The 72,089-nt window shown below is 40.9% G+C and overlaps 1 protein-coding gene across 1 annotated transcript; it reads left to right on the top strand.

The window, feature by feature from the left end:
* The first annotated feature begins 7,911 nt into the window (after positions 1–7,911).
* On the top strand, positions 7,912–54,980 carry tmem38b (transmembrane protein 38B). The gene is made up of 6 exons (XM_036587437.1): positions 7,912–8,181; positions 34,976–35,132; positions 38,861–39,045; positions 43,753–43,840; positions 50,746–50,863; positions 54,294–54,980. Exons 1-6 carry the CDS (start codon positions 8,058–8,060, stop codon positions 54,540–54,542), a joined length of 921 nt encoding a protein of 306 aa, XP_036443330.1. The 5' UTR covers positions 7,912–8,057; the 3' UTR covers positions 54,543–54,980.
* The last annotated feature ends 17,109 nt before the right edge of the window (positions 54,981–72,089 follow it).

Below are 72,089 nucleotides of genomic sequence, written 5' to 3' on the forward strand. Positions count from 1 at the left end.
AATTCTCAGACCCTCCAGAAGGCCCTGATTCCCATCCCGTCTTTGTGTGATGGTTCTCGTAAATCTGCGGGACGTGGGCATGCGCCCGCTCTGATCCAACAGACAAGAGAGGAATACTGATGAGCAGGAAGAGAGAGAGAGTGAAGGATGGAGAGAGGGTGCAGGAGAGAAGACTGGTTGGTCAAAGCGATATTTCAGTCATCAGTAAAATCAAATTTACTCGGTTTCCCCTCTTTATTTCAAATGTAATCCATCAAGCAAAACATGTTTGTTGTTTGCTTCCTTAGTTTTAGCGTTGGAGCTATGAGACTAATGTATATATGTATGTGTATATGTATGTAATGTCACCAATTATCTATGAAATAGACAAATATTTGGGCAAAACTTGGACAAAAGTCAAGCTACCAGATGGCTGCTGCTGTTTGTAGCAGGAATGTCCTGATCCAGGTATGTGTTATAATTCCAATCCTGTATCTTTGGTGAAATTCCTTTTGGCCACATACTGCATACTACTTAGTACTTTTGGGCACAATCAGTATTCAAGCGATAACAGCCTAAAGCAGGGGTGTCCAAAGTCCGGCCCCAGGGCCAAATATGGGGGACAGATTTTAATTGGCTCCCGGTTTCTGTTTTACGGTGTATTATAAGTGGCCCACCAGCCAGTACGTAGCAGTTCTTCCTTTCACCTGATGGTGGCAGCTGACCAGACCTGCAGCTTCATTTAGTCAATGACATTTAGTCCAGACTACAGACATAAAGCTCAAACTAAACACTGAAAACTGACGATTTTGGCGAGATGGAAAACTTCTTATCAGAGCAAATTCAGTAGTTCAGTAAATATGAACTCTTTAAGGTCAAACAAAAACATGGCTACGCTGTGTTTATTTGATATGTGAAGAACATCATAGATTAGTTTGTCTCACAAATTATATTTTTCAACAGATAAAAATCATTTGAAAAGGAATATGATTAATACATTAGACACATGTCTGATATATTGTTACTCTTAAACAATTTAATTATATATTAGAAGCTCTTATCAATCCAAACTGCTCTGAATGAACAATCCAGCAACAAAAGAAGCCTCATGCATCTTTTATACAGTGATAGGAAACACGGCAGCTCACAGAAAGCTCAGATCTCTGCGCTGATATTTTGAATAATTCTGTGATTAAAATGTCGGCCCTCAGGTATTTTAACACAGTACAGTCCGGCCCTCTTTGAAAAAAGTTTGGACATCCCTGGCCTAGAGTTCAGCATTTTTCTCCCCCATATGGGGAAAAAAGATAAATGGACACATATTTTTAATACATTTCAAACACATTGCAGTCCACACTGAAATACATTCCAAACACTAAAATGTATTTCAGAATATATTGCCATATTATCCAAATATACAGGGAGATTCACTGGAAAGAGGCCCAGAATATTCTGTAATAACGCTCTCTAGGATGAAGCAATCTGAACGAAATAAGGTGCAATGAGCTCCTCAGTATACGGAGCTCCAAACAAGCCGGGATGCCCCTGCGCTGGAGCGATGAGGTAGGCGCCGGACAGCCATCGCGACGTTTAACCTCTGTTTGCATGGAGTGCTATGTGTCTGGCAGAAAACGGAGATCACCTCCAGCATCACGTAATGCAATTGATTAAACATACGTCAAGGTATGCAGTGATTTTTTTGGTTCAGGTTGCTTCATCCTAACAGGAGCTACAACAGAATATTCTGTTCGAGTGAATCTCCCTGTATTTTAATATATTAAAACATGACACATAGAAATGTACCATACAAACATAAATGTATGTAAATGTGTTTATCAGATCCATTTAAAAATGTATGAAAGCAGCCAAAATCCTGTCTAATGCACTTTGCTGTTTGATACCTTTTGAAACGAGTTTGTATTCCAGTTTCTTATCTCAGCGTCGTCTGGATGTCGTCCTGCCTCCGAATACTGTCTGAGTAGGCAGCGCATGTTACATTTCAGACACAGCTGAGAAAAAACTATATGTCTACATATTAATGACTGCATGCTCCGTGCTCCAAGAGGAACCCCCCCCCCTTCAAACACCTGGTCAGAAAAGAAAATAGCTGTTGCTGTGTTGTTTATGTTGTTTGTTGTGAGTTTAAAATGTGTGTATATGGGGTCAATTGTGTGGGTTAGTGTCTCTACCATAAAGTGAAACCGTCTGGTTAGAACTGACCTGCCTGCCTTTCCGAAGGTCTAAATAAAGAGCTCATCTTGTGGCACAAATAATGGCCTCTGCAAAAGATGTGAAATACATGGGGTCCTTAACCGTTTGGACCCCCCTGAATGTCTCAGTATCAGGGAAGAGTCACTGTTCAGCTGCTTCACCCAAAATCAGCTTCTGTCTCTGGTGTTCTTAACTAACTAGAGCTGCAGCACTGCTCTGCCTCAGGGTGGCGCTGTAGCAGACTGGTTCACCCAGTTGGTCCTTCATAGCCTAGAAACTGTAACTCTGCCCGGATTCCTCTGAAAAACTTTACAATGAGCTGCAGCAGATCTGTAAATCTGAAAACTCGCCCAGTTTCCCAAGAGTTTGGAGTGAAGAGTGACTGTTCCTCATTTCTCACACTGAAGACAGAAGAGGAGACGAGGAAGATCTCAGTTACTGTGAGGAAGAGCGCAGAACCGCACTAGAACAGAGACTCTACAGAAGAGGAGACGAGGAAGATCTCAGTTACTGTGAGGAAGAGCGCAGAACCGCACTAGAACAGAGACTCTACAGAGGAGGACACGAGGAAGATCTCAGTTAATGTGAGGAAGAGCGCAGAACCGCACTAGAACAGAGACTCTACAGAAGAGGAGACGAGGAAGATCTCAGTTACTGTGAGGAAGAGCGCAGAACCGCACTAGAACAGAGACTCTATAGAAGAGGAGACGAGGAAGATCTCAGTTACTGTGAGGAAGAGCGCAGAACCGCACTAGAACAGAGACTTTACAGAAGAGGAGACGAGGAAGATCTCAGTTACTGTGAGGAAGAGCGCAGAACCGCACTAGAACAGAGACTCTACAGAAGAGGAGACGAGGAAGATCTCAGTTACTGTGAGGAAGAGCGCAGAACCGCACTAGAACAGAGACTCTACAGAGGAGGACACGAGGAAGATCTCAGTTAATGTGAGGAAGAGCGCAGAACCGCACTAGAACAGAGACTCTACAGAAGAGGAGAAGAGGAAGATCTCAGTTACTGTGAGGAAGAGCGCAGAACCTCACTAGAACAGAGACTCTACGGAAGAGGAGACGAGGAAGATCTCAGTTAGTGTGAGGAAGAGCGCAGAACCTCACTAGAACAGAGACTCTACGGAAGAGGAGACGAGGAAGATCTCAGTTACTGTGAGGAAGAGCGCAGAACCGCACTAGAACAGAGACTCTACGGAAGAGGAGACGAGGAAGATCTCAGTTACTGTGAGGAAGAGCGCAGAACCGCACTAGAACAGAGACTCTACAGAAGAGGAGACGAGGAAGATCTCAGTTAGTGTGAGGAAGAGCGCAGAACCGCACTAGAACAGAGACTCTACAGAAGAGGAGACGAGGAAGATCTCAGTTAGTGTGAGGAAGAGCGCAGAACCGCACTAGAACAGAGACTCTACAGAAGAGGAGACGAGGAAGATCTCAGTTACTGTGAGGAAGAGCGCAGAACCGCACTAGAACAGAGACTCTACAGAAGAGGAGACGAGGAAGATCTCAGTTAGTGTGAGGAAGAGCGCAGAACCGCACTAGAACAGAGACTCTACAGAAGAGGAGACGAGGAAGATCTCAGTTACTGTGAGGAAGAGCGCAGAACCGCACTAGAACAGAGACTCTACAGAAGAGGAGACGAGGAAGATCTCAGTTACTGTGAGGAAGAGCGCAGAACCGCACTAGAACAGAGACTCTACAGAAGAGGAGACGAGGAAGATCTCAGTTACTGTGAGGAAGAGCGCAGAACCGCACTAGAACAGAGACTCTACAGAAGAGGAGACGAGGAAGATCTCAGTTAGTGTGAGGAAGAGCGCAGAACCGCACTAGAACAGAGACTCTACAGGAGAACAGCTGATAAAACAAACATTTACTGCCACCGCTATGGTGAGTGAATTAGCAGTTAGCCAACATGGGACCCCCGAGTACTAGGGGGGAATTTGCTTTCTATTAGGATCTACAGGAAACTAGTAAACCATGAAATGCTTAGAATCCTTTACATTGTGATATCAACTCATTACAAAGGCCAATACACATTACAACACTATCAGGAACCAACAGAAACACTGCCTGGTTTCTCTGTTTTTTTCAGCAGGGAAGAGAGAAAAAGAGAACTTCACCATGTTAGGCCTGATGCTTCGTGATGCTCTGTGGAATCCCACTTTTGTCTTTCTTGCTTGTTCTCTCAGCCACTGCTCACATTTTACCTCCAGTTCCACCTCCATGTGATTCAGCAATGGTGAGGATTCACACTTTAAATCCAACACTGCCCCCTGGTGGATGAAAAGAGTCAATACTAGCTGTTACAGTGACTGTTATTCCTGAATTCAACAGCAGGTGGCGCGGATGGGCGGTGGCTATGAGTTATGGGGGAGAACCTCCCTCAGACCCTCAGGGGGCTTCTCATATAACAAGATGCTGGGATGCTGGTACAGAGAGCATCTCTCACATCTGTTCTGAAGTAATACAAGCCACATTAAACTGGACACAGTCGTGAATTGTTAATCACTGCATATAATTTAGGGATTAAAGATGGTTAAGATGTAATCAGAGTGGTTCAGAGTGGTTCAGAGTGGTTTGGTGTGAAACACTCCGTTCTAGATAAACTTACCGAGTCAGAACTGTTCACAGTGGTGGTGATAGGAACCAGACGTCCACCTCTAAAAGCTCCCTCACAGAAAGTTCCTACATGAAATGGTTATGAATTCACTGCCTGATGACTGAGACACTGTTTTATGGTAGTTTAGAGAACTTAAACTCCATTCATGGTGGAGGGATACATGCAGGGCGCTGTGAGGCAAAATAGTCCCCAAAGAAAACTTATTATTTCAGATTTCCCACTATTTTCCATCATCAACATTCCATATAAACTCAGAAGACTCGTGTAGGTTCACTGGTGGTTCTGGATAGTAAATAAAATGTCTATATCTGTGTTGTAGTCATGGCGACCCCTGGTTCCTATCACCACCACTGTAAAGACATCTGAACCATTTCACACCAAACCACTCTGAATCCCTCTGATTACATCTCACACATTCAATTATGGAGGAATTTTGAAAAATCGGTGGAATTGCCCTTAAATTATTGAAATAAACCAGACGTGCTAAATTAGCCGTTCTGGGTTATTTTGATGTGACGTGACTGATTTGACAGGCCAGTAGAATTTTAATAAAAGCCGTATTGAAATTCCACGCACTACATAAAGCTGATTGGTGACGCCCCTCGCGCCGTCAGCCAATCACAGGTGTCCATTTCGCATCTTCCGCTGCACCGTTAACAGTGACGCGGAGGAGCAGGCCGTTAGGCGCGGCAGCACGGTTACCATAGAGATCCGCATATCCGCTCTCCGTTGTTTTGCCTGATCTGTAACCAGTAGTTTCACTGAATAAACCAGCAGAATGTGGATCCGGATTGATACCAGATCAGGCAAAATCGAGGCGCGCGTATCGGAAAGGCAGGAGCGCTGATCTGGAGTCAGCTTCTGTCACTGTGGTCGCAATAAACAGGGAGGAGTCTGATCTGAGATCAGCCCTCGGTTCTCATCAATCTTTTCCCACCCATATTCCGACAAACCCCGCCCCTCCGGCGTTACGATTGGCCAGTTGTGCGCATGACGCTGAGAGCCCCGCTTTCCCGTCCGTATTCGTCAGTTGATCTCTATGGTAACCGGGTAGACGTGGCTAACGGCTTCTGTCTGTAAGCGCTCTCCACCCGTATTCCGGTAAGCAACGCACCTCCTGCGATGCGACTGGCTAGTATCAGCCAACCGTAACGCCTAGGGGGCGGGGCTTGTCAGAATGCACGTTTGGAGGGGGAAAAGTGCTTTCTGATATGACGGGGAGGTCTGTCCGGTTGCCATAGAGACCAGATAGCAGAACCCTTACCAGCATACGAGCTGAAGTTTGTTAGGCTCTATTCCTGTCTTTTTAAGGCAGACCCTGAGGTGACGTGATTATTTTTAATAAGGAGTGGCCACAAATCAATGTATTGGAGCACAAATTACGAGAAATGGTCTTGATATAGTAAATTGTGGCCTTATTATAGTCATTCGTGGCCTTGATAAAGTAAATTGTGGCCTCAAAATAGTAACTCATCTCCTTAATATAGTAATGTGATGTCTTGATATAGTAAATAGTGGCCTCAAAATATTAATTTGTGGCCTTAATATAGTAAATAGTGTCAATACATTAATTTGTGGCCTCAATATAGTATACTTTGGTCTCACTATAGTAATTTGTGGCCTCAATACAGTAATTTGTGGCCTCGAAAATATTAACTCGTGGCCTCAATGTAATAATTTATCGCCTCAAAATAGTAACTTGTGGCCTCAGTATAGCAATTTTTGGCCTCATCATAGTAATGTGTGGCCTTGATATAGCAAATAGTGGCATCAAAGTATTAATTTCTGGTTTCAATATAGTAGATTGTGGCCTGAATATAGTAATTTGTGGCCTCAAAATAATAACTTGTGGCCTTAATATAATAATTTGTGGCCTCTATATAGTAAATTGTGTACTCAGTTTAGCAAATTGTGGCCGTTATTTATCAGAATAGGAGCTGATGTTTATCAGTCTCTGTTCTCTTTTTTCTGGTCTAAAATGAACACTAAAGCTCTAAATCGAGAGGTGTGAGTGACAGTAAAGCAGTTCAGGAGTTTAACCAACACAACAGATGAAATTCACCCCTTACTGCATGAATTATGAAACCATTTCATGATTTTTCTTATTGAAAATGATGTGATACACCACAAATCTAAAACTACAATAAACAGCATAGCAGCCATTAATTATGTGTTTTTAGTGTCTTTAGAAAACAGAAAAAGGTATGAAAAGAATTATATTGATATTTATATTGATCGAAGGCAGTATTCAGTCTCTTCCACTGTACGTACTGTAGTCTGCATTTCCATTGTTGCCATATGGCAACAATTATATTTTATCATTGCGTGTAAAACCCATCAAGTCTAATCTGGGTTTATTAATGCAGAAGGAATTTTAACTTCCTGTAAACTGTGTTTTGTTCATGTTTTGAAGCTGTTGTGTGTAAATATTGAGTTATACACACTTTAAGAGCTTCAGATGACACATTTCACCACGTGTGGAAAAAAAAGAAATACCAGACTGAAACAGGAGGGCATACGATCAGAAAACGAGTGTATTTCACATACAAAAGCATATTATACATAAAATATACAACACATAAAGCCTTCAGTTTTACAAAATAATTGACAAAAAGACTTTTATACATATCTAAGTACATATATATAAATAAAGTAACTTGAGAAGAAATAAAGCACAAATACAAAAAGTACAGGATAAATGCAATATAAAAACAACACAAAAGTATATATACATATAAAATATACGGTAAAAGTTCTTTTTTCTTTTTATTTATTAAATATTCATAAAAATTACAACACATCACTACAGCACTAAATGAGTAGATTAACAGCAGCAAAATAATCTAAAATAGTACAGAAATACAGTAAAAATGAATGAATAAATCAAATAAATTAATAAATAAGAGAAATAAATAATAATAAATGTGTTATTATGAATGATCAACGTGTTATTATTATCAGCATGTGTGAGAGCCGTGCTGGAATGTATGAAAAAAAGAAAAAAGTAACATCAATGGGAGGCCGGCTTGAGTTTCTACTACCAGCCAATCGTAGCGCAGGAGGGGCGTGGCTTGACGGAAAACGGGTGGGGAAAAACACCACCACCAGCCTCTGTTAGTCTCTGATCGCGCTCGGTGCTGGATGGAGCTGCCGGACTGCACTGTCCGCTGCCTGGGCTGAGCTGGACGGGTTTCTAACCGGATTTAAGAGCGTGTAGGAGTGAGACGAGCAGCCGGGGGGAGATGGACCTGCTCGGCTTGGGGGCTGTGAAGCAGCTCGCGGAGGGCCTGGCCGGCCTGCCCATGTTTCCTTACTTCGACACGGCGCACTACATCGTGTCTGTGATGGCTTTACGGGAGCAGCCAGGTGAGCACAGCACAGCCCAGACACACCTGGAGGAACAGCAGCACTTCACTGCCACACAACATCTGGATTCCACAGTAAACAATAAGGCAGAGAGTGTGGAAAACAGGAAGGCATTAAACACCGTATACGTGGCTTATAATACACTTTAAAAAGTTCTTCAAGGGTTCCTTAGTAAAGAAAAAGGTTCTATATAGAACCACGAACGCTCACTTTGCATGATTACATCATTCTTCAGACTGATTAATATGAGTTGGAGAATGTGTTGTATATGGTTCTATATAGCACCAAAAGAGTTCTGCTAGTGTTTCGATGTCAAGCCTGTAACGATAGCAGAACACTTTTTGGTGCTACATAGAACCTTTTCAGAAATAATCTACATAGAACCATCTACAGCACGTTCTCCATCAATCTGAAGAACACTTTCACAATGCAAAGAACCCGTTAATCATGCAAAGGGTTCTTTAAATGTTTACGGTTCTACATAGAACCCTTTTCTTTACTAAGGAACTCTTGAAGAACCATAATTTTTCCGTATGTATTGTAACAAGCCTGACATCGTAACAACAGAAGAACCCTTTTCAAAAATGTTTCTATATAGAACCATCTACAGCACATTCTCCATCAAACAGGAGAACACTTTCACAATGCAAAGAACCCTTTAATCATGCATAGGGTTCTTTGAGTGTTCATGGTTCTACATAGAACCATTTTCTTTGCTAAAGAACCCTTGAAGAACCATCATTTTAGGTGTGCATGATACACACTTAAAAAGTTCAAGGGTTCTTTAGTAAAGCCAGCGGTTCTTTATTAGGATCATAAGTATTATATAGAACCGTTTGGTTCTTTGCAGGGTGAAATAGTTCTTCAGATTTATGGAGAATGTGTTGTATTTGGTTCTATAGCGCCAAAAAGGGTTCTGCTATTGTTACAAACTTGGCATTGTAGACCTATATACAACACATTCTCCATCAGTCTGAAGAACAATTTCACCATGCAAAAAACCAAATGGTTCTATATTGGTCCTGAATAGAACCATTGTCTTTACTGAAGAACCCTTGATGAACCATATTTTTAAGTGTGCACCATACTAAAACAGATGTGGAGATACTGTAATAGTGACTTCTGTCTGAGTTGGAAGTGCAAATATAGCACAGTGATGTAACATCAGTTGTGCAAACAGTGCAACAGTGCACTTTTAACCTGCCAGTGCACCAATCAGCCATGACATTGACCACCTCTTGTTTCTGCACTCATTATCCATTTTATCAGCTCCACTGGCCGCATAGTCTCACTCTGTAGTTCTACAGTTACAGACTGTAGTCCATCTGTTTCTCTGATACTTTGTTACCCTGTTCTTCAGTGGTCAGGACCCCCATGGACCCTCACAGAGCAGGTACTATTTGGGTGGTGGATCATTCTCAGCACTGCAGTAACACTGACGTGGTGGTGGTGTGTAAGTGAGTGTTGCGCTGGTACGAGTTAATCAGACACAGCAGTGCTGCTGGAGTTTTTAAACACTGTGTCCACTCACTGTCCACTCTATTAGACTCTCCTACCTTGTCGGTCCACCTTGTAGATGTAAAGTCAGAGACGATAGCTCATCTGCTGCTGCACAGTTTGTGTTGGTCATCCTCTGGTCCTTCATCAGTGGTCACAGGACGCTGCCCACAGGACGCTGTTGGCTGGATATTTTTGGTTGGTGGACTATTCTCAGTCCAGCAGCGACACTGAGGTGTTTAAAAACTCCAGCAGCACTGCTGTGTCTGATCCACTCAGACCAGCGCAACACACACTAACACACCACCACCACGTCAGTGTTACTGCAGTGCTGAGAATGATCCACCACCCAAATAGTACCTGCTCTGTGAGGGTCCATGGGGGTCCTAACCACTGAAGAACAGGGTAAAAGGGGGCTAACAAAGTATCAGAGAAACAGATGGACTACAGTCTGTAACTGTAGAACTACAGAGTGAAACTGGTCAGTGGAGCTGCTGTTCAGAGTTGGGTGGCATCCAACTCTGCTCACACCTCGCTTTGTATCTTCAGCACTGAATTTCACACCAAAAGACCCAAAAGATAAGACTTCGGTTCCTGTGCTGGTAGATGCTGGATGTCCTACAGCAGTTCTACAGGGGAACTCAGCACTCCAGGAGTTTGTCCTCCTCAACTTCTGGGAGCTTTTACTTTTACTTCTACTTACTTTACTGAGCTCATAAGAAGTAGTTCAGTAGATGCAGATGGTGCAGACCACTTCAGTTTATTTACGTGTGTTCTTCACAGCACATCGAGTGCTAGCAGGATTCCAGCGTGTCAGACTGGTTTCAAGGTCTTCCGGGTTTAACGTGTGCAAGCCCATAATAACCTGCCTCAGGAAATTATGCAAGAAACCCTAATCCTTTAGAATGGAGATTACTCACTGCCTGGTCTGCGCACAATACTGCACCTAATACCAGCTGCAGTGTAGAGCTGATTCTGTGTTATCAGTTCTGAAACAATTAAACAGGCTGTTTTTGTTACTGTGCCTTTAAGACTGATATATGTCAATGAGCTCTGTTCTGATTGGCTGCCATGTACTGTAAAAATGGACAGTATGGCCAAAAATGTATGTAATTCGACAGTCTCTGTATATTTTTTTCAAATAAAACATTTTAGATGCCTATTTTTGTAGGTTAACAGTTATTATTCTGGGATGCCCCTTCATTTTTTTATGAGAACCATAAGTATATATGGATATAAGTCAGTATTGCTTTCTAACATTAGCCCTGCAGACCCAGCAAACAGTGCTAAATGTTGTTCCACCCTGCCGTACCTGTCAAACCAGTTCTTAGAGGGTGCACACCTTTCCAGATGCTGTGTGCATGTTCTGACATCACATGACGGATCATGTGCTGTCCGGCAGAGCTGCACAGCCTTTGCAATACTAATGTCACAGATGGATGCAATATGTAAATGAGCCCTGGGCTGAGCCTTAGATGCTCCAGATGGGGTGTTTTGATGAATTAAGGCAACAATTGTCCATATTTTTATGAAGGTCAGTGACAGTGTCACAATATTGATTCAGCAATGTGTTTTTAGTATTGTGTAAGGCTTATAATGGCAATATACAGTGATAATCACTGTCATTTGGTCCGTATAGTATTGAATGATCTTCATGTTTTGGGTCTGTGCATTGTAAGGCCTTTATCTGTCCACTGACCAAAGCTGGAGCTTATCAGACATCAGGAGGAGAGAGAAACAGTATGTGCTTGGCAGGACAAAGAGAGTTCAGCTTTATCCACTTTTCACAGTAGCCACAAAATGCAGTTTACCCCTGTTTTGAACAAGGTCCCTCAGTTTTCCGCTGTGCATTTTTTCTTCAATAACTTCTACAGAATTGAAGGAATATATTTCAGTGGAAATGTGTTTACAAACAAGATTTCTGTCTTCATATGTAAGCCAAGTGTTTTTATTGTGATTAAATGCTATTTATGTGGCAGGTATGCATTGTTATTTGATATCGCTGCTGTCGGAACAAAACCTCGTATCTCCAAAATGGTAACTTTACAGGAGAAGGAAAAAACATGCTTTACTTTCAATGTAAGTCAATGGAACCAGACTTTTTTCCAAGTCATTTTGGACTGTTTCTTTTGGCCCATGCGTCATGCAATTTACACACAAAGGGCAACAGGCATTTTCAAATTATGTCAAAAACTGAAAAATGAGGTTTTGTCCCGACAGCAGCAATATATATATAGAAAGCTGCATTTTTGCTGCCCATTTAATCTTGCCCATCTTTCTGGAGAGGTGTAAATAGTTTTTCACAGCAGGGGGATGTCACTCTCCCATTTACACCACTCGTTGCTCACTAGCAGCTCAACACAGTCAGGTTTTACACACAAAGAGCCAACAGTGTCCTAGTTAATCTGATATGGAGTTAGGTGGTACAATGGTAATAATCATGATAGCGGCGCACAGAGCTACACACACCACAGAACACGTTTGATTTCAGTTTTCTGTGACTCCAACACCAGCCACTCGACTCTCAGCGCTCTCTGATATCCTCTAAATGGGCGTCATTTTATCTTCAGTTTGCTGGAAATAAGGCTGTGCTGTGCTGTGTGGCACGTTTGGCCTGCTAACTAAGCTATTATTAGCTTAGCCGAAATGCTACAGCTCCGGCGACTCGACCTCACTCCCTCAGATTTATCATCTAAACCTGTGTTAAACTTCAGTTCGTCAGAATAGAACATGTTCTTTAAAGAGCAGAGCTGTTATCATGCTAGCTAAGCTAACGCTAACCAGCTACTCTCTCCTAGTTAGCAGCACTGTTTAACATTCAGCAGTTGTTAGACAGATGGTTTGATGTTTATTGAATGGAGCTTTGAAAATTATGCAGTGTATTCAGTTATTTGTTTTTTTTCCTATTTTGAAAGAATGTTACAAATACTTTAACGTCACTTATGACATGCCCCCAAAACGGGTTAAACCTCACAAGTCCAGGGTTATTGGTGGAATTTTGCTATACTATTTAATTGCAGTAGCATAATAATGCTACGACCATGTAAGAACTGAGAAATGTCCGACTTCCGAGTAGGAAAAATCCGATCAACTCGTAATTTCCATGTTGCAATTTTGTGACATCACTTCAACTTGGTGGCGGCCATAAAACAAGAAATGTTAGCATGCTTTAAGATTGTAATGCAGACTTTTGAGTGTCTGTATGTTATTTGTGTATGACATTGCTAAATACAGGGGGATTCTTGGATAAGCCATTCTGTACAAGGTTTTCCCTCAGTCTGAGTGTTTTCATGTCATTCTTGGTGCCGTTCTTGGGTCTCGTTTAAAATAAATGAAAGCAACTATTTAACTCCAGTCTAAAAGCTTTTTAAGAGCTTTTTACTTCCCGACAGCAGCCAAGCAAGCACCAGCTTTGTCCATGTTTTTTCTGAACACTTTGAGGTGGGGAGTAGTTTGCAGTTGTCATGAATGTGGCTGAGCCATAAATACAAATATAAAATTACAGTGTCACTCAGACTTGGTTAGTGCTGCGTTAATGAGTTAGCTCAGCTGTAACACGGTAGAACCGCCAGGTACACATCAGTGATCCTATCAGAGAACGAGCCAGCAATCAGCCAATTATTAAACTTCTCTCTGTTTAACTGTTCCTGAAAATCTGTGTCATGCAGTGTCAGAAATCACAGCTAGCACTTGTGTAGCAGGTATATGATGTGTACTCACCACTGAGGAGCATTATTTACTATATATGCCATACATGCAGGTATATGATGTATACTCACCATTGAGGAGCATTATTTACTATATATGCCATACATGCAGGTATATGATGTATACTCACCATTGAGGAGCATTATTTACTATATATGCCATACATGCAGGTATATGATGTATACTCACCTTTGAGGAGCATTAATTACTCTATACGCCATACATGCAGGTATATGATGTATACTCACCTTTGAGGAGCATTAATTACTCTATACGCCATACATGCAGGTATATGATGTATACTCACCTTTGAGGAGTATTATTTACTATATACGCCATACATGCAGGTATATGATGTATACTCACCTTTGAGGAGCATTATTTACTATATACGCCATACATGCAGGTATATGATGTATACTCACCTTTGAGGAGTATTATTTACTATATACGCCATACATGCAGGTATATGATGTATACTCTTGTGGAGTATTATTTACTGTATGTGCTATATATGCAAGTATATGATGTATACTCACTGTTGAGGAGTATTATTTACTATATACGCCATACCTGCAGGTATATGATGTATACTCTTGTGGAGTATTATTTACTGTATATGCTATATATGCAGGTATATGATGTATACTGACCTCTGAGGAGTATTATTTACTGTATACACTATACATGCAGGTATATGATGTATACTCACCTCTGAGGAGTATTATTTACTGTATACACTATACATGCAGGTATATGATGTATACTCACCATTGAGGCAAGTTTGAGACAAGTATGTGATGATCTAGGCACTATGCTAGTTAGCACCGTGCTAATTGATGGGTTATAAGTCCCATTACTTGTCAGCTACATTAGCCTTCTAGCTCCAGTTTCAAAACCAAAGAAGCAACCTACAGACACCAAACATGTTATGACCAATCAACTACCTTCTCGCCAAACTATTGCTTTAATAGCCTGAAGAGCGCTTCGCCTCCCGGTAAAGCAGCTGTTACCCAGCCAAACTCTGAAAAACCTGTCCTGCTGCACTGTTTGCTTTAAACCTGCCTAATATATCATCATAAACATAACAGCTCTCCTCTGTACGGTCCAAAATCCTCATGGCGACAAGATTTAACACAACAGTTCCCCACTACTCCGCTCGCCATTTAGTATAAACATCGCTTATACTGTTTATGAACGTGGCAAGCGGGATATTTTTAGTAATAATTATGCGCATCTCCCCGCAGTTGTTGTGGTTGACTTAGAGTTATGGAGCCGGGCTAATTATAATGCAGTACAGCAGCAGTGATTATGAAAAGTGTTTGTTTGACATTCAGAATGCCTGATAATGTGAGTTTATTTTTGTCAGGGCGTGCTTTGCATTTTAACACGTAAACACTACTACAGGAGGGGTAGAATGTGCTTCAGTTTTATATGAATTATTTCTGACTGGTAGCTCAGGTGGTGAAATCGTGTGGAGAGTGCAGATTAAATTATTTACATCTAAATTTTACATCCATACCCCCTTTGTGCTTGTAAGTAGAAGAGGAGATGTTTTGTTCTGTTTTGTGTGTTTGTCACTTTCTGACATGAAACAAACTGAAAAAGTCAGAAGTGCAGACTCAAATCATTAAACAAAAAACAAGTACTGTGTCTAAATCAAATGTGTTAGAATTGGTTATATAAATATGTCATAAATTGTTATATTATGTAATTACATTGAAAAGTGTAAAGCAAACTGACAGTAACAATTCCACTTACGGTCTGCGTAGCCCGAAAAGAACAAGAAGCATATCAAACATATCAGGGTCAGTAAACAACATGCTACGCTGTTATGTCTTATGCTAATTAATATTATGCCAAAACTTACAGTGAGGATAAAATATAAGCTGTAGGGCTGGGCAACATGACAATATTGTATCATTATTGTGATACTGTCACAATATGCTTTTCTGAACATATCGTGGATATTATACTTAAAAACTTAAAGAGCACTTTGTTTAATTACAAAGTGAGCATAATTAGGCCTGTTTAATTATAAAACATTGTTTTACAATTAAACAGTAAAAAATATTGTAGCTGTAGAATTATTATTATTATTATTGTTATTACAAACACATTTCCAAAAAAGTTGGGACACTGTGCAAAATGTAAATAAAAACAAAATGCAATGATGTGCAAATCATGTAAACCCTATATTTCATTGAAAATACTACAAAGACAACATATCAAATGTTGAAAAATTTTTTTTTGTTTTATTGTTTTTTGAAAAACATATGTGCAGTTTGAATTTGTTGCCAACAACACATTCCAAAAAAGTTGGGACGGGGGCCTGTTTACCACTGTGTTTCATCACCTCTTCTTTTAACAACAATCTGTAAGCGTTTGGGAACTGAGGAGACACTGCTGTAGTTTAGAAAGTGAAATGCCCCCTATACCATCATGAATACTGGCTTTTGAACTGTGCACTGATAACAAGCTGAGTGGTCTTTATCCCGGAGGACACAGTGTCCATGATTTCCAAAAAGAACTTCTAATGTTGATTCATCGGTCCACAGGACACTTTTCCACTTCCTCTCAGTCCATTTTATATGAGCTAAGGCCCAGAGAAGGTGGCAGCGTTTCTGGATCCTGTTTATATTTGGTTTCTTCTTTGTGTTTTAGAGTTTTAACTTGCATTTGTGGATGCAGTGATGAACTGTTTTCATAGACAGTGGTTTTCAGAAGTGTTTCTGAGCCCATGCAGTGATTTCCACTGCAGAATCATGTCTGTTTTTATTGCAGCATATACCAGTTTTCAGCCTTGTCCCTTACATACAGAGATTTCTCCAGATTCTCTGAATCTTTTAATGATATTATGTACCGTAGGCGATGAAAAGCAGAAGTTCTTTGCTGTTTTATGTTGAGAAACATTATCGTTGAATTGTTGCACTATTTGATCGTGCAGTCTTTCACAGAGTGGTGAACCCCTCCTCATCTTTACTTCTCTCTGAGGTGTTCTTTAATACCCAATCATGTTACTGACCTGATGCCAATAAACCACCAGGTGTTTTTTTAGCATTACACAACTTTACCAGCCTTTTGTTTCCCCCGTCCCAACTTTTTCGGAACATGTTGTTGGCATCAAATTCATAATGGGCAAATATTTTTCAAAAAGCAATATTATTTTCAATTAAATATAGGATTTAAATGATTTTATATTTACATTTTGCACAGTATCCCAACTTTTTTGGAAATGGGGTTATATAATTATTGGTGGCACTAGGGGTTCTATTTTATCTGTTCCAACTTCTTAAAACTCATGACAATAATGATGCATGCGTATTGTGAAAATATCTTGAAGTATCATGATAATATTTTTGCCATATCACACACCCCTAATAGACTAATGCTTTGTAAACCTTTATAGTTTTCATAATATGCATCCATTGTCCACTCCAGCTAGCTAGTTAGCCACGTGAACTAGCAAGTTGGCTCGCTTAGACTCACTAGCAAACTAGCTGTCTTAGCAAGTAACCTTCAAGCTTCTCAGAATTTAAATCCAAGTGAACATTTTCCCTCCAGATCTTCACTGTTCACAGTTATATATAAAACCAAGAGTTCACATTGTAATGTAAAACTGTCCTGGACTCAAAGATCCTATAATAAATCTGATCTATGGCAATACATGGATTTCAAATATATGACATATATTAGTATATATGGGTATCCCTTATATCCAGCTTAGTCACATATGGACATATATGAGACATGTATGACCACTTATTTGAAATTGGTTATTTTCAAATATGGGACATATATTTTAATCATATATATTATTATATCGCTGCTGTCGGAACAAAACCTTGTATCAAAATAGTAACTTTACAGGAGAAGGAAATAATGTACTTACTTTTAATGTAAGTCAATGGAACCAGACTTTTTTCCATGTAATTTTGGGCTGTTTCATTTGGTTCATTCTACATGAATTTTACACACAGTAGAAAGGGCAACAGGCATTTTCAAATCATGTCAAAAACTGAAAAACGACAAAAATGGAAAGGTTTTGTTCCAACAGCAGTGATATATATATAGCAGTATAATAGAAAACATTAATGTATCAATATGGATGCTATATATTATTCGTATTATTATTCGTACTCTATATATACTAGCTTCATGTTATGGCTGCTGTATTCCATGTAGTTTTTTGCTTTTTCTGTGTTTATTTATACTTATGTACTATATATACTATGTATATATATATGTGTGTGAAAATTTTTAAATATATGCCTGACCCTTTATGATATATGTGCATTTTCTGTGTGCATTCATCTGTATGATATATGTCCATATATCAGATTTCCGTATGTGTTGATACATTGGAGAAAGTTTAATGTTTGACAAAGACAAGTCTACCATTGCCTGATTGGCTAAACACAGTCTGGCAACCTGACTCTTCTGCAAAAAGTAGAAATGTGCTCAAATTACTGGCCATTAACCATCATGCCCCTTATGAATCTGGTGCAGCCAGGTTGGAAGTGGACACAGTGATGGTAACTCTGGACTTCTAAGGGTTAAATAAACAGTAATTGCGCTGTGTAACGAGGGCCAATTCATGCCAAATTGAATTAGAATAGCAAAATTCTTCAACTATATTCATAATAACAACTTAACTCACTCTACCAACTCCACTATAGCCCCTGACCCTGCTGGAAAAAGCAGCACAGCCAGGTCTAGAGCTAGTCTGTTGCTGGTTTAGCTGGTCACCCAGCCTGGTCATGCTGGTTGACCAGCATACCAGCATCCAAAACACTACGTTTGCTGGTTTTGCTGGTGACCAGCCATGCTGGTCTGTGCTGGTTTTTCTAGCAGGGCAGATAAGGAGAAACAGGTGGGTTCTCTATTGCGTTGTTCTGACCTTCTCCGTAACAATCTCCTATTGTAGTGGCTCAGTGCGCTATGGCATGTTCCTCGTCTATTTTTAGAGCGGTTTAAAGCTTGTGGCTCTGCTGGCATCCCATTCCTCCTCACCTCTACTATCCCTCTCCTCCTCCACATCTCTGAAGTTTGCTGCTTTAACTTTGTACTGAACCTCTGAGGCTAATGGAGCTAACAAGTAAGGGAAGCCTCTTGGCAAACCCGTTAGCACGGTGCTAACAGTGTACCTACATCACTACATGTTCGCCTCAAACCCTGTTCATCTCAAATATGCTTGTTTACGTGATTTCTAGCACTGTATGATACACTGTTCTCTATACAAACGAGCATACGCACGTTAGCATAGCTAACTGCCCAGACAGCAGGAGGATACAGGGCCACTGAAGCACTCATTCCAGCACTCTTTTACTTATTTTTCCTTCATTTCTTTCCTTCGTTGTCCTTTGTAAATTATTTTAGTAAATAATTTTAACAGTAATATCGTAAACAAAGGCGGTTGTACAGCTGTGACCAATCTAGCACAGTGTCAGAAACAGCATTTCAAAAAATCATTTACTGTTTGCAATAATATTCAAAATTAGTTCGACTTTGTATGCAGGACAGTAATCTGGGTGGTCTGAGGGTGGACCAGCAGCGGCAAACAGTCAGCAGGGGTCACGTTATCAAGCCAACAGACAGATATATGCTCGCTATCTGGGTGTAGCAGCCAACTCAGCCTGAATTCTGTCTATAATGTAGCCCATGTTTGTAGATAACAGTGTCACACGATGTGAGAAACCACATAAGCAAGTCTGTTGGAGATTATTTAAAAAAAACTTGTCAGGTTTGAGGATAATGTGTGAGGATTTAGGCATGTAGGCAAGTGTTTTGCTAATAAGCTTCCTTTACTTACAGATAGCTCCAGCGCTAAAGCTAAAGAAGCAGACTTCAGACACCAAACATGTCTAGGCTGGTGGACTATACTGTAAGAAAGAGTGGAAATGGGGGGAATTAGATTTTTCACCACTTTAAATTACCTCATGAATTTCCTTTTAGCATAGTTTCCCAGATAGCAGCATATATCGGTCCACTGGCTTGATAAGGTCGGCATCCCACTGACTGTTTGCCACTGCTGGTCCCCCCTCGGACCACCCGGATTACTGTCCTGCATACAAGCTCTAAATAGTTTTTAATCTCCGCAAACAGATTTTAAATGCACAGAGACTTTTATTTTAGAAAATAAAAGTCTACAAATTTTACAAACAACTGAGAGAAAAAAATAATGATGACTAGACCTGATATAAATGATCTTGTAGAAAATGTTGCTTTAATCTGTGCTAGATTAAAATTATGTACTAAACTACTTTACAAAGTAGGATGGAAAAATCAGTAAACTGGACTGTGAGTGGAAATTGAGTGAGGATAATTGGAATTGTGTCTAATACTCTGCTTAAACACCGGTGGACCGCCTGGAAAGCGCTGAGCAAAACACCACTGGACCACCAGCTTTGCCATCAGCGGACCAACAGTGGCCCACTGACCTCTTGCTATCAGGGTTGACTTCTTGAACTGTCGAATATTTGAGTAGCTGCATAAAGTTGACGAAGCTAAGCTGGTTTCATCATCTATTCTGCTACTAAAAAGGTACAGTATGTATTATAGAGCCTAAGTCAACATGCCTTGCTCGTCTCTGTCTTGTGATGGGAAGGAAAGTTCCAGAAGAATGTTCCTTCCTGTTACAATCCAGCGTCCTCCTGGGGAAGTCTGACTATATTTGGCCAAAACTGCAGCTCGTCTGGCTTCTCCGCTAAAACTATACATCCTTAATGGACGTGCACGCAGTTGGTGGTCCTGTCAGACCACTTCAGAGGGGATACATGCTAACTGCTTTGTGCTAATATCGCTACATCATTCTTACAGAAGACCCAAAATAAATGGTGCCTTTATAAAGTAAAATGTGGGTCTTTTCTTCTTCTCTCAGAAAGGCCTGTTAGCTATTAATGAAGCCAACATCCGTCTCCTCTGGGCTTTTTCCTCTGTTCTGTTTGAGCGCTGTGTAAATAATGTAGAAGCGTGGAGAAAAAGGCGTCTCCATACTTGGATAGCAGCTTCACACGGAAGCCGTCCATCTGCTGGTCCAGGATGAGCTCTGATTCCAGAATGTTCCATCAGCTGATCCACAAAACGTGGTTAACGTTTACAGCACTGCGTCAGATTCCCTCTGGCTTCATTTTCAGAGGAGAAAACAGTAGCAGCACTCAGGTAGTATGGATTCATTAACATTGTGAATGCTATCTTATATTTTATATATATATATATATATATATATATATATTATACTGAGTGTATAATCAAATAAAATCTCAGCTCAGAAACCTGCACAGCTTGTCATTGTTCCACTATGCCAATCTAAATCCCAAAAGTGGAGGAAAAAATAGGGTTTGCATCGACGCTTGTTGTTTTCCATCCATTAGGGCCATTGTGACATTTGCCCCCCCCCCCGCCTGACTGAATCAACTCTATGCTAACTTAATTTTGTTCATGATAACTCATTAACTTTATTAATGGTAGCATGATATCTCTATTAATGCAAACCTTATAGGTTTATTCATGATAACTCATGAACTTATTAATGCTAATTCATCAGCTTTATTAATGCTCACTTTACTTTATTCATGATAACTCTATTAATGCTGACTTTATAACTTTATTCTTGGTAACTCATTAACTTTATTAATGCTAACTTATTAACTTTATGAATGCTAACTTAATCGTTTGAATGCTAACTTAGTATGTTTAATGCTAGCTTATTAACTCTATCAAGGCTCACTGAAACATCATCTGATACGGTGCTTACTTATCACCTTTATTAATGCCATCCTCCAAACTTTAATGATGTAACTTAGTCACTTTTCAAATGCTAGATTACTAACTTTATTAATGCTAACTTGTAATCTTTATTAATACCTTCAAACTTCAATAATGTCAACTTTATTTACTTATTGGCTTTATTAATGCCAGCTTATTAACCTTTTCAAGGCTTACTAAAATATCATCTGATACAGTGATATGTTTGACAAATATTGTGATGTTGAATGTTATCGATACCGCCCAGCTCCCCATACTGTCATACTGTGACATTAACTCACATTACTTGTTAGCTATTAGCTTCATAAATGCAGTGTAAAACTAAAGAAGCAAACTTGAGACACTGAACACATCGTGGCTGATTGAATATCTTTGGGGTCTCATTTACCAAACTATCACTTTAAGGTAGTTTAGTAACCATACACGATGTATAAAGTGCTGTTTGGGGTCTTGGCCCACCTTACTGGTGCCTCTGTTCGATTCCCAAAGGTGAGAAATTCCCCAGAGGAGAGTGAATTCTTCTCTATCACTGCTGTACTAAGAAGCCTGGAATGTTTTGCTATTGCAAATACATGGAAATGTTTATGGTCAGCACCAGGCTGTTTGTGTTGTCTGCCCAAAGCATTGGCCTGCTCTCTTTATCTGCTGGTATTTGTCAGACAAATGACCTCCTAACAAAGCCAGGCAGCATGGAAAATTCTAGAAAGGTCTGTTCCTCTCTGCAGTTCGTACTGTTTATATTAGCTAAGCTCATATTGCGTCATGTGTTTCAGTCCTTACAGCAGAACTATCAGACTTAGTATGACTAAAAGGGCTATATTAAAAAATCTCAACAAATCCGTTGGCCAGAGAGCGCCTACGTTTTTAATTCCTTTTTAATTAACATTTTGCTAAGTTGAACTGGCCAATGTGCATTTAAAATATGCCAAAACTGCAACAGAACATAAGCACATGAGCAGAAATATACATCAGTATTTGAACTATTTAAAATTCTACTCATTGTCAAAAAAAATTGTTGCACACAGAATGAAGTGTCGGATTGCAATGCTATTCGGAAGGAAGATAAAGGTTACCAGGAACTGATATGGGCGATATTTATTGAGCTACGCATACAGAAGTTTTAGGCGTCCGGCTGCCATGTTTGCTAACGTAACAAGCCAGACGTCTTGGCATGGAGCTGCAGAGGTTCCTAATGGTGTCCTGTGATAATCCATCCCATGCAGCTTGAATATTCTCACGCAGTTCCTGCAGATTTTGCGGTAGGGGTGGAGTGTTGATAGTGCACACCTTTTCAATCGGGGATGGGTCTGGCGATGCGGCCAGCTCTTGAGACAGCAGCTGTATGCGGACAAGCGCTATCCTGTTGGAATAGTGCACTGGAGCATGTGTTCGGAAAAGGTAGGGCTGCTGGTTGCAGGACCTCATTAACGTAACAACGTGCCATCAAAGTGCATGTAATGAAGACCAAAGTTGATCTGGCATTGTACGAAATTGCACCCCACACCACAACACCAGGCCTTCTGGACATGTCTCCGTGGACTGGACTCCCTCTCCATGGTTCGTGTAGGTCTCCTGGATCCTTTGTGTCGCTGGTGCGTGCCTTCTTCTTGTCCACTGCTGCCAACAGCGTGCTGTGCTAACATCCGCATGACTGCTATGGCGCGCAATACATTGATGAGACCTTCCCGCTTCACAGAGCCTTACGATACGACCCCTCTCAAACTCTTCCAACTGCTCGAATTGCTTTTGAACTCTTCTTTGAGGCAAACCTCGCTTGCAAAGGATGCTACCAGCACAACAGCACGAGTCAGAATGGAAAGCATCCTCAACGGGAGGACCTTATACAGTCAGTCAGGCCCGTCCTTGCTTATGTCACATGCACGGCCGAGCGTGAAACTTGAATCACACGTTGTCAAACCTACCCATGAAGTTTGTATGCTATGTTAACTAGACACTTAGCATCTTTTCTCTTTGTGGTATACCATAGACTGTTATTGGGGGAGGGAAGTGGACTGTTATTGGGGCAGTGCATGCTGGGGATTGTAGTGCAACGAATTGTGAGGCTAATATTAATCAAAAAAATAATTTCATGGACTAGACAGGATTGCACAGACCTTGTGTTTGACACATGGACCTTTCAGCGAAGAAATGTTGCATGTAGCAAAACAAACACAAGAAATCTTTCAAATGTCACTTTTAAAAATGCTGTTAACTTAAAAGATTGTCGAAAATCCGAGACTTGTTTGATGTCTGAAGTTTGCTTTTTAAGTTTTAGCCCTGAAGCTAAAAGGCCAGTGTTGCGAACAAGTAACAGAAGCTTATAAACAATTATGGTGCCAACTGCATAATAGTGGTGGGCGATATGATGAAAATCTAATATCACGATACTTCAAGAAATTTTCACGATACACAATATGTCACAGTTTTTTTTTTATTTCTGCAGACATCAGATCAGGTGGAACATTAAAAAAAAATACTATCAAAATCTTTGAACACAATGATTTTTATTCAATATTTGGCACTAAATCCAGTTAAACAGGACTAATTTTGCTCTCTTTATAATGTAACATGCAGTTGGTCAGTGTCGACAAGCACTGATGATATACACGACCTGTTCAGAAAAGCATACTGTATCGATATATGTTGTCATATTGCCCAGTCCTATGACTAAATCATGACACAGCTGCCTCAAATTGAGCTGTTTAGTAATCACAAATATACAATCTTATGTGGTTTCTGACACTGTATCACATATTATAATCTATGAACATGGACAAAAGTACATTAGCATAGCTAAAAACAGTAGCAGCAGCTTGTTAGCTACATTAGCCTCGTAGCTTCAGTGTAAAACTATGATGCAAAGTTTAGACACCAAACTGCATGTGGAGTAGAAAGGAAGACTGTGTGAATTTGACTTTTTTGTCTTGCTGTCTCTTTAAGGTCAGTGAGTTTGTTGGAAATGGACTGTTTAAACCGCTCTAAGCTGGTCTGTTCTAGTAGACGTTGTGGTTTGTCTTGGGGGCAGTGCAGCGTTAGGCCTCTACACCGCACAACTGGGTGTCTGTGCTTCAGCTGTGAATGCTGTGTGAAAGAAAGAGCAAAAGAAAAGGAGAAAAGAGTGATAGCGGCCCATGCGAGATTCACTGCTTTTAAACAATAGTGGGCCGGATACACACTCGTTTAAGCTCCCTTCCGGGGGTCTTTTTGTTTCTGCACACAGCAGCGGCTTCCCTGACCCAGCAGCTCTTTACGACCCACACCGTCACACATGAGCTGCTCAGGAACAGGAAGTGCGCAGAGGTGTTTACAGCATGCATGGAGACTAATGCAGTGTGTAGTTTAGCTCTCATACATGTGTGTGTGTGTATGTGTGTGTGTGTGTGGGGGGGTGGTTAGTAAAGAAAATGGTCCTTTATAGCACCAAAATTAGTTCTGCTATTGTAATAAGCTTGTATCACAACAATAGAAGAACCATGCTATATAGAACCATCTACAATGCATTCACCATCAATCTGAAGACCCATTTCAAACATGCAAAGGGTTCTTTGAGTGTTCATGTTCTATATAGAATCATTTTCTTTACTAAAGAACCCTTGAAGACCTTTTTAAGTGTGTAGTGTAACCATGGAAATGCCCACATAGTGTGCATATATTGGTCCACGGGCTTGATCAAGTGGCCCCAATGCTGACTTCATGCCCCTATTGGTCCACCCTTGGACCACCCAGATTACTGTCCTGCATATGAGGCCTAACTAATTTTTAAAATCCTCAAACAAGTTTTTAAGCCCAGTTTATAATTCTATAATTCTATATTATAATTCCTTCTATCATCCGGATCAGGACCTGCTGTCCTCTGTAGAAACTACAGTAGATATGTATTAAACTCTGTTCATGAAAGACTTGATAAGCGCATGGTGGTTATTCTTAGTGACGCCGTCATGGTCGACATCAGTCACACTTTAAAGCGATTACAGTGTTTCAGTGCATAATCAGTGTCATCTGGGGAAACGCCTACTATTCATCAGCCTGTGTAAACACAATGAGACAGCACACTCTGCTCATATTTAAATAAATTCCTGTGACTCACAAGAGCATGAGCGTCCAGCTGCACCTCTGGGTGAACACAGCACTGAGTAGTCCTCTGATAGCTAGCTAATGTGGCAGGAAAGGAGCAGGAAGACTCTAAACTCTAAACGTCAGCTGAACAGCTCTGTGTCAGAACCTGCACTGACTGGGCATCAGAAACTTTCAAATCATCCAAAATGTAGGGAGTACGCCCAAAATGTAGTCAGCCAGATTTGCTGATGTGCTGTCCTGCTGTTCAGCACCGTGTTCACTCTCCGGTTCAGTTTTAAACTAAACCTAATTATCAAAGGCAAAAGCATACTGCCGTGGTGGGCATGAAAAATGTTGACTTTATAAATATCCATTTATGTCTTACCTTTGATGAAATAATGTTAAATATTTGCTTTGGCATTTTATAGAAAAAGAGCTTTGCAAGTACTAGATATGCTTTGCTTCTGGCTCTGGATGAGTAAAAACTTATATACTCTACGGGACAGAATGTCACTTTGGAACATCCGAATATTTGAGGCAATGACAGATAGCAACAGTAACTAAGCAATGACTGGAATGGTTGAGGAAAAGAAGGCGGAGCTTGGTGGAGAGTGTAATGATTTGATAGGCCATAATACAATTACAGCACTTACAAAAAACACAAAATTTCATTATGTTAACAAAAAAAATCGGCATAATAAATATTCTTTCCCCATTTGACTGGGTAGGCCTGTGATTAATCTGGGTAGACCTGCCCACCCAAGGGACCATTCATGCTGAAATTTTGACACTGTAATCAGTCAAATGAAAATGAAGAACAAGGTAGTTCTCAGACATTGACATTATGTAGATCCATTCAGATGCTCAGTGTGGATGAATATTTAGCCATTTCCCCCTTTTTCTCAGGCCTCATCTGCTTTGGACTCTTAATGTAAAGTGTGTAGCCTCGGGCTGTGAATGACTGATTACCTTGAGGTCCCATAGTTCATTAACGCTGCTTCTGCTGATGTTTCAGGTCTCTGTAAGTCTTCCAGTAGACAGGTACGTTATTAAACCTTCCCCATCATGTACTCTCACCGCATCCTGCTTTACACCAGGCTCCCGTGAGGAAAGCTTTGTGTGTGTTCTGCTGCATGCTGCACGTGCCGTATCCATTGAGGGTCTGCCTATCCAAGCGTGATGTTCAGCTGTCACCATGGCAACCATATGTTGTTGTCACTGGAGTGCAAACATTTAACTAAGGAGTCTCTGTTTATTTAAACCATTAACATACTGTGTTTTGGCTGACGGTAAAGCTGCATGATGAACCGTCTCACACAGACTCACTTTACCAGAAACCCCTCGCCTGTAGCTCCACCTTGCTGGTGTAGTTTGTGTTAGTACAAGTACAAGGCATGTGTTTCTAATAATGTGGCCAGTTAGTGGAAGCACAAAGTAGGTGTTTCTAATAAAGTGGCCAGTGAGTGGAAGTACAAGGTTGGTGTTTCTAATAAAGTGGTCAGTGAGTGGAAGTACATAGTAGGTGTTTCTAATAAAGTGGCCAGTGAATGTACACTATGTATTGACATGGCTTTGTCATAAGCTGAGGCGTATGTTGGAAGTTGCTTGTCCATAGTGACTGTTGTCTTTTTGTGTTGTGGTCTACTGTATGATATGTAACAAGGATCAGTTGCTAATTTGCTTAATAAAAGATGCAAAATGCAAAAATTGCTGAAGTTCATATCTATTTTTCCACTGTTTGTAGACACATTCATACCAATTCATGCATTTCTACACCCCAAATTGTCATGTATGTGTTTGTGAGTCATATTTATCAGTGATTCAGTCTCATCGCACCATAGAATCTGCTTCATACCTTAATCACCCACCTAGCATTCTGATTTAAATGGTCCATATCATGGAAAGCCCACTTTTTCTCTTTTTATTGATATAAAAGAGTTTCATGTAGTATGTCAACATTGTTAAATGTTTAAAACACTCTTATCCCTCCAATCTGTGAAAACTAAGCTGAAAAACCAGCCTGATTTGAATTTACTGGTCTTGTGATGATCCAGCTCCTTTACACATAACTGCCTATTCAGCCTACATCCGTTTAGCCCCGCCCCTTCAAGCTGAAACTATAAGGAGTGTTTCAGGCTGGACTGCTTTTTGAATAAAGCACAATACAGAGCAGCCAATCAGGACACCATTGACATATACACTATAGGGCCAAAAGTATGTGGACGCTAGACCATCTCACTTATATAAGATAATTGGACATCCAATGCCAAGTCCATAGGCATTAATATGGAGTCGCCCCCCTTTGCGGCTCTAACAGCCTCCACGTGTCTGGGAAACTTTCCAGTTTGTGCCCTTTCAGTCAAAAGAGCATTCGTGAGGTCAGACACTGATGTTGGACGAGAGGGTCTGGCTCACAATCTCCGTTCCAGTTCATCCCAAAGGTGCTCAGTGGTGTTGAGGTCAGGGCTCTGTGAGGGCCACTGGAGTTCCTCCACACCAAACTGGTCACTCCATGTCTTTATGGAGCTGCTTTGTGCTCAGGGGCTCAGTCATGCTGGAACAGGAAAGGTTCTTCCCCAAACTGCTGACACAAAGCTGGATGCAGATAACTGTGTAAAATGTCTTTGTAGCATCAACATCACCCTTCACTGGAACTGAGAGCCCAAACCCTGAACAACAGCCCAGCCCATCATCCCTCCTCCAGGGAGTCGTCCAATGAGTTTTAAAGCAATGGACATGAAATACAGGGGAACCAGTTCCATTAACGGCCATGCATAGCCATGCCATAATACTACCTCCACCATGCTTTAGAGATGGTATGGTTTGGATCATGAGCAGTTCCTTCCTTTCTCCACACTCTTCTCCTCTCATCATTCTGGTACAAGTTGATCCGTGTCTCATCTCTCCTTAAGATGTTGTTCCAGAACTGTACAGGCAATGGTCTACATCCTGTTGGAAGGTGCTTTTGATCTGCCCAACTGTTGTGAAGGGGGTTTTCTTCACCAGGGAAAGCATTCTTCTGTCATCCACCACAGTTGTTTTTCTTTTTAAAAGTAGTTGATTTGGCTGGACCCATGTTTTTGCTATCTCAACCCATTGATGGTGTCACTGGCAATGGCAGCTCTTTGGACTTCATATTGAGAGTTAACAGCAACAGACACCAAATTCAAACTGCACACTTGAAATCAACTCTAGACCTTTTATCTGCCTACTTTTAAGTGAAATAATGAGGGGAAAATCCATGAAACAGCTGAGTAGACAATTGTCCAGTTACTTTTGAGCCCCTAAAAGTGTGTGTGTGGGGAGTCTGTGAATGAAATTGGTTGCAATTCCTACAACGTTCAGTTGATTTGGATGTAAACAGCTTTAAATTAATTAATTTCAACTCCAGTATGCTGTGGAAGACATCTGAAATAACAATAATTCTGTCAATGTCCAAATATTTATGGATCTGAATAAGTACTGAATGGACGCTGAATAAGTACTGTGAAATATCGTGTATCGGTAACATTTCTTGAAATATCGTAATATTGAATTTTTGCCATATCACCCACCTCTATTTATACATTTGAAAGTAGTGCGAATTTTATTTTGGCCAACAAATGACCAGATACGTTATTTGTGTATTATTATAGTCAATTGCGTTAGATTATAACATTCCAAAATTGACATAAATATAAATAAATAAAGCTCTCTGATCCAAGCCCTAAGTAACCGTGTCCAAACTGGTGACCTGCTTGTTTTCAGTTTTAATCTGAACCTAATCTCCAGGATTAATGCTAATTAATGCAGCTGGTGGTGCTGTGAAGCTCTAGCGGGAGCTCTGAGATCAGTCAGTAGGGTAGTTATACATCTTCAGCAGTCAATACTTCAGAGCCTGTGCTGTTGGTATAGTGTAGTCGGTAGTTAGCTGTACCAGTAAGAGTCCCTGAGGACTCCTAGCGCTATGTTAGCACACTGTACTTCAGTAAGATGATTAAACTCGTTCTAGATAGGAGTGTTTGCCCAACACCATAAATGTAAATGAGAAACAGAGAGAGATTAGCGCTTAACTTGTGGACTTGGACTTTACTCTGTAGACAATGATTAACCCTGTCATGGCAAGAAACAGAGAGAACCTGAACTTCCACTTTGAGAACCTTAATTTATAATCATCTATTGAGTAAAGAACCCTGCTGACAAATCCAGCTAAGATCAGCTTTTGCTAGTAGCTGGTTTTAGATGGTTTAGCTGGACTTTGATAGTCTAGACACTTAAAAAGATAGTTCTTCAAGGGTTCTTAAGTAAAGATAATGGTTCTGTATAGAACCATGAACACTCAAAGAGCCATTTGCTTTGCATCATGAAATGGTTCTTCGGATTAATGGAGAATGTGTCGTATGTGGTTCTATATAGCACCAAAAAGCGTTCTGCTGTTGTTAAGATGTCAAGCTTGTAACAATAGAAGAATCCTTTTTTAGTGCTTTTCAAAAATGTTCTATATAGAACCATATACAACACATTCTCCATCAGTCTAATGTACCATTTCACCATGAAAAGAACCCTTTAAGCATGAAATAGTTCTATATAGAACTCAGCCTTCTAAACAGAACCATTCCCTTTACTAAAGAACCCTTGATGATCTTTTTTAAAAAATGTCTAGCTAGGTTCTTCATTTTTCCTTTTTCTCTCAATTTTCTCTTCACCCAACATAAAAGTGACACAAACAACAAATGTAGACTAAATAATACATCACAGATGTTTGTACAGCCAGAATGATATGACTAAATATTAAGAATATGTGCTATACCAGTTAGCATGACTAGCTAGTTAGCTAGCCAGCTAATAATATGTACCAGTGCTTGTTTAGCTTTGTTAGCTTCGAATTGTAATCTTCTTGAGTAGTTCATTCATTTTCTTTTCTCTTTCAAATGATAAAAAATGCTACAGCACAGTATTAAAAAATATTTGCTAACCAGCTAACATTAATTTGACCACCGTTTGAACGTCTGTAAATGTAGACAGCTCTGTTTTCTACATGGATAGTTTATTCATTTTCTATATTCCTTGCATTAAAGGTGATATCATGATTAATAAGATTAGGCTAACACTAACTACATAGGCTAAGTAGCACATCACAGGTCATTCTTACAGCCAAAACAATGAAGCAATGCTAGCTGCTCGTCATGCTAACTAGTCATGCTAACTGTTCCATGTGACCTCTAACCTGAAATCCTGAGTTCAGCTTTTCTGCAGGGAGCTGTATGAGCTACTGGGTTAAAGAGTGATGAGGAGGATTGAATATGACCAGCAGAGCTGCAGCGTGAACTCAGTCTGTTCCGTACAAATGCCGACAGAGCAGTATTGCTAAAACTCTGCCTGTACTGTCCATAGATATACACTCCTAGATGCCGTGTTGTGTCCAGCCAGGCACATCAACGGCGCCGCCATTGTAGGGTGGTCAACATCGCTGCTGGACTGCATTCAGTACCATTACAGAGCGGCAGTTTAATAAAGATACTGTCCAGAATTACACTATTTCAGGAATATCACACTCAGAAAGTGGGATAGGATTATATAACGGAGGGAACACAGTGATCCACACTCATGTCTGTGTGGTGTTTGTGTAGATATGACCGTGTGGTTAATGAGGCACAGAGAACCTGTTGATGTGATTGTTTTTCCACTGGTTTTATATTAAGCTTATTTCATTTAATAGTCTATTCAGGGATCTTAACTTAGTTATTTATTTATAGTGATGGTTAAAGCTTTGTAGCTCGGTAAGTTACAGCATTCCTTAATCCGTGTGGAGATTCACAATAGATTAACTTTTAGCACCTTCTCACACGAACCTGTTTGTTAGCTTGTTATTAGCTTGTTATTTTCCCGTTCCACCTTAAATGGTGCATCAGCCAGCTTCTTGTTTGAATTTTCCCGTTCCACCTTAAATGGTGCATCAGCCAGCATCTTGTTTGAATTTTCCCGTTCCACCTTAAATGGTGCATCAGCCAGCATCTTGTTTGAATTTTCCCATTCCACCTTAAATGGTGCATCAGCCAGCTTATTGTTTGAATTTTCCTGTTCCACCTTAAATGGTGCAGCTTCAGGCACCAGAAACACCATTTAAGATGGAACAGGAAACCTCAACAAGAAGCTGGTAAATAGGAAGCCAAGATCATCCTTCTTACTGTGTTTTGGGGGTTTATTTAATTTTTCTGTGTATGAAGATTAGAAGTGATTCACACATTGATGGATTTGCTGATGTGTCTGATTGTGTTTCTCACGTTAAACTCGGTTTTTAACGTCAGGTGCAGACTGAATACTTTCCTGCTGGTCCGGACGGCTAATTATCACGATCAGTTATTAAAGTAATAAAAGCTACCGAGAGCAGATCCGAGCAGCCTGGATTAATCTGAGTCTGAGGATTATAACTAAACAGATGTGGTGAAAATCGGTTGAGTAATAAGGAAGTTGTGGCTGATTTAATCCTGAGACTCTTCGTCTCTGAGTACAAGTGAATCTGTTCACAAGCGGATCTTGACCTCTCCAACATGGCGGACGCGCAGACGCATCGCCTCAGATAGAGAACAACAGACAACGCGGCATCTAGATATATATATCTGTGGTAATGTCCCTCAGAAGAATAAAGATTCGTCTGTGCCTGTTAAGGTCAAAATAACTGATTTTAAAGGAATAGTTATGTGGCAGAAATCTAAGTTACACAATTTTCCACTCACCCCGAATGTGTTTAATTGGCCGAGACGAGATGTTTGGGTCTTTAGTTTAGAACTGGAGCGGCGAGGCTAACATTGCTAACAGTAGAACTCAATGGTCACCCAAATAGCCCAAATCATTTCTGTAAAAATACATCACCAAAACTCCTTCAAAAGGTCTTCATTAAGTTCATGCAGACTTGTAGATGTAGTTGAGCATACAACTTGATTTAATGTGAGCTTTAAAACAAGGTCTGTGTTCACAAACCGCCTCAGAAGTAGCAGCGCTGATCTAGAATCACATGTGACAGTGACCGTCATGGCCAGGGCCATTTTTTCATTAAGATTGTAGTGAAAACCAGCCCTAGTGTTGTCTGAAGTAACTGCTTATATGTAAATATAGATATATATATAAATCGCTGTTGTCGGAGGAAAACCTCATATCTTCATTTTTGAGCGTTTTTCAGTTTTTGACATAATTTGAAAATATGTGTTGCCCTTTACATTGTATGTAAATTTCATGATGAATGGACTAAGGAAATGATGCAAAATGACTTGGAAAAAACTCTGGTTCCATTGACTTACATTAAAAGCAAAGTAGGTTATTTCCTTCTCCTGTAAAGTTACCATTTTGGATATATATATAAGGTTTGGTACACACTTCAAAACAATAAATCTTCATGGGCTCTTTGTTAAAGCCATGACTTCTATATATTCTATATACCACTTCATGCTTGGTGAAATCGTTCTTCAAATTGATGAAAATCTGCTGCATATAGAAGCTTTTTGAAAATCTTCTCTATAGCACCAAAAAAAATCCTTCTTTTGTTACCAACTTTACATCATAACAATAACGAAACCCTTTTTAGTGCTATATAGAACCATATACAACACATACAACGTCAATCTGAAGAGCTATGTCCCCGTGCAAAGAGCCATTAAAGCATGAAATGGTTCTTTGTAGAACTCATGTTCCTAAATAGAACCACTGCCTTTAAGAACCACCCTTTTTAAGTAAGTAAGTAAGTAAGTAAGTAAAGTTTATTTATATAGCGCTTTTTACAACAGGTGTTGTCACAAAGCAGCTTTACAAGGAAATCAGCATTACAGAAAGAAATCCGGGTCTGAGCCCCCATGAGCGTCGCCAGTGGCGACAGTGGCAAGGAAAAATTCCCTAAGAGAAACAGGAAGAAACCTTGAGAGGAACCAGGATTCAGAAGGGGAACCCATCCTCCTCTGGTCGACACCGGATAGGAAACATTGTTAGTACAAAAACAGGGAAAACAGGTGGAGCAGTGATTAATTTGATTAGTTTAGTTCATGCAGCAGCGGCAGCAGCATCAGTGGGGTCAGGATGTGAGGGTGAGGTTTGCACAGCGTAGTACAGCATAAGTGTGTACCACATGCCTTGGCAGCATCATATTTTGAAAGCGCCATTTATTTTCTCGTTTAGAGAAAATATGATCATGACTCAGACTGCAGAATGACTTCATTAGCAGAGATCAGCTCTGTTATGTTGGTAATGTTGTTGATCTGTTATCACTTCCTTTGATCATCTGTAAATGGTCCCATGACTGTGATGGAACAGGAGGGATCTGATGCTGAGTGGTCTAAAAGGTGAAAGACTGTCTGTGACTGTTTGTTTGTGCAGTGTTTTGTGTTGTTGTGTAAGAGAGATAAGCTGGTTTTACTCACTGATGACTGATTCTCTCTTTCCTGACATCACTGATTCACTATGGGACGGAAAATCACTTTGAAAAGGCTTTTAGATGATTATACACTGTATTTAATAACGATCTCTCTCTTTCTTTCTCTCTCACAAACACCCACACACATCCATTCCTGTGGTTGTCACTGTCTGTATTCAACCAATACTGTGCATTTCCATCCCACCTATTATTAAGCCATATGATAAACAGGAAATTGCATCATCAAGATGCGCAAATAAAAAGTGTTTTGTGTAACAATTTCTGTCACAGCCATGACTTAAGTGCATATGATGTCCATGGAACTTCTCATCGAATTAGAAAGTCTTTATTATAAAAGCCTAAATGCACTGGTTGGCCGATTATATCGGCTGATATTGATGACCCATGGTTTTAGTGACAGCAGTGAAAATATTGCTGATAATTAGAAACATTTTTGGTTGCAGGATTCAAACTCATGACCTACTGACGAACTTTAGGCCTTCAATTATTACCCTCTATTTAACTATAACAGTAACACAGAATAAACTGGACAAACAGAACAAAAAAATTAACTTAATAAGACGTTTTCAGTGCGAGACAGTTCTGGACTGCAGGCAGGTCAGTCTAGCACGTGCACTCTCTGATTATGTGCAGAATGTTTCTTGATGTGTCATGTTGAAATAATCATGGACGTCCCTGAAAAAGACAGCGTCTAAAAGGCAGCATATGTTGCTCCAAAATGTGTTCAGTGCTAATGGAGCTTTTACAGATGTGCAGGTTACCCACTGATACCCCCACCCCCCCCCACCACACACACACCATGACAGATGCTGGATTTAGAACTTTACGCTGGTAACCATCTGGTTGGTTGAAAGGTGGACTCTTCAGACCACAATACACGTTTCCACTGAGCATCAGTCCATTTCAGATGAGCTCGAGCCCAGAGAAGTCGGCAGTGTTTCTGGACATTATTACTCGCCTTTGGCTTGTGCTTAGGACCCAGTCACAGCCCTGACGTTATTTGTGATGACACACTCCCTCTTGAGTTTATTATATAATTAATTATAAATTCAAGTGCTGGTTAACTAAACCTAGTGGTGTATTAAATTAAAATCTGAATCCAATATTAATGTAAAAGTTATAAGCTGATATCAGTTATCAGACTTTTTGGCCTCTTAAAATCAGCATTAACTTCAAAATTTTCATATCGTTCTGGCCCTATTTTATTATGACATTATAATAAATACTTTTTAATTCAATTAGAAGAGTCATGGAGATGAACTTTTGATGCACTCTTTTTAATATCCTGAATGATTGGACAGTTTATGCAGCTGTATTAGTGGAACTGTTACTAATAATCTAATACTGATGTTGGTGTTGTTGCAGGAGCGTTGGAGGTGTCTCGGAGGAGCCCGTTCGCATGCTGGTTCAGCTCCATGCTGTACTGCTTTGGAGGAGCTGTGCTCTCCGGCATCATCATGTCGGAGGCCCCGGTCGCCCCGCTGGCCAACAGCACCAACATCCTGCTCGCCTCGCTGATGTGGTGGGTAATACTCTGAGCGGAGAGGCTAACATAAACGATGATATACATTTAATTCATTTCAGTGCACTTTTATCGTAAAAGTCTTCTCATTTTGATCTGAAATACAATGCTGAAGCTACAAAGCGAGGTGTAAGCAACAGTAAAGCAGTCCAGGAGCTGACCGAAGATGACCAAAGATGACTGAGGGAAAGTAGATGACTTCACTCACTAATACACTTGAAGCGACAGTACTATGAACTGAAGATCATCAGCAAAAGCAAAATACAAGTGCATGCAAGTTGAACACCACCCAACTCTGGACAGCAGACGTGCACGCACTGACCGACCACTTCATTAAAACCACCTTCTTGTCCATCTAATCAGCTCCACTGACCATATAGTTTCACTCTGTAGTTCTACAGTTACAGACTGTAGTCCATCTGTTTCTCTGATACTTTGTTAGCCCACTTTTACCCTGTTCTTCAGTGGTCAGGACCCCCACAGGACCCCCACAGAGCAGGTACTATTTGGGTGGTGGATCATTCTCAGCACTGATGTGGTGGTGTGTTAGTGTGTGTTGTGCTGGTCTGAGTGGATCAGACACAGCAGTGCTGCTGGAGTTTTTAAACACCTCAGTGTCACTGCTGGACTGAGAATAGCCCACCAACCAAAACTATCCAGCCAACAGCGTCCTGTGGGCAGCGTCCTGTGACCACTGATGAAGGACTAGAGGATGACCAACACAAACTGTGCAGCAGCAGATGGGCTATCGTCTCTGACTTTACATCTACAAGGTGGACCGGCAAGGTAGGAGTGTCTAATAGAGTGGACAGTGAGTGGACTAACATATGCTACTGTATGTTTATAGATAACAGTGAGTCATACAGTGTCAGAAACCACATAATCAAGTCTTTTAGAGATACTGAACCACTCCACACACAGTGAGGCGAGTGTGTGATGCCACTTTTGGTGCTAATTAGCTTAGCTGTAAGTAGAGAGTTTGTGACTACACTCTTAGTGAGGGTCGTGTATTGTGCGGTAGGTCTTAGGAAGCTCTGTGGAGTTTTTAGAAACAAAATAAGACTAAAAAAAGTCTTCTGGATGTGCCGTTTTCTCCACAGAGCCTAGTGCAAAACGCTAGAGTCCAGGCCAGAGCTCCAAAGTTCTCCATGAATTTTCAGTCACATTTGTGCCTGTGCTGTGTAGTGCAATTCAATGCTGCCCTCTAGTGGTTGGAGACAGCAGTACAGCTTCTAACCAGGACTGATTCTAAAGCATCAGCTCCATATTTATGAGAGCATAACGTGTCTGGCCTCGTTTATGTGAAATATCATGAACCGATTTTTATATTTTTGAATTACTAATGCATTTATTTGACCCATAGACAGAACTGCGTGTGCAGAACTGAGTATTTCCCCTCCATTTAGGCATTTAATGGCAAGTAAACATGCTCTTGACCTTACAGACATCCTTGTCATTTGCATTTGAAGATCAGAACTTTTTTCATTTAGATAAAAAAGAGACCCATTCTGAGAACAGATTTAAATGACTTTTTTCTCCTTCAGTAAAGTCACCAGGCACCCTGAGGCTCACTCTGCAGTCACAAAAACAAGAAATATTCTGCTGTTTTGTCCCCGTGTCACCAACACTTGCATGAGTGCCTCCGATAATTAATAGCTAGCGTTGCAAATTATGCTAATGGACAATTAAATGACCAGTTTCACTGCTCTGAGAGACGGAGATGGCCAATTAAGCAATTAGCTGTGCTCCAGCGTGTGTGTGTGTGTGTGTGTGTTATTACAGATGATTTGGAATGTGCTCCTGCAGTGATCATGTGCTCCGACTAGAGGAATCTGAGCAGAAAGGTTTCCATTTCGTCCCCATCCGCGGCTGATTCAGAAATGTGTGGCTTCGCTCCACTTATCCTCCACAACCTGTAATCATGATGCAATTTTACTTTAAGAAGGAGAGTCATTATTGGCAGTTTGGCTATAAATTCAATTTACATTGCATAATTATTTATACATCATGTATCAGCGGAGGCCCCTTTAGGGCAGGTGTGTTCGGCTGAAACTCGGCAAGCTCCACTTACATCAGATATGTTTGCTTACAGATCTGGACAAATTACCATAAGTAGATGGTGACAGTAGTTATCTTCAAATGCTTGACCTATCAATAAATCAAATGCTCTGACTATAAAAAGAAGAAAAAAATCTATCTGTGGAGGCCACAGCTTTGTAAACACCCAGAGTGACCATCGGTGCGGCTTTCCAGTGGTGGAGAAACCTGAGGGAGCTGAAGGGCTGGAAAGTGATGTTAAGGTTGCTGTTTTTCTGTTGGACAAGGAATTATCTGATTTGTTTTGTTTATGGGGAATTTCTTATTTTCCTGAATTATGTAGCGAACAAAGCTAGCTACTTATGATGCTACATTATGTATTAGCCCAACGCTAATGTTAGGTTAGCTATAGGTGTACGCTAACTACCTGTGTTTATCTTGTGTGTATTTATGTGTGTCATTTGATGTTATTCATCTAACGTTAGTCTGTATTGGCTTTGTGCATTCAAGTGTTTTGGGGGTGTGGCTTTGAAAGGAGGGCTAAAAGCAGTGGTGGGATTTTTTTCAAAAAGTTACACTTCCTGGTTTCTACAAAATCACCGACTCCAGCTTTAATGATTAGTGCAGGCAACTAATAATAATAATAATAATAATAGTAATAATAATAATAATATTTTAATTATGTGTAAGGTAATGGGGATCTTAAAATAAAAAAAATGTTAAAATTGTATGGCCATGGTTAGTGTTTGTAAAGTAAATAAACAAATAAAAAGCAGAAAGTCTTTTGGGAAGAAAGAAAGTTAAAACATTTTTTGAATATCTTAAAAATCTCCACAGAGGACAAAATTTATGTTGTCTCATAAAGTAAAATGCGTTGCCTCTAAAGCCAGACAGACAAAGTAGCTACCTGTATTACTACCAATGCAGCCCTAATTATTACACCTGTTAATAATAATAATAAAGTAGTTTCTAATTAAGTCTGGCTCCAATATTTTAATGGGCCCATATGATGGAAATTTTCTAGTACCCATGTGTCAAACACAAGGCCTGCAGACCAGATTAGGCCTGCCATGCAACCAGATCCAGCCCGCAAAAGTAGTTTCACAGCGTGCTACACTACAGTCCCCAGCAGACAGCGGTTACACCTCAATTCTACACAATTGTGCGCAATTCCACACCAGTCATATCACCAAAATGCATTTCAGCTGCAGTTCAACCAATATAAAACACTTAACGTCAGCTCAGCAGCTCAGAACCTGAGCTCAATTCTTAATGAACTTGCAGTAAAGAAAGGATGTCAGGTGTCTAGTTCACCTGGAGATGTTTACATTTTGAATATTTCAAGTGTCCGTGTAATATTTCAAGGTCTACTACAAGTCTGTATTTTACTGTTGAAGTTTTGCACATTGTGAATAAACTAAGGCCAGTTCGGGTTATAGAGCAACATTAATTAAAAATAACATTTTTTTCTCTGGCCCACAGATTTGATGAGATTTTTTAATATGGCCCTTAACTAGTTGAATTTGACACCACTGATCTAGTATGTAGACAAAGTAGACAAACTGCTTAAGTTTGAAAAGACACTGTTTGCACCCCAGTCCATTAGGAAGCTGCAAAAACAGCCTGAATTCACTGTACATTTACATATATTGCCCTTTTAGTATATTCATCTGCTCTCTTTCTCTCTGCAGGTATCTGGTGTTCTACTGTCCGCTGGATGCCGTGTACTCATGTGCCGCGTTTCTGCCGGTGCGGTTGGTCCTGACGGGGATGAAGGAAGTGACGCGCACCTGGAAGGTCCTGAGCGGCGTCGTCCAGGCCAGCAAGAAATACAAAGATGGGCTGTTTGTCATGATCGCGGTGGGCTGGGCTAAAGGTACTGAACTAATGACTGTCTTATTGCCTGTGATTGGTCCGAATCACCACCTTGTTTGTTCTGAGACCTCCCTCTGACTGCGATTGGACCTAATCGCTGCCTCGTTTGTTCTGAGACCTCCCCCTGACCACAGTTGGTCCTAATTGCTGCCTCGTTTGTTTCGAGACCTCCCCCCGACCGCGATTGGTCCTAATCACCACTTCGTTCATTCCGAGACCTCGCTCTGACTGCGATTGGTCCTAATCACTGCATTGTTTGTTTCGAGGCCTCCCACTGACCGTGATTGGTCCTAATCACCACCTCGTTCATTCTGAGACCTCCCCCTGACCACAATTGGTCCTAATTGCTGCCTCGTTTATTTCGAGACCTCCTCCCCCCTTCCGCAATTGGCCCTAATCACCGTCTCGTTCATTCTGAGACCTCCCTCTGACTGCGATTGGTCCTAATCTCTGCATTGTTTGTTTCGAGACCTCCCACTGACCATGATTGGTCCTAATCACCACCTCGTTCGTTCTGAGACCTCCCCCTGACTGTTATTGGTCCTAATGACCATGTTGTTTTTTTCTGAAACCTCTCCCTGAGCGCAATTGGTCCAAATCACTGCCTTTTTCGTCCCAAGATGTCACTCTGACCATGATTGGTCCTAATTGCCACCTCGTTTAACAAAGCCTTCTTCAGCGCCAAAATTTCTTTTTGATTTTCCGAAATCAAATCAAAATCAAATCAAATTTTGGAAAACTCAGTCATGTCAAACTTTCTGCACACTGTTGCATTTACAGGGAGAAGATTTTGTGTTTGTATTTGGAGAATGGAGGAAAAATACACACACAGAAACATGTATTCTGCCACTCAAACTCTCCAGTAATACTTGTGATTGCACGCTGATTACAATATCTGATGACACTTGTACCTTACCATTAAATCTGTTTCTCAAGCTATTGCACTTGCCTGTGATTATCCTGAGCGTGAAACATTATCATTGAGCATTTTCTATTTCTTTCTAACTTTTTTCCAGATTCTCCCTAACACCCTTTATTAAAATCATTAAGCAATTCACCTTTCTGTCCCTCAATTACAGATGAAAAAAGGTTTGAAATATCAGAAGGTTGAGGTGACCGTCATTACATGTGCAGACGTGAGCTCTGAATGACAAACAGCCACAAACGCACAGCAATCCAACAACTGGCCTTTTACAACTGGATGACAATAGCACAACACAATACCACTGTACACTACTTCAGTACTTTACAGCAATAGCATCACAGCCTGAACCTGAATCATACAATTTTACAAAAAGTATAATACGGATACAGATGGGAGACAAATTAAAGGAAAAAGTGTCTAACTAAGGTAAACCCTCTGTACACCATTTCACATGTGTCTCCGATGTGGACTGAATGAAGAATGAAGGGTTTTGTTGTGATGGTCAGTCTTTAGTGATTTTCTGAGTTGGTCAGTTTCGCATAATATGTAGATGGACAAACGAATCCACCAGTTCCACACAGTGAGATTTAAATCTGGAATGCTCACTTAGCAAAATGCATAATGTAACAATTTTATCTTAAAATAACAGCTTCAAAATCATTTTGATGCTACACTGACTTATAGCAGTGAGAATGGCGTCTCTGCTGTTGCCATTCCTGGCCAGAACACCTGCTATAGCGTTATGTAACTTTGGAGGAGCGGCAATAGAACCTCTTGCCAGAACTGCGTAACGCTTTACGGCACCACGTCACATCAACAGCTCAGCTAGCTATTAGAAGAAGCAGCTTGGTATTCCCAGCATGGACATCAAGGCAGAGTCTGTGAAGAGACCGAAGAAGACACTGTTGGAGGAAGCGACGAAGAGAAAAGAGAGAGTGACCGAGCAAGAGGCCAGACAAGAGTAAATCTCTGACTGGCTTTTACTTGTTGGAGAGCTAAAAGAGATAAAAGGATGCCGGACAGTCTTACGGCTAATGGGAAAACAACCAAACTCTGACAGCAGAGCGTTCATCCCTGTTATTTACGAAAGACTACGATGTAGACGGTAACCTTATCTGTGTCGTCCCTGTCTCACAGAGTTTTGTAGTTTTTCCTGATGCCAAAAGTCGTCTAACCTAAATCCTGTTTCAGGCTAGCATGCAAAGAAGTAATATCATCTCATGCCAGAAACTTTGGTCAGTCTGTTAATCTCACAACAAATACGCCTTGAAAGTTTGCAGCCTCCTGGTATAAAATCCAGTAATGTTCCTCTACCTTGTAAGTCGACATGGTTCTTTGTCTTCTGATGTTGCCTTTGCCAGTGTTGTGCTGAATTCTGACTCCCTGGCAGAATCCAACTCCCCTTTGCGCACAAGTGAGTCACCCAGGCGTAGAGACGCTACAGATTACACCGCGATTTCTGTTGTTTATACATAGAAACATTGAAATCGGGAGTGTAAATCCGAAGCATTCATATGTCCATGTGTATGCAACAGGGAGTCAGATTCTCTGTCCTTCAGCTTCTCAACAAAGGCATGTGTCCATGAGGGGGCGCTCACAACGCGATTTATATTTACATCAGTAGTGTAAAAGTGAAATACACTCTGCAACTGTAGGGGGAGCCCAAGAGCAAAAATGCACGGCTACAGTAGATTTTATATATATGTCCTGAAATCTGAGTCTGCTGCATTTTTCCAGTTTTTGTCATAATTTAAAGACACCAGCTGCCCTTTGCATCTTACTTAGGGTAACTTAGTGTACTTACAACTGAATCTGAATTATACAAACACTGTAATACTACAATACAACCTTGCTGCGAGAAAAAAAACATCCACAAATGCCCCTGTATGCCCTTCAAATCGCAAACAGAAACGTGTGTAACACAAACATAGAAATCTCTGTTTTGATTAGAAGCACAGAATTACAAAGAACACCTTTGAGAATTCCAACCTGAGATAACAAAGCACTTCGACAGAGTTTGCTGTTGTGTAAGAGTGATTACTGCTGTTTACTGCCAGCTGCTTTCTTTAAACTCAGCCTTGCTCTGTGTTGACACTATTGATCAGAAGCAGCAGTGTGATGACGATTATGTTGATGAATAGGTTGCCTATGTTTTCAGTCAAAGGAATAGTTTAGTGAAAAATGTATGCAGTTGTCTGTTTACCCCAGATTTAGTCAATTAACCAGTCCAAACTGTGTGGAGTTGTTCAGGATTCGAAATGGCTGCTGTTTTTAAATATGCAGCGTATATTTTTAATCCATTTTATAGATAGACAGATTTTGGACATCAAATGTCTTGACTGATCAGCTTTATTTATAAGAAGGAGTGAAATGTGTATGTTTTAGCGCTGTTAATCACAGTTAATCACAATTCTTATGTAGGTATTTGTGATTAATCACACTTATTTGCCTGAATTTGACATTAAAGACCAATTAAAAGGACTGCATTCCATTATAGCTGTTTGAGTGGACAAAATAAGCTTCATCAGAATGTATTTTCTGTAATTATATTTCCATAATTAACATAAACAAACCTGAACGTGAACATCACGTGACCACAGAGCGAACACAATTTCCAATTGACGTCCACCAGTGACCAGTGAGTGTATATATCATATATATTGTTGCTGTTGAAACAAAACCGCGTATCTCCATTTTTGTCATTTTTCAGTTTTGTACATATTTTGAAAATACCTGTTGCCCTTTACATTGTATGTAAATTTCATGATGAATGAACCAAAACAAACTGCTCAAAATTACTTTGAAGAACGTCTGGTTCCATTGACTTACATTAAAAGTAAAGTCTGTTTTTTCCTTCTCCTGTAAAGTTTTTTTGAGATATGAGGTTTTGTTCCGACAGCAGCTATACCACATATACAGTCAGTGGTTCAGCTCCTCTATGATTGTAGCTTCTCGCTCTCATTCATACAGCTCGTCGGTTCTTGTTTTAGTGGAGGATCTGGAGGGGAACCGGAGCTCCAGTTTGCTGTTACTTTTGTTACTTTGCTGATTGTTGATTTCTCCATAGGTCTCTGTCAAGGTTTGCTGAAGGTTTCGCTTTAAAAGCTGCATTTGAACGAAAGCACTACAACCACGGATTCCATCTGAGCAATGTCCAATAGCTGGGCTTCAGCCTGAACTACTATGAATAGTTTGATAGGAAAATGAGTTTAAAAAAGGTTTTATAATTTATCGTGTTAACACATTACCACATTAACTCTGACAGCCCTAATGAAATCCATTTCTTACTAAACATTTTCTTTAAACTCGGTCTCGCTCCATGCTAAATGCATTGACGAAAGGGGCTTCATGATGACGATGCTGACGAGGTTTCATATGAACTGTTAAAGCAGTCTTAGCGGTTGTTATGGAAAACAGTCTGTTGCATTGGGTCATTTCAGTGGAACATTTTCTACCTATTTAGCTACGCTTTGCTAATAACAGCAACTATAATGCTTTGTTTGTGTGATACTTCAGATAATCTCCCCCTAAAGGATCTGAGTGTGTTTTGGAAAAGGCAGAGTGGCAGCTGGACATTGTGCCACATCATTTATAAAGTACAGAATGAGCTTAATGTGGTTAATGAGCCTAATAGCGTTTCACTTAGGCAGGTCTAATTCAGTTAATGGTGCTATTTAAAAATGGAACGAACAGTACAGACTTTTCCTCCAAACCTAAAATGGGTGTTAGGTGCTTCCTGGATGCGTATGTGTTCATCTGTATCTCTCTTCTATCTCTTGTTAGGTGCTGGTGGTGGTCTTATGAGCAATTTCGAGCAGCTGGTTCGAGGCGTCTGGAAACCAGAGACCAACGAGCTGCTGAAGATGTCATAGTGAGTTCATTGAGATTTAAACCCTGAGAACAAACCAGGGGTGGCCAATCCAGGGCCTGATATCTACCAAGCTCCGAACCTAAGTCAGATGCACCTGATCCAGGTAATGAAGGCCTTCGAAGGCAGCTGAATATTAGAGGCAGGTGTGTCGGATTTGAACTCTCCAGGGTGGTAGACCTCAGGACCAAGATTGGACACTTCTGCTCTAAACCATGTCAGGCTTGGTTCCTTCCAGGCCACAGCTCTGTGGAGATTAGTTTTCCTTTGTCTAGAGCCAAAATGGGAGCAACTGAGGCTGGACTGCAATACTGACAGCAAAAACATCCATTTTGGTGCAGTTAGCTAGCTAGCTAACTTGCAAACCATAAAAAGTAAAAACGCAAAAATAAACAATTATACTGGATAATTGTGTGCTCACAAATTTAAGCATGAAAAGTGTAGATATCTGGCATGGCTGGTGGCAGTGGGGTGACTGGTGTGTTCAGCTGCACTTAGCCAAGGAGCTAACCTAGCAGTTAGCAAGCTGGCCCACTCGCCTACTATAAACAGTAAAAACAACAAAAGTAAAGATACACCACCTAAAACCACCCGAGTGACTGACTATTAAAGTCTCACTTTTGTGTGTTTATTTACAGGTAGTGAGGAATAAATGGTAAAAATGTACTGCTAAATTTAGCATTTCTTTCATTTTGTTTCAGTGCTGCTATACAAAGGCCCACCCCTTCAGAGGTTGGTGCAGCCAAAGTCGTAGTATTATTGGTCTATGATGCAAGTTTATATGTCTGAGTACACCAGAGCTGAAATGGGGTGACAGGAAGCTTCACTCGCAATTTTTTTTTGCTCTGGAAGTCTGAGACATGAAACTGCTCACCAAAAAATGTAAAAAAAAATTGCGACATCCGCTGAGAAATATCTGACACACAGCTGGTTAGTCTACAGATTCTTGATCATCAGAAGGAATGCAAATGTATAACCGGGTGTCGTCAGCATAGCTATGAAAATGTACGTTTCCTAATGACATCACCTAGAGGTAGCATGTACAAAGAGAAAAACAAAAGGCCCTAAGACTGAACCATGAGGGACTCCACCAGAAATGCCAGATCTTTTTGATGAATGATTTCCAATTGAAACCATGAGCTGTCCATTACCTAAATATGATTTAAACCATTCTAAACCATTTGTTAGTTTGCAATAACTGTTTAGAACAGCTGCCAAAAATCCTACCCCTTAAAAGTCCCTCAATTTTTAAGATATTTACAAGCTATTTAACAGGAAATCAATCGGCATTGGGTTACTTGTCCATCATTGCTGATATGAGTACAATATTGTAACGTTGGGGGAGATGAAGAGGCAGGATGCAGGTGCGAGTCCTTGGTTTTATTAAAGATCCATGACAAAAAGTTATCCACACAAGGTGACAAAACAAACACAGAAAAAAAAACACTGAACAACATACTGAAACAGAAAGAAAACCAAAGACAGTGGGACGTGAAGCAACTAGAAAACAGACAAGAGTTAACCAAACGGGCTCGAGAGAACAAAACACCAAGCACACAAGCAGGGGCATAAAAACACACAGAACAGACCAGAAACACCTGGGACTAATATGAGGGCGGGGCTACAGAAAACAGACAGGTGAGACAGATAACAAGAAGACAATGACAAAAGCACATAGAACAAAGGCTAAAACAGAAAGACCAGGACAGGGCAAGACAGGAAGCTTCAGCCCTATCACCCAGGCCTATTTAACAATAGTTATCACTTAAATACTTAATAGTTAATTGTTATTCTGGCAAAATCTGCTCTTCATACTAAGAAACACACTTTGATGGACATGAAACTCTTGAAGTGTTAAAGATTACTGTAACCAAAGCATTAGCACACAGCTTCTTAATGATCGCTAAGGTTCTTGATGTGTTCTCTGGTGAAGACAAAGGTTCAATATAGAACCATGAACACTCAGAACCTTTTTACATGCTTAAGTTGTTCTCTGCATGGTAAAATTGTTCTTCAGATTGATGGGGAATGTGTTGTATATGGTTCTACGTAGCACCACTGTCTTTGCCAAAGACCCCCCCTTAGGAGAACCATCTTTAAGAGTGTACTTGATTGAAAAGTAGCAGTTAAAATTCAAACACTGTAAAAGTTCAAACGAAGGCAAAAGGTTCAAACTTTTAAATCTGAGCTAATGGACTATCTTCAGGGCACAGCGCCAGAAGTGCATCTGTTTGCTGGACGACCACGACAGTTCATTTTTCAGCACTAAATACGTCTCAGACCTCCCCGATCGAGCAGTGGAGAACTCGTTTAGCTCCATTTTCATGGATAAAGACATAACTAAAAGGCTGGTCCGTGCATCAGCGCAGCTTGTTTTTCCATGCTGGGTCGTTCACACAGAGGAAGCGGCCTGCAGCTTTTGATAACTTGCCCACTACGTCCCTTTTTCTCGCTGTTCTCACTCTGTTTCAGTATAATAGTTACTGAACGGCTCTCTTTTGCAGGTACAATAATTGCTTTTTGTATTGATTTTTGTCTCCGTCTCCTCGCCGCTGCTGATGACGCCTGTTGTCATGGTTTTGTGCGTGGACGGCATTTAGAAAAGCAAACGCGAAGGAATGCAGCAGCGACGGCACTGCCCCGTCCTGCACAGACGCTGTTTAACTAAAATAAAGCGCACTGACCTCAGATCAGCTCTTTCTGGTCCATATAAAAGTTGTTTGTATGCAAAGGTTGAGAATTAGTCCCAGATCTATGCGCTTATCTTCTAGTATTAAAATGTTTTGCTTCAACACTATATTAAAGTGACCTTTATGTCTTCCTTTCAGAGACTCACAGATGGACTCCAGCACTAAAGAACATTTGCCAGAAAGAAAACATGCACAAAACTTGATGCTGGAAGCAGAACCTTTTGTTTCTGGCCTAATGTTTTCATCTCTGTCCATCCGCATTGCAGTCATCATGCTATTCTCTTACAGGTCGCAGTGGTGTCAGGTTCAATGTGTTATTTACAGGAACTGGCAAAGAGTACGTTTTATTATATATCCAAAAGAGAACATAACACCTGCGAAAGTTTGGATAACATGATATGTTTGTTTTACTCGACTTAGACTCACACCTCAGAAACTCGAGATCTAACATGGACTTGCATCTCAGAGACTCCAGGCTCAACTTGGACTGACACCTCAGAGACCTGAAACTCGCAGTCACACCTTAGAGACTCAACTAAGACTCGCACCTTGAGACTTGACTTGTATCTCAGAATTTTGACTCGGAATCAGAACCTCAAGACTAAACTTGGACTTGCACCTCGAAACTCGATATGGACTCGGCATCGCAGATTTGAGACTCAGATTCACACCTTGAGATTGAACTCTGACTCGCACCTTAGAGACTCTAAGCTCAACTGCGACTAAAACCTTAGAGACCTGAAACTCGACTCAGGCTCACACTTTGAGACTTGACCCAGACTCGCATCTCAGAGAGTTGTGACTTGGGCTCGGAGATTTGAGATTCAACTAGGACCTGCACCTTGAAACTCGATTTAGACTCACAACTCAGAGATTTGAGACTCTGACTCGAACTTTGGAGACACAAGACAACGCGTACTTACATCTCAGAGACTTGCGACTCAGTTCAGACTTATGTCTCAGAGACTCCAGTCAGACTCGTTAGGAATTGTGAGTATTCTAGCATTTACTGCTACTGAACTATTAAAGGAGGCACAGCTGATGCTTTATTAAGAGGCTGTAGTCGGCCACAGCCACACCACACAATAAGCAAGGCTTTTAGATAACAGCTCGGTCTACACATATCTAACATCTTCAATCTCTTGCTTCTAGCTCCGACTGTCCCCCAGTTCCAGTCTGCTCTGACACATCCTCCTGAAGGCGAACTAGCCCCACCTTCACATTAAGCTTTGTCAAAATAAACCCAGAGAATAACTGCAGGAGAACAGTACCCAGAATAAACATGCAGAAACATTTTCAGACATGCTACAGTATTAAGTATAATTTGGAGAAAATGCATTGCAGAAGGTATGCGTAAATAATATTGCTTTGTGTATCTAATCAAATTCATTTTGAGCTGAGTAAAACCAGTTTGTAGTATTGCTTGTAATTTTTAGTTTTTAAAGGGTGCAAATAAGTTAGGCCTATGGCAGATAATCAAATAGAACATTTGCTCTTCCTCCCAAAGTTTATTCAGTTTTTCGTTTCACAAAATTGTTTAAGACAAAACAAAATTGTCAAAAAACAGACAAACAAAGAACAACAGAAAAGGGATTTTTATCCTGCAGTTTTATTTTCAGTGTTCCATTTGTCAGTCAGGTAATCAGGGTGGCCATGGCATGCTAAGTGTAAACAGAGCTTTACCTGAAGCACGCCAGCATTAGCAGATGAGACGGAGCAAAGCAAATCAAACATTGGCTCTTATTTTCACTTTATTGACCAATATTTGTCACTCAGTAAACGTAAGCAAATCAGTCAAATAACAGCAGTTCTTAAAAGTGAAACAGTACTAAAAGGATAGTATAGAGAAAGCTAGGTGTAGTGCTAGCACTAGCTTAGCTAGCATGCTAAGTGCTCCACACACCACAAAGCAGGTCAGATTCCGTCTATCTCTGCAACACTAGTCACTTCATTTTCTCTCTCAAAAACTCAGTGAAGGAATTTATCATTTAGAAGGAATCGGACTCTTCTGTTGTGTGTGGAGCTGTTAGCCTGCTAGCTGCTAGTGCTAACAGCACTCCTAGCATATGACAGTTTGACATTAAGAAATCCTTGTACGATTGATTGTCTAACATTGTGTACTTGTTTATGTAAATCGGTCAGACTCAGAATTGATTTTTTTGGCAGGTTATTAAATAGATGGAACAGAAACTTGTCATAGTTGCAAAATTTGAAACAATAATGCAACAGCTAGCTTACGCCGGGTGGGATCGAAGTGGTGGTCCCCTTCTTAACTAAAATGGTATGAGATAAGCCAGCAGCTAAGCACTAGAGGGAGAGCTCAAGCGCAGAGCAGTAGAGACTCGGAAGGGAACGTAAATGCAAAAAAAAAAAACAACAGTAAGTTCTTGGGGAGATGGGAAGGCTCAGGACAACAGCTAACTAGAGAGGAAAATGGAAAACTTAAGAATGCCGGAATTGAACCTCTGACTCTAGAGCTAAGCAGTGCACCATTGAAGGGGAGAACAGCAACACTGATTTCAGGGGTTAACAAAAGATGGAAAACCCAAACTCTAAATGTCTCAAAATGAAGGCAAAAATTAACACCTCTCTCTTTATTTCATTTAGTTAGTTTGCCTCGTTTTTCTTTAAGAAGGCTGGGACTCAAAAAGGGTTTTTTGTTTTGTTTTAATAGTTATCCTGAAGTATTTACTCACTAAACACTGAGCATCATAAAGCCCAAGACTCAAAAAAAGAACCAAACACTAGTACCAGCTCAGTCAGAGAGCCATGCACATGGCGGCATGAACTCAAGACTGAGCAGAGAGCTGTGTGTGAGCTCTCCTTAAATAGGGAGCTCAACAGCTGACACCACTCAGCCCTAATTAGGCTGGTTTAGTTCTCTTTCTCCCCCTAGAGGCTGGAGGTGGCATAGCAGGAGCAGGACGTTACATATGGTCATAATTTTCAAATAACAGGATTTGTGTTATACCGCCAAAGCCGACTGGTGTCTGATGTTTACTTGTTTGTTTTGCAGTACACCTCTGAATTGGTTTTGTTGTTCTGTAATTGGCATCATCCTTATATTAGGAACTCTGAGTCTAAACAGATTTTACTTAATGGCATAATAAATGATGTTTTTGAAAATCTGTGCTAAAATAAAATGTTCCAAAGCTGGTATGTTTGGCCACATTTTCCCCCAGAATATCACTGCATCCTCTGAATTAGTATGAGGTTGTTAAAGAGTGGAAAATATGAATTCTCCTACTTGCAAGCTCTGCTGAAAATACAACATCTAAAGACTGGTAACTTCACCAAAAGTACCCCACTCAAACCAGCGCGCTTTGTCCAGCGTGATAGTTTAGAGGCTTTGGCATTTTAAGGCTACAGTTTGAGTAGCTGGTCATGGATCATTTTACACCATTCTACTGAATTCCTTCAAACTCTGCTCCCACTATAAAAAAAGTACTTAGAAAACAAAGAAGTATTCAGATCTTAGATATTAAACCCAAGACATTAAAACAGATAATAATAAGCTAAATATATACAAAATCATCATTTATAGGGTACTTTCTATTGGGAGGAGTCTATCCCAAACCCTAACCCCTAAATTTACACTTCTGAAAGTAATACTTACCTTTCTGTATTTTTAAAGTGAATTTGAAATATTTAGATTTGTCATGAGTTTAATTTTTAATAAAAAACTTTATTTAAAAAAATGCTGGCCCACATTTTCATGTCACTACCAAAACACAGAGTTTTAGTCTGTAGGCGGAGCCTTATTTTAGCCACGCCCCTGCATTTTAGAGCAGGAAGTGAGGCTGCATCCCTGTCCCTCATGGCCACATGGTGAGCAGTTAGATCCCATTGTTTTGAAGTAAATGTGTGTTTTAGATACCATGGAGAAAAAATCCTGATGAAAAATATTCTGTTGTTAACAATATAAAATAAGAGTAATACTGCAGTTTAAATACAACAAACAGGATAATTCTATTCAATAAAACTGAACATAAAATTACAGAATTACAGATATGCGCATTTTTTATTTCACAGAAATAATTAAGCCTGGAAGCCCCTGACAGTTCCCCTCTCTCATTTTCATAAATCAGTCCTGTTTAGGCACAGTAACTAAAACGACATAACTATAAACAGAGGTTAAAAAATAGTCATGTACAAATGAATTATGACTTTTACAGAACATTAGAACTTACCTCACCTTTGATTCTCGTGTGCCGGCAGCCCAACGAAGGTGACTCTGATTGGGGCGGTGCTGTTCTCCCTGCAGCAGTGTCACTACCTCCCCCTGCAGACGCCTGAACTCATGCTCCTCTACACCATCTTCATCGTTGTCAACAAGGTCTGTATTGATTCCATGAACACTTCTCGTTACAGTACGTATTTATGTGATAATCAAAGAATAGTTTGGAGAAAATGTACCCAGTTTGAACCCCAACTGTCAGCCAAGACATGTTTGGTGTCTGAAGTTTGCTTCTTCAGTTTAACACTGGAGCTGTGAGGCTAACATAGCTAACATGTAAAGCTTGTACTTCACCAAATTAGCATGTTGCTAACTGAATGACCAAATGAAAAAATGAACAAAAGTACAATAGCTTAGCTAAAAACAGCTAAAAAAGGTGTGTGTGTATATACACATCAACTAGCTCCCTTGTTAAGTCCACCTCCTTTTTTCTACACTCATTGTCCACTTTATCAGCTCCACTGACCGTATAGTTTCACTCTGAAGCTCTACAGTTACAGACTGTAGTCCATCTGGTTCTCTGCATACTTTGTTACCCTGTTCTTCAGTGGTCAGGACCCCCATGGACCCCCACAGAGCTGGTCTGAGTGGATCAGACACAGCAGTGCTGCTGGAGTTTTTAAACACCTCAGTGTCACTGCTGGACTGAGAATAGTCCACCAACCAAAAATATCCAGCCAACAGCGTCCTGTGGGCAGCGTCCTGTGACCACTGATGAAGGACTAGAGGATGACCAACACAATCTGTGCAGCAGCAGATGAGCTATCGTCTCTGACTTTACATCTACAAGGTGGACTGACAAGGTAGGAGTGTCTAATAGAGTGGACAGAGAGTGGACACAGTGTTTAAAAACTCCAGCAGCACTGCTGTGTCTGATCCACTCAGAGCAGTGCAACACACACTAACACACCACCACCACGCCAGTGTCACTGCTGAGAATGACCCACCACCCAAATAGTCCCTGCTCTGTGGGGGTCCTGACCACTGAAGAACAGAGTAACAAAGTATCAGAGAAACAGATGGACTACAGTCTGTAGCTGTAGAACTACAGAGTCAAACTATATGGTCAGTGGAGCTTAATGAAGGAAGTGGACTTAATGAAGTTGCTACTCGGTGTGTGTATGTACCTTTATCAGTGCACTTGATGGTCCATGTGAGCAGCATTAGAGTCAAAGATTATTCCATTAACAGCACAAGGATGTTTCGTGAGGTGGCGCAGTGACGCATCGTGTAATTTACAATGGCTTCCAGCTCAAAGCTCAGCCAATCAGATTGTAGGACCAGAACTATCCGTCTTCTAATGATTATTTCACGTCAGTTCAGAGCGGACGGTGTTATTGCCGTTATCGGAGCGGTACCGAACCGCTGCCTTATATTTCATTCCGCTTCATCCTGTCTGATCTTCTCTGCTACGTGTGATCTCGCTGATGTGCTCGTGCCATCGCTATGAGTCACCCGTCCTCGCTGTTACTGCTTTCACTCGTCTTTTGCATCATTTTCGTCTAATTGCATCACTCTTCTTAAACCGAGCAAAGTCTCCTGCTCTTAACAAGGCATTACCTCATCTCTGGCTGCCTTATCTCTATTTTTAGAGCACTGTCTCTCCGTTACCTGAGAAACGAGCTGGTGTACTTTGACCTCCCTTCTCCCTCTCCGCATAGTTAAGATGTTTTTTTTCAAACCCACATTTACACTTTTTTACTGACTTAAAATGATTTGAGCTTTGGAGCTGCAGGCTGGAGAAATGTGTGATGTTTACAGTGTTTAAAAGTGAAGAAAGAGCTAAAAGCCATCTATTCCAACCTCTCAGCCCATATGGAAAACAAATAGATTCCAAAAAATGTATTTGTTAAATACATTTTTAAAATGCATTCATCAGTGTTAGTTATTATCTGTGTTCAGTTGAGTGTAATGAAGGTTCCAGATGTAACTAAACGTACTGACTGTGATCTGCACTGTACTTTACATTAACCATGTACGTCTGCAGTCAGACTCTCACACACAATGTACTTCACATAAACAAGATATCAGATCATAACTGCATTTTCACAGAGCATCAATACCCACAACACTCGCTTCTGTCCTGATAAAGGATCATTAGATCAGATTTAAAATGAAGATACTGGAACACAAACTCATTTCTAAAGGTATCAGACAGTGAAGAGCATCAGACAGGATTCTGGATATTTTCATACGTTTTCAGATGGATTTCATAAACACATTTATATACATTTATTTTTGTCTGTGTGTAAAATTTCCGTGTTACATTTCACAATAAATGTTTTTTAAAATTTATTTGGCAAACATGGTAACATATTCTGAAATACAATTTAGTATTTGGAAAGTATTTCAGCATCGACTGCAGTGTGTTTGAAATATAAAGAAATATAAAAATATCACATTTTTTTCCATATGGGAGAGACTGCACTGTCCTTTATTCACACATTCCGAAGAATTTTCTCTTTCTTTAAGGCATTTCTTCCTCATTTTTACTTCTCTCATTATTACTAATTTTAATATTCACTGTTGTATTAAAGTGTTTATTGATGTCACTACACTGCAGTAGATATGTATAATCAATATTAATTTACACACTACAATATTAGTCGCTTTGGATTTTTTTCTCCTTTTGCTGTTTGCTCTCTGTTCTCTCTGTCGCTCACGTTTTCTCCTTCCCGCGCTCCTTCTCTATCACTCTATTTCTCTATTTTTTTTCTCCTTTTCTATCTTGCAGGTTTATCTATTTGCTAAGGTCTGTTTTCGTCTCTCCTCATCTCCCTCTCTACAGTCTCTGTATAATATCTTTTTCTCCGCTTTCTCTCTTTCTCTCTCTCGCTCTTTTGTCTCTCTCTCTTGCTCTTCCAGTTTATCATCTTCTTTCTCTTTCCCTCTTATACTCTCGTCTCTCTCTACAGTCTCTCTCTTTCTCTACTGTGTCTCTCTACAGTCTCGATCTCCCTCTTTTTCTTTCTCCCCTCTTTTGTCTCTTCTCATTCTCCTTTTTCTCTAATTTCTCTCTCTAACCTCTCTTCTTCTCTCTTTTTTCTCTCTTTTTTCTCTCCCTCTCTTTCTTTACTCTCTCTTCCTCTCCCAGTCTCTCCTCTTCCTCTTCCTACAGTCTCTCTCCCTCTCTTTAGCCTCTCTCTACAGTCTCTCCCCCCTCTCTCTGCAAACTTTCTATTTCTCTCTCTCTCTGCAGTCTCTAAAGTTTCTTTCCTCTTGCTTTCTGCAGTCTCTCTACTTCTTTCTCTGCAGTCTTTCTTTACAGTCTCTCTCCCCTCACTCTCTGCAGTCTCTCTACTTCTCTCTCTGCAGTCTCTACAGTCTCTACAGTTTCTCTATTTACCGTCTCATTCTTTGTTCTTTTCTTTCTTTCTCTCTCTCTCTTTCTCTCTCTCTCTCTCTCTATTTGTGTAATTAAAATTCAAATGGCTTTATTGGCATTAATTGTATGTTAATGTCTATGTTTAGTAAGTCTCTCTCTCTCTCTCTCTTTCCCTTTCTCTTTCCCCCCTTTTCTCTCCTCCAGACGCGGATGATGCTGATGGGTTCCTCTTCGTCCCCCTTCGCCCCGGTGGAAGCGGCCCTCTACCAGACCTTGTTCGCTCGACCCCTGACCTACTCTCCCCTGACCAGTCAGAGCCACACTCCGACCCAGACCCCTTCCTGTCCTGCCCGCCCAGACAGCAAAGATGCATCGAGTGTCCCCAATGGTTCGTCCCAAACCGAAGAGACGCTGGACCACAGCGAGTCTGAGAACTCCAAAAAGACCAACTAGTGCCCACCTCCCTCGGGGCTCTCTCTCCACTGTGATTCTCTCTCGACACTTTCAGCGGGCGGAGTAAAGCGTTAGAATTACTCCCTCCTGTAGCTCTGTACCTTCCCGCTCTTAATGTGTTGCTGGCACTTTCATAACATTACCGCTGAATCTTTAATGGAGCGTTTGAAGACGACGCTTTCAGTCCTGGATTCTCTTTCAGGACGTTTTAATCTGTACATTTGGTTTGGACCTGTATATATTTCATAATCTGAAATGGTTCTGATTTTACAAAGACAAATCTATAATTGTGATGATATTTTATACTATTTATATAAAAAACCTCACTTAAGAATGTATTGATTTGAAGTACTATATTTGCTGTACTTTGCATTGTTTCCTATATGAATGAAATTGTAATGAAATTATAGTAAAAAAATAAAAATATTTGCACTCTTATTTTGTAATTTGGCTTTTTTTAAACACTTAGAACAAATGGGACACATTCTACACTCATATTCTGTATCAAACAGGCACACAAGTCTAAATATGTAGTTTATGGAAAATAACACAAAATGTGCTTCTATACTTCAAACATGCATTTGAGACAGAATTGCACAGAAAATAGGTGGAGATATCGGAAATGCAATTGTTTACACATTCTGCTCTGCACTAGATTTTCTTCTCCTTTTACAAACTGCAATTCCAAAAAAGTTGGCACAGTAAAGTAAATGCTAATAAAACCGAAAAAAATAAAAAGCAGTAATTAATTCTAATTAATTCTTTAACCTGCATTACATTGAAAAAAGTACAGAACCACTATGATACATGTTTCGCCTCTAGTACCACAGTCTTTTACCTTTTTTAACAACACAATAATCGTTTGGGGGATGAAGACACTAATTGATCCAGTTTTGAGAGCAATGCCATTATACAGGTCTTCAGCTGTGCAACTGGGCCTTTGTGGTCATTTGAGCTTAATAAAACACACCTTTTCAATGTAAAACAGTTCTGGACTGCAGACAGGTCAGTCTAGCACCCACACTCTCTGATTACACAGCCATGCTGCTGCAACACATGCAGAATGTTTCTTGGTGTGACGTGTTGAAATAATCATGGACGTCTCTGAAAAAGACGGCAACATATGTCGCTCCAAAATGTGTTCAGTGTTAATGAAGCTTTCACAGATGTGCAGGTTAATTTCAGAACTGTATGCAGTTCACACTCTTCCAACAAACGTAGTCAGTCAGCCAAGACATATTTGATGTCTGAAGCTTGCTACGAGGAGGCTAAAGTACCTTACAACCAATGGAATTTTATACCCCACTAATTAGCATGGTGCTAAGTGCATGCCTCAAATAATGTGGAGTTAAGTAATTTCAAATAAACTTGCTTATGTAGTTTCTGACATTGAATGACATACTGCTATCTATAAACATGGATGGATAAAATTCAGGCTTCTGAATGGTTCCTACTATTTTGAGCAGTGCTAATGTATATATTAATGGGAAAGAGCAGAATTTCGCCATCTGCTGGTTGCTTTCAAAATAATGAATCTCCAGGAAAATTTTTGGCATAGCTTGGTGCCGACACCACTTCATGGGATATGTAATACTGTAATAGTGACGTCGTAATTTATTTTGGGGAAACACTTATAAAAACGATATATCTGTCTTACTGTAAGTTCTGGATCACTGACATAGCATCAAATATATTATGGTAGTGACATGGCACATTATGTTGTACAACCTGTAATGAGCATCATCTCCGTTTCACTGTAGATGATGCTCATTACATCATCTACAGTGCTGTTAACATATGTTTTGAATGCAAACAGCAGGGGGCGCTCTGACTGCTTTTCTTCACTATAGATAACGGTATGTGACAATATCAGAAACCACATAGTCAAGTCTAAGATCACCTGGTTTAAGACGAGTTTGTGATGATTTAGACAGACCAGATTTCTGAAATGAAAACCGGGAACATTTCCAGCTCAGCATATATCAATAAAATATCCAATGTTTTTGTCTATGAAATAAAAAGAGCGTCAGTTCCAGTTTACTGTATTTTGACCATGGTAACTGCTGTACTGTAATACACTATGATCGACTGATAAAATTGGGTACTAACTATGTAACTTAAACCATGTCAGGAAATCATACAGTAGTTACCATGGGGAATGAGGCTAATAGTAAGTAAGTAAGTAAGTAAAGTTTATTTATATGGCGCTTTTTACAACAGGTGTTGTCACAAAGCAGCTTTACAAGGAAATCAGCATTACAGAAAGAAATCCGGGTCCGAGCCCCCATGAGCGTCGCCAGTGGCCAGTAATTTGAATAGTTTAGTTCATGCAGCAGCAGCAGCATCAGTGGGGTCAGGTTGTGGGGGTGAGGTTTGCACGACGAGCAGTGGCACCCGATCACGGCAGAAGAGGCAGCAGCATCAGCATCAGGATGGGCAGCTGTTCAACTCGGCAAAAGAAAGAGAGGAAAAACACAGTCAATGGGTGATTGATTAATTTGAATTAGTTTGAATGATTGATTGGTTCAGGTGAATAATTTTGAATAGTTCATGTAGCAACAGCAGTAGTATCAGTGGGGTCAGGTTGTGAGGGTGAGGTTTGTACGGCGTTGTACAGCAGGAGGCTCAATGTTGGTAAGCCGGTCCAGAGGGCTGGCGAGCAGTGGCACCTGATCGAGGCAGAAAAGGCAGCAGCATCAGACGCACAGGATGGACAGCTGTTCAACTCGGCGAAGAAAAGAAAGGAAAACACACAAGAGAGGAAAACACACAGAGAGTCAGTTCTGTAATGGGTGTCAGTTCTGTAATGGGTGACTGATCACAGATTACAGTGTTAGCAGAGCAGCAGAGACTCTGGCTGGTATAGAACTGACAGGGAAAACTAATCAAACTAAAACTAATCAAAACTACCAAAGGCTCGACTATACAAGTAAGTTTTTAGCCTAGACTTAAACACTGAGGCTGTGTCTGAGTCCCGAACATTAACAGGAAGACTATTCCAAAGCTGGGGGGCTTTGTATGAGAAAGCTCTCCCCCCTGACGTAACTTTATTAATTCTGGGTACTAATAGTGAGCAGCACCTTGTGATCTAAGTAGGCGTGATGGTTCATAGTGAGAGAGAAGTTCACTCAGGTACTGAGGGGCGAGTCCGTTTAGAGCTTTATATGTCAGTAAGAGAATTTTATAATCAGTGTGAAATTTAACTGGTAACCAGTGTAAGGTTGATAAAACTGGGCTGATATGGTCAAACTTTCTGGTTCTAGTAGGAACTCTGGCTGCAGCGTTCTGGACCAGCTGAAGCTTGTTAAGGCTTTTGCTGGGACATCCAGCCAGCAGGGCATTACAGTAATCTAGCCTTGAGGTAATAAATGCATGAACTAACTTTTCTGCATCCTGTAGAGAGAATGCATTTCTCAATTTAGCAATATTGCGGAGATGCAGGAAGGCTGTTCTAGTAATATTAGTTATATGTGTGTCGAAGGACAGATCAGGGTCTATAATGACACCAAGGCTTTTTACAGATGAGCAACTGAGAAATTGTTAAGTTTAAGTGTTAAATTAAACAGTTTGTTTCTGGCTGCTTTTGGACCAAGAAGCAGAACCTCTGTTTTATCTGAGTTTAGAAGGAGAAAGTTACTCCACATCCAGTCCTTTATGTCTTGTATACAGTCTTCAATCTTGCTAAGTTTAATTCTATCATCTGAGTCACTTGCTAAATATAACTGAGTGTCATCGGCATAGCAGTGGAAATGTATGCTGTGTTTACTGATAATGGTGCCCAGTGGTAGCATATATAATGTGAATAATACAGGTCCTAAAACAGAGCCTTGTGGAACACCATACTTTACTTTTGTGAGAACAGATGATTCACCGTTTATATTAACAAACTGATACCGATCAGTGAGGTAGGACCGGAACCAGGAAAGAGCTGTTCCTGTTACCCCTACAAGGTTTTCTAGTCTGTCTAGTAAGATAGTGTGGTCTATTGTGTCAAATGCTGCACTAAGATCGAGGAGGACTAACAAGGACACATGATCTTGGTCAGAAAATAATAATAGATCATTTACAATTTTCACTAGTGCTGTTTCTGTACTATGATGTGGCCTAAAACCAGACTGAAATTTTTCGTGTATTTGATTTCTATGCAAATAGGAGCTTAATTGTTTTGCTACAACTTTTTCCAAGATCTTTGATATAAAGGGGAGATTCGAGATGGGTCTATAATTTGACAGTTCGCATGGATCGAGGTTCGCTTTCTTAATCAGAGTCTAATTACTGCTAGTTTAAGAGATTTTGGGATGTATCCAAGGCTAAGAGAGGAGTTTAGTATTGACAGAATAGGCTTGGTTATTTCTGGCAAAATTTCCTTGAGTAAACCTGTAGGAATCAGATCTAACATACAAGTAGATGATTTTGCGGAAGAAACTATTTTAACTAGTTCATTTTCTTGGAGTAAGGTAAACAATTCCAGCCTCTCTGCAGGGATCATAGTATTCTCAAGGTTGATGCTGGCATTGTGGGGAAGCAGGTTTGTAGAGTTTAATTGTATATTCAGAATTTTCTGCCTAATTTTTTCAATTTTATTACTAAAGAGGTTCATAAAATCGTTGCTGCTATCGGCTGATGGAATCTGGGGTCCACTAACTGTTTTGTTCTCTGTTAGTTTAGAGATTGTGCTGAAAAGTAATCTAGGATTATTCTTATTGTTTTCTATGAGAGAGGAGAGATAAGCTGAGTGTGCTGCAGTAAGTGCTCTTCTATAGGCTATAAGGCTCTCCTTCCAGGACTGGAACACTTCTAGCTTAGTGAGGCGCCATTTACGCTCAAGTTGTCTGGCGTTCTGTTTTAAAGCCCGAGTGTGGTCATTATACCAGGGGGCGAGTTTTTTCTGCCTTACTATTTTACTTTTTAATGGGGCCACATTTTCTAGAGTAGATCGAAAATGATCCTCTAAGAGCTTGGTCATAGTATCTAACTCAGTAGGATCAGATGGACAGCTGACAGAAGCTGATAATTTAGGAAGGTTTCTAATAAAGCCACCAGCTGTGGAGGGAGTTATCGTCCGCTTGACACAATAACATGGTGATGAACGCACATTACCACTAAAGTGAATTTCGTAAGAGATTAAGTAATGGTCAGAGACTGCTGTGCTCTGGGGGAGAATGGCTAAGTTATCTATGTTTACACCAAAGGTCAGTATTAAGTCTAGAGTGTGGTTGTGGTAGTGTGTGGGCCCCTTTATGATTTGGGTGAAACCTATGGAGTCTATGATAGATATAAATGCCTTGCTTAGTGCATCTTGGGGATTGTCTAAATGGATATTAAAATCTCCAGCAACTATTATTTTATTTGAAAGCGTTATTAGACTTGATAAAAACTCAGAGAATTCCTGTAAGAACTGAGAATTCGGCCCTGGTGGCCTGTAGACTGTAATTAGTGTAAAGGAATTTTTATGTGTTCCTTGATCACTTATATTAAGAAAAAGAACTTCAAAAGAAGAGAATGTATAGCCTACTTTCTGCCTCACGCCTAAAGCGTTAGTATGGATGGTTGCTATACCTTCACCTCGGCCGCTTAAACGAGGGCTATGTGCATAGCTGTAGCCTGGGGGTGTGGCTTCGTTTAGACTAAAGTAGTCATCGGGTCTAATCCATGTTTCTGTGAGGCTCAGAGCATCAAAACCGTGATCGGTAATAATTTCATTTACAACGGCGGCTTTAGGAGTAAGGGATCTTATATTAAGCAGTCCTAGTTTTAGACCAAAGGTGCTGTCACTGCACTCTGGTATAACTGGTCTGATATTAATCAAGTTACTGAAACAAACTTTTCGAGGCTTTTTGATGTTTTGTTTTATTCGGGGAACAGACACAGTCTCTATCGGGAGAAACCTATGAGCATTTATATTTATAGAATGAGTATTTGTATTAGCACTTGCCCTATTTACAGTATAAATGCTAGCAATCGCCTTATCTTCAGCAGTAACAGTAGCATTATGAGCTGTAGCGTTTCTATCTTTGCCGCTACTTACATGGCCTTCACTCTGACGTCAGCAGATGGCCCTCCCGATGTTCCGTGAGAGAACTATGGATCCCAGGCGACTGGGGTGGAGGCCATCCCTCCGGTAGAGCGCTGGCTGTTCCCAAAACGAGGTCCAGTTGTCCACGTAGGCCAGGCCGTTGAGGGCGCCAGGACTACAATGCGAAGAGCCTGCTGAACCGCTCGGATCCCCTCCTGTAGGTGGGTAGCGGTCCGGAGATGACGACCCTGGCGTCTGTCTTCTTCCTGGCGGTGTCCAGCAGCGTCTGGTAGTGCTCCTTCAGGACCTCACTATATCGGTCGAGGATGTCGTTGGTCCCGACATGGATCACCATGGTGCCAAAGGCCGAGGGGAGGCGCCTGGCTATGTCTAAGACACGAGCACCTGGAAAACAAGAAACAGTGGCATGGGTGTTTTTAACCTTTACTTTAACGTGGCAGACAATAGAACTACCAATAACGTAAACGGAGTCCTGTGTAGACGGGCGGCTTCGAGCATCAACTTCTGCCGAAGGAGCTCGTCCTGCTTCTTCAGGAGGGCGGTGATCTGCCAGTCCAGCCGGGCCAACTCTGCGCTCAGGGTCTGGAGGGCGCGTTTCTGGGCGGACGCCATGGTGGATGGGCTGAGGGAATAACTGGGAGAGAGACAGAGAAAGAGAGAGGGGAGAAGACAAAATAAGAGGGAGAGGCGTGAGGGGGTTAGCGACCTGCTAACTGCAGAATTTTCAACTAATTCTCAAGTAAAGTTTGGACGCTGCTCGATCTGAAGTTCTAAGGTGTGCTGCTCTCTGTCGCTCGCAGTGCAATAGCCCAACAGACCTTTCTCCTACTCACTTTAGGCTCCCTCAAAAGTCTTCCTTCAGCCTCAGTGTGGTTAATAGTAAAGCAGCATGACGGAAAGACTAGTTTACAGCTCAACCAGAAGCCACTTAACACTACGTGGTAGCTACATTCTAGTAGACTGTCTGTCTATACAAAACAGAGCCCCCCAATCACCTGGTAGAGTGATTCAGTCCCACAACTCCACCCCTGCTTTAACCTCTTGGTCAACTTGTGTCCTGAAGAGACCTTTGTGGTGATGTTGTGGACTCACTTGTGAGCTTTAGGTCAAGGTTTACATAGCGGTCTTCTCTAAAACTAGGCAAAAGAGTGGTAAAAGTGGTCAGTAGATAGCAACAGCGGCCCCCTCTGCTGGTCAAAACAAACTCAACGTGAGACATCTGCCCATCTGCTCTGCTACAGGTCTCTCTCTGGACTTTCTGCTGTGTTTTTAATTCTCAGTTAAAAACAGGAACATTTCTGGCCAGAGACAGGCCCTTAAGGATGTTGACTGTTCCCGGCAAATGGGGACTGTTCCTGGAAAATAGGGGCTGTCCCTGAAAACCAGGTACATTTGGTCAACCTAGCATAATGTTGCATAGCTTACTGTAGTACAGGACATTGTAGATATTTTATTGGAACAGACTGTTTATTTGAAGCTATAGTATGAAAATAAAAAATAATGTAATATAACAATGCTGTGTGATTGTGTAATATAGTTTTCTCATTGCTGAGGAGATACAAAACAGTATTCAGTGAGTTTTCTTAACTTCATAATCTCATCATGAACTCCAGATAAGAAAACAGCATCACACAAACATCCTAACTAGACGAAACCTCCTAAATCCTGTCCTAACCTTAGGATGAACGCCAACAGGGTCCTCACTTCTGTTTAAGGTCCGTTTCTATGGTTTTTAGGCAGCTGTGTCAGCAGCATAGTTCACTACCAGCATAATGAGCTCCATTTATTCCTACTGTAAAACGCTGCTTTCACTGTGAGATGATTTTCTTTTCTAACTCTGCGTTTTAAAGATCTCAGACGCTGCAGACTCGATCTCCACCGCCCCTCTGATCACCTTCGTGTGTTAATGTTGATGATGAAATATTACAGTGATGGTGGTGAATAATGAGGAGACGGAGCTGAACGTGTGTCTGTTTATTAGGAGGAGTAACGTTAGCGCGCTCGGCTAAAGCGTTTGGGAAACGGAGACTGAAACTGGGGAGCAGCGACGCTCTGATAAACAGCAGGGGGCGCTCTCACAGTATTCACAACCTACAGTTTATCACACTTTAGTTCTGTTTGACCTTTTTTTACATCAGTAACGGCAGCTTAACTCACATTTTAACATTATTTTGATGACGTGTTTACATTTCAGCTGTGTGTGTATGGCTGGTTGCTAGGCAACAGACCTGACAGTTGTTGACTTTGATCAAGTAGGTGTAGATTTCCTAACTGGAGATAAGATGCTGTAAGATAGGATAAAATTTCTAAATTAAGATCAGATTTGCTTCTATAATACGAATGTGTGAAAAATGTTACTGTGATCTTAAGAAACAAAGAGAGGAAGTTTTTTGGTTGAATTCACATTAAATTCAATTCCATTATATTTCAGTTACCTGTTAGCTACATTAGCCTCGTAGCTCCAGTGCCAAGCTAAAGGCACAAATTCCAGACAGCAGATACATCTGGCTGATGGGCTACGTCTGAGGTGAGGGAGGTGTGTAAATTATACATTTAACCGAACTATCGCTGTAAAAGTCAGAGAAACTCTCTCTAAGCCACGTTCTGTTTTTGTTCCACGTCAATAAGAAGTTACCGCAGTAGCTGTGTCTGAATGAAAGTATCGTCACTCTCTCAAGTTCATGACAAAACTAGCGGAATAAAAAAATCCCAGCGTCCCCCTGGAGAGCGAGGATTCAGAGCTGATGTTCCTCTTCAAAGAGTTTTTGGTCGTCTGGTGGAAAACGTCCAGCAGACTGTCTGTAAAGCCTTAGAGTGACGTGTAGACAACGGACCTGCTCCAGCATAGCAATCAGGTATCTCTCTCTCTCGCTCTCTCTCTCTCTTTTCTCTTACTGTCTGTCTCTCTCTCTCTTTTCTCTCTCCCTCTTTCTCTCTTTTTGTATCTCTCTCGTCTTTTTCTCTTCTGTTTCTCTTCTCCTTTTCTCTCTCTTCTTCTCTTCGCTCTCTTTTTTCCTCTCTCTCTTTTCTTGCTGTCTTTCTCTTAATTTCTCCCCCTCTCTTTTTTCTCTATCTCTCTTCCTCTTCCTCTCTCCTCTTTTTTCCTCTCTTCTCTCTTTTCTCTCATTTTTTTCTTTCTTTTCTTGCTCTCTCTCTGTCTTTTTTCTCTTGCCTTTCTTCCTCTCTTCCCTCTGTCAGTCTCTCTCTTCTCTCTTTTCTCTCTCGCTCTTTCTTTTACCCTATCTCAATTTTTTCCCCTTTTCTCTTTCTCTCTTCCTCTTTCTCTTTTTAATCTCTCTTTTCTCTTTTTTCACAATTTTTTCTTTTCTCTTCTTTCTCCCAGACTTTTCTTTTTTCCCTCATTGACTATTTCTCTCTTTCTATTTCTCTTCCTTTCTTTTTTCTCCCTCTCTGTCATCTCTTGCTCTCTCATACACCCACTGTCTCTTTTTTGTCGTCTCCTTTCTCAACTATTTCTCTCTCTTTTCTCTCACACTCCTACAACACAAGGTAGGTGTTTCTAATAAAGTGGCTGGTTAGTGGAAGCACAAGGTGGGTGTTTCTAATAAAGTGGCCGGTTAGTCGAAGTACAAGGTGGGTGTTTCTAATAAAGTGGCTGGTTAGTGGAAGCACAAGGTGGGTGTTTCTAATAAAGTGGCCAGTTAGTCGAAGTACAAGGTGGGTGTTTCTAATAAAGTGGCCAGTTAGTGGAAGCACAAGGTGGGTGTTTCTAATAAAGTGGCCAGTTAGTGGAAGCACAAGGTAGATGTTTCTAATAAAGTGGCCAGTTAGTGGAAGCACAAGGTGAGTGTTTCTAATAAAGTGGCCAGTTAGTGGAAGCACAAGGTGGGTGTTTCTAATAAAGTGGCCAGTTAGTGGAAGCACAAGGTGGGTGTTTCTAATAAAGTGGCCAGTTAGTGGAAGCACAAGGTAGGTATTTCTAATAAAGTGGCCAGTTAGTGGAAGCACAAGGTGAGAGTTTCTAATAAAGTGGCCAGTTAGTCGAAGTACAAGGTGGGTGTTTCTAATAAAGTGGCCGGTTAGTGGAAGCACAAGGTAGGTATTTCTAATAAAGTGGCCAGTTAGTGGAAGCACAAGGTGAGAGTTTCTAATAAAGTGGCCAGTTAGTGGAAGCACAAGGTGGGTGTTTCTAATAAAGTGGCCAGTTAGTGGAAGCACAAGGTAGGTATTTCTAATAAAATGGCCAGTTAGTGGGAATACACTCACAGACTGGAGAGATGACAGTATTTAGTGGGTTTATTGATCTGCTGCAATATTGTCGCTGTGTGCTGTCTGTGTGGGTGCTGCCCTCGACAGGACACGCATTAAAATGAACAAATTACAAAGGATAATCAGAGCTTATGTCTGCTAATAAGAAACGAACACAAAACATAATCACATTTCCTTGTGTGGTGAGGAGCAATAAGCACAGAAATCCCGCGCATTCAGCCGAGCTGCTCCATTAATTACATCATCATGTGCCGAACATCCTGCACAATAGGACCAGAGAGCAGCCAAGAACGAGAGCAGCTCCAGTCACAGCCAACAGAGAAAGAGAGAGAGAGATAGAGAGAGAGAGAGAGAGGATGAATGAGACTGTATTCCTTTCCAATTCATTTTCTTTCAATTTTTTTGTTAGCCCGACGTTAGAGCAGTCTGGCCAAAACTTATTCCCCTTAGTCACTCGCTCCCTTATTCACTACCCGACTCCCTCATTCACTTAATTACTCACTCACTCATTCATTCACTCACTTATTTATTTGCTCATTCCCTCATTTACCCACTCCTTTGCTCTCTCCTTCACTCATTCACTCACTCACACACTCACTATGACCCTGTCATTCACACTCACTCACTCATTCACCCACTCCCTCATGTGCTCACTTACTCTTTAGCCACTCATTTACTCACTCGTTTGTTCACTCACTCCTTCATTCATTCAATCATTTGCTCACTTACTCACTTGCTCACTCACTCACTCCCTCATTTGCTTACTTCCTCATTCACTCACTCCTTTATTCCCTTATTCACTCCATCTGGACAAGGAATGTGTCCTGGGGCAGTGTATATATATATACACTGAGAGAGAGAGAGAGAGAGAGTGAAAGACATGGGTGTGTGCCATGATGTGATGTCCACTAGGGGGTGTAGGGTCCCTCCTGTGTCGCTGATCTGAGGGCAGCTGGTGGTCCCCCCTCTCTGAGGAATGGTAGATGCCTAAAGGCACAGAGTGGCACGTCCCAAACAACGGCAGAGTCCGTCAGAACTGACAAAGAGCTCGCAACGCACACACACACACACACACACACACACACACACACACACACACACACACACAGCTGTTGTGTAAGACCACCCAGGCCTGTCTTCTTTGTCTTCCTCCAGAAAGGGAAGGAAGAAGCAAAAGCTATCGACACAGTACAACAAATCACGCAGAGCGCCATCCAGTTATTTTCCAGTGAGCACAGAGCTGAGAGCAGCCCAGTAACACTGAAGGCAGATCTCCATTCAGACAGGCAGCGTTATTCAGCGCAATGAGTAAATCGCTTGCCATTGTGATGTTTGCTAGTAGCCATGTTTTCTGCCTGCTTTGTGTGGATCTCAATGACCTTACTGTCTGAGTGAGTGTGTGTGTGTGTGTGTGTGTGTGTGTGTGTGTGTGTGTGTGTGTGTGTGCTCTCGGGCTCTTCCAGGACAGAGCAGAGCGAAGCTGAGGAGCACAAAGGAAACGTCCACTAACTCATCAACCCTGCAGCAGCACCGGCTCCGCAGAGAGATAGAGAGAGAGAGTAGGTGTATCTCTCTTCACCATCAAAGATCCAAAGCAGAGACAGATTCTGACCAAGTCCAGGCTCAGTGGCCACAGATCAGTGAGAGAAAAGGGCAGATAAAAAAAAATCTTGCTGCATGAAAAGACAAAAGAAACAAAGTAATGAGAGTGAGAAAAAAAAACAGTGGATATTCAAATCAACATGAGAAATTTACACAAATAAACCACAGCCTCGTCCCATATTTTGAAAATCTGACACATTATAAAAATTAGTAATTCCAACGGGACACGCAGCAACACTCACTACAGAAAGTGGAGCAACATACCACTGTTACCCCACCCTTACTCCAGTTACTCCATTCCTAACCCTAGTACCCCAATCTTAGAACTGTTACCCAACTCCTACACCTTTAGCCCAGTCTTAGGTCTGTTCTCCCACTCCTTTTACACCACTCTTAAACCAGTTACCCGTTTCCTACTCCAGGTACCCCACTTTTGGCCCTGTTACCCCATTCCTAGACCTGATACCTCACTCTCAGACCTATTACCCCACCATTAGGTCTGTTCCCCCACTCTTATTACAACACTCTTAACCTACTCCAGGTACCTTACTCTGATACCTATCACCTCCCCCTTAGCTCTGTCACCCCACTCTTCGAGCTTTTAGCCCAGCCAAGGCCAGTTACATCACTTCTACCCCAGCTATCCAACTCCCACCCTAGTTACTTTACTCATATCCCTATCCTAGGCCTGTTATGCCACTTCTGTCTCAGCTCTGATACACCTGATAGACTAGGATACACCAACACTACCCCAACTCTAACTTTGTTAGAATTGCATTAAATTTCCACATTAATTTTAAATCTCCAACAATTACAGGAATAACCTTAACATTGTTACAGCATTCATACCCCAATTCTAGCACTTATATCCCATTCCTAGCAATGATATCCCATTGTTTCTCCATGTCTATCCCACTTCTGACCATGTTACCCTATTCTCACTCCACTTCAAGCCTGTTACCCCATTTCTACCCAACTTCTTGCCTTGCTGCCCCATTCCTACCAACTGCTCACCTTGTTACCCCATTCCTACCCAACTTCTCACCTTGTTACCCTATTGTTACCCAACTTCTTACCTTGTTACCCCATTCCTACCCAACTTTTCACCTTGTTACCCCATTCCTACCCAACTTTTCACCTTGTTACCCCATTCCTACCAACTTCTCACCTTGTTACCCCATTCCTACCCAACTTCTCACCTTGTTACCCTATTCTTACCCAGCTTCTCACCTTGTTACCCCATTCCTACCCAACTTCTTACCATGTTACCCTATTCTTACCCAGCTTCTCACCTTGTTACCCCATTCCTACCCAATTTCTCACTGAGTTGCCCTGTTCCCAAGTCATATCACCCGATTCTAAGCCCACCTTGAGTACAGATACGCTTCTTTTATCTCACTCCTAGCCATTACCCTACTACTAACACTCCTACCTCACCACACTTTTAAATAACTCTAAATATACATCTCTTGTGGATTTGATTATACTAATAATAATACTATATAGATATACATTTAATAAGGAATAGGTGAATTATTAGTATATTAGTATATTTCTTTAGCAAACATGTTTTGGCTTATCAGCTGTATTTGAGTTGAAGGTAAAATTTTGTTGATTTATATCAAACTATCCATACAAAATCACAAAAGAATGAGATTTTCTACCCCAAAATGGCCCATATTGAGGAACTGAAAAGATGTGAGTGTGTCGGAGAAGCCTGGAGGAACCATTTCAGCATCCTGAGCTCCAAGCCTAGATTGATGTCTGCTTTAAATGCCGTGGGATCCGAGAAAGCCCAATGCCTGTCATATAGAGAGCAAGAGAGAGAGTGAGAGAGAGAGCAGGAGAGAGAGAGAGGGATCAGACTCACTGGAGAGAGACCCAATATAACATCAGTGACCCCAATTGATTCAAGCGCAGCCCTTATCCTCCGGAGAACGCGTCTGCTGCACAGGGCTGGAAACACACTATCATAAACTCTTTTTCAATCTTTCTCTCTCCCTCTCTCTTTTCCTCTCGTTCCTTCTCACACATCTCTCTCCGGCTCCATCCGTTCCTCTCCTCTGGGTCGCTTCCATCTCCTCAGTTTCTCTCTATCGTCCACTCCAATCCCTTCAATCTCAGTCATCACTCCTGCCTACTTTTGTACCGTGCTCCTCTCTGACTCTCTTCTGTTTGGCAGTGTCTTTTTTTCTCCATGTACCGTTGGTTGAGTGTCTTGGTTCCTCAACGTCAAAATCTTTTTACTCCCCTCTCGCTCGCTCTCTCCTTCAGTCCACTCCATTTCCATCAAACTCCACTTCATCCTGAAACTCCTGGATGGTGCTGCTGAAGCTGATCAGTCCTCCAAAATATTCTATCTCTGACAGATCACTGGTCAGTGTTTTACCCCCGGATCATTCTCCAGTTCCTCCTGTGTAATCTTCCCTGTAATCTGACCTACTTGAATTTTACACTCCTAAAAATAAAGGAACCAGAAAGAGTTCCTGAGAAAACCATTTTAATTGATGACCTTTGTGATCATAAGGAACATTTTTAAAATTAAAATGAGATAAAGGCTTCAGGAGGAACCCTTAAACTGGTACACTCTTTTAAAAAGAGGTGCCACTTAAGGTTCTATGAGCAATGCCATAAAACAGGGGTGCCCAATCCTGGTGATCTACAACCCTGTAATGCTGTCAGGTTCCTCTCAGTGGTTCTTCCTCATTCTTTATGGAGGTTTGAGTCTCAGCTCCTCTCAGAGGTTCTTCCTCATGCTCTAAGGGAGGTTCTCCTTTTGAGTTTTGGAAACTGAAATGGATTGAATTGAATCAAATTGACTGTCTTTTCCATTTCTGCAGTAGTTGAAATTGTAAAAGTAGAAAATATGTTTTTATGTCCACCAACAGAAGAACGCACGGTGGTGCTGGAGGTCCAGCAATTTAAAAAGTCTGATTTGACCCCTTTAATGACAGGATTATTATTCCTTTACTAATGTGAGATCTAAAAAAATTAATAGTGTTAGATCACATTTAATTTCTTCATATGTATTTCTCTTCATGTGTTTATTCAGTAAATTTTGCAGTGTGTGATGTGGGAGGATATTCATTCATACACAAATTGTCTAGTAGCCACTGGTCAGTTTTAGTTTACACATCAGTATTTTAGCTCCTATGTATGGATTTTCCAGAGGGACCAGTGAGATTGCGGTACAGAGAGAAAGAGAGAGAAGGTAGCACACTAGCTGCTCTGTCCAGAGCCGTTCGGTTTGGAAGAAAAGAAGTTAAACTAATCCAGTGCAGCCCACATCCTTTCCAGCTACACCTCCGAAAGCGTCAACGAGGTTCTGCACAACACCACACCAAAAATAACGGCTACAGTAATCTTACTACTCAGTATCTACTATGAATTATTCAGTACCTACTTTGAAACTGGTGTATAAGTTCTGTACACTCTTAAAAAACCCTGGTTCTTCAGGGTTCTTCATTAAAGAAAGTGGTTCTGTATAGAACTTTGAGCACTCAAAGAACCATTTTCATGATAAAAGGGTTCTCTGCATCATGACAGTGTTCATTAGACAGATGGTGACTGTGCCAAAGATGGTTCTATATAGCACCAAAAAAGTCATACTATTGTGATGATGTCAAGCTCACGGTAGAAGAACCCTTTTTGGTGCTACATAGAACCATTTTCAAACAGGTTCTATGTAGAACCATCTACAGCACATTTTACATCAATCTGAGGAACACTTCCATGATGCACAGAACCCTTTAATCATGCAAAAGTTCTTTAAATGTTCATGGTTCAATATAGAGCCATTTTCTTTACTAAAGAACCCTTGAGGAACCATCCTTTTTTAAGACGAGAGTGAGGATCTGATTATGGCCACAGTGGAAAATCTGAACCCTCAGATCTGAGAAGGAATCACTCACTGACACCAGAGCTTCAGCTGATCCAGGACCAGGACCGTGTGTGTAGGACTGAACTGGAATAAGAGAGCGAGGGGGAAGAGGTTGCTCCTCATAGACGGTCTGAGATCAGTTTAGCTCTTTTTCTCAGATCTAGTACCGCTGGCATGCGGCAGCAGGGACTGACGAGGGATCAGTGTTGGAGAGGCAGAGCGAGGCAGCCTGGCTGTCATTAGTATGCTGTCAGGAGCGTGCCGCCCAGGCGAGACATCAGAGCTCGGCAGCCTCAGCAGATAAAGAAGAAGCTATTAATCCCCGGAAGATTACCACAGCTGATACTTTATCCCGCAGTAATACAGCAATACAAGCAGGCCCCTTCCATTTACAACGGCTGCCCACGGAAGAGGGGGGAGTTCACCTTCACCAGCAGGAGACTGCAGGCCTGGGTGCACAACGGGCTTGAAGAAGGGGTCATTTGCATTGGGTTTGTGTGATAAGTTGTTGCAATAAGTGTGTGTGAAGGACATCAAGAGGGGGAGAAGAAAGATGAGTTTGGTTAACCCCTTAATATCCCAGGCTTATTACAAACTGAGGCTTATTGTTATTATTCAGTAACTACAGGGACTTCAATCCAAACTGGCTGAGCTATTCTTAGTTTGTAGAAGTGTATACTAAAAGTTTGGGCCTGCCAAAAATAGTATCTTGTGGAGTGAAATTATCTTAATTCTATTTGATTTATCTAATATTTCTTATTTTGAAATGGCATTGCATTTATTATAAGATTATCTAGCTTATTTCTAGACATTTTTTAACTGTTTTAAGTAATTTTATCAAGAAACAATATCTCACTATACTAAATATTAAACTTTTATTGTATTAAACTAAGCTTAGAACAATCTCAACAGGAGAAATATTAGATTTATTGACTAGATTTAAGATAATTTTACTGATCACATTGATTTATCAGTCTACTCAGGCTTTAGCAGAGCTCAGTAACACTGAGATTAATAACTGATAATCACATTGATTTATCAGTCTACTCAGGCTTTAGCAGAGCTCAGTAACACTGAGATTAATGACTGATCACATTGATTTATCAGTCTACTCAGGCTTTAGCAGAGCTCAGTAACGCTGAGATTAATAACTGATCACATTGATTTATCAGTCTACTCAGGCTTTAGCAGAGCTCAGTAACGCTGAGATTAATAACCGATCACATTGATTTATCAGTCTACTCAGGCTTTAGCAGAGCTCAGTAACACTGAGATTAATAACTGATCACATTGATTTATCAGTCTACTCAGGCTTTAGCAGAGCTCAGTAACACTGAGATTAATAACTGATCATCACATTGATTTCACTCTGTAGTCGGAGCCTTATTTTATTTTAGCCACGCCCCTGCATTTCAGAGCAGGAAGTGAGGCTGCATCCCTGTCCCTCATGGCCACATGGTGAGCAGTTGGATCCCATTGTTTTGAAGTAAATGTGTCCCAAAGTCTGAAAATCAGTGTGGAACATTAAGAATTGTCATATTTTCTGCAGTTCAGCACTTTTTGTGGCTGCGTTTTTGAGCTCAAAATGAGCTGAAATTGTCAGTACTGAAACAGCAACTACTAAAACATTTGGTAAAGTTTTGGTAGAGTTGTACGGAGCCCCTAAGGGCCATGGTTAAAAAAAAAAAGTTAAAGACGTTGTGTTCCCTCGCAAATGTTTTGCATTCGCTTGAAAAAACTGTGCTTTGCTTAAGCTCAGAGACGGAGCAGCTCATTAAATTTTACATTGATCTCGGAT

The sequence above is a fragment of the Colossoma macropomum genome, unplaced genomic scaffold (assembly GCF_904425465.1).
Source record: "Colossoma macropomum unplaced genomic scaffold, Colossoma_macropomum, whole genome shotgun sequence".
Classification (NCBI taxonomy): domain Eukaryota; kingdom Metazoa; phylum Chordata; class Actinopteri; order Characiformes; family Serrasalmidae; genus Colossoma; species Colossoma macropomum.

Coding starts and splice junctions, on each gene's coding strand:
- tmem38b (XM_036587437.1), top strand. CDS start 8,058: ATGGACCTGCTCGGCTTGGGGGCTGTGAAGCAGCTCGCGGAGGGCCTG. Junction 35,133..38,860: donor CTGCTCGCCTCGCTGATGTG/GTGGGTAATACT, acceptor TTCTCTCTGCAG/GTATCTGGTGTTCTACTGTC. Junction 39,046..43,752: donor CGCGGTGGGCTGGGCTAAAG/GTACTGAACTAA, acceptor ATCTCTTGTTAG/GTGCTGGTGGTGGTCTTATG.